General features: G+C 35.4%; 5 protein-coding genes across 12 annotated transcripts in view; 2 read left to right on the forward strand and 3 right to left on the reverse strand.

Annotated features, from left to right (window-relative positions):
• The first annotated feature begins 809 nt into the window (after nt 1–809).
• LOC109805785 (uncharacterized) lies at nt 810–4,496 on the forward strand. Of its 2 annotated transcripts, none has more exons than XM_020367988.3 (2): nt 810–1,183; nt 3,776–4,496. In XM_020367988.3, the coding sequence occupies exons 1-2, from the start codon at nt 937–939 to the stop codon at nt 4,018–4,020; spliced, it is 492 nt and encodes a 163-aa protein (XP_020223577.1). In that variant the 5' UTR covers nt 810–936; the 3' UTR covers nt 4,021–4,496. The 2 variants fall into 2 exon arrangements, with proteins under 2 accessions (XP_020223577.1, XP_082921683.1); XM_083065557.1 differs by having other exon boundaries at nt 3,809–4,496.
• A 676-nt stretch (nt 4,497–5,172) lies between these two features.
• Nucleotides 5,173–7,948, reverse strand: LOC109805780 (aspartate-glutamate racemase family). The gene is made up of 2 exons (XM_020367983.3): nt 6,996–7,948; nt 5,173–5,616 (listed from the first exon to the last, which is right to left on the reverse strand). The coding sequence occupies exons 1-2, from the start codon at nt 7,704–7,706 to the stop codon at nt 5,335–5,337; spliced, it is 993 nt and encodes a 330-aa protein (XP_020223572.2). The 5' UTR covers nt 7,707–7,948; the 3' UTR covers nt 5,173–5,334.
• A 1,960-nt stretch (nt 7,949–9,908) lies between these two features.
• Nucleotides 9,909–11,319, forward strand: LOC114916360 (embryo-specific protein ATS3B). The gene is made up of 3 exons (XM_029272866.2): nt 9,909–10,174; nt 10,672–10,779; nt 10,918–11,319. The coding sequence occupies exons 1-3, from the start codon at nt 10,043–10,045 to the stop codon at nt 11,149–11,151; spliced, it is 474 nt and encodes a 157-aa protein (XP_029128699.2). The 5' UTR covers nt 9,909–10,042; the 3' UTR covers nt 11,152–11,319.
• A 1,659-nt stretch (nt 11,320–12,978) lies between these two features.
• LOC109805778 (nuclear pore complex protein NUP93A) lies at nt 12,979–20,881 on the reverse strand. 2 transcript variants are annotated; one of them, XM_020367981.3, is made up of 15 exons: nt 20,672–20,881; nt 20,182–20,273; nt 19,611–19,677; nt 19,307–19,366; nt 18,740–18,829; nt 17,741–18,010; nt 17,373–17,468; nt 17,113–17,244; nt 16,767–16,820; nt 16,592–16,675; nt 16,309–16,395; nt 15,332–16,234; nt 14,654–14,835; nt 13,801–14,092; nt 12,979–13,289 (listed from the first exon to the last, which is right to left on the reverse strand). In XM_020367981.3, exons 1-15 carry the CDS (start codon nt 20,759–20,761, stop codon nt 13,212–13,214), a joined length of 2,577 nt encoding a protein of 858 aa, XP_020223570.2. In that variant the 5' UTR covers nt 20,762–20,881; the 3' UTR covers nt 12,979–13,211. The 2 variants fall into 2 exon arrangements, with proteins under 2 accessions (XP_020223570.2, XP_029128696.2); XM_029272863.2 differs by having other exon boundaries at nt 17,370–17,468.
• A 14,864-nt stretch (nt 20,882–35,745) lies between these two features.
• LOC109806261 (nuclear pore complex protein NUP93A) overlaps nt 35,746–51,061 on the reverse strand; it is a 15,605-nt gene continuing 289 nt past the window's right edge. Inside the window, exons 2-5 of one of the 6 annotated variants that reach the window (XM_083065472.1) lie at nt 50,650–50,741; nt 50,089–50,155; nt 49,788–49,843; nt 35,746–36,368 (exon numbers count right to left, since the gene is read on the reverse strand). In XM_083065472.1, coding sequence (XP_082921598.1) covers nt 36,362–36,368; nt 49,788–49,843; nt 50,089–50,155; nt 50,650–50,741 — 222 coding nt within the window. In that variant the 3' untranslated portion in view covers nt 35,746–36,361. Of the gene's footprint in view, nt 36,369–36,962; nt 37,300–37,324; nt 49,848–50,088; nt 50,156–50,649; nt 50,742–51,061 lie in introns of those variants that run through there. The other 5 variants (XM_083065471.1, XM_083065470.1, XM_083065469.1 and 2 more) reach the window with 5 other exon arrangements.

Below are 51,061 nucleotides of genomic sequence, written 5' to 3' on the forward strand. Positions count from 1 at the left end.
TGAAACCAGAACGGCTCATTCTGAAATCGGAACGGGTCGTTCTGGGTGCACTTTTAGTGTGTTAACTTTGCACCCGGAACGGGCCGTTCCGGATGCAAAATTAACACACCAAGAGTGAACCCAGAACGGGCCATTCTGGTTCCAGGTATTTTCAAAAAAATTGGCATCCACCTATGTATCTATGTGGCATCCACGTGCATGTCACGTGACCAACAATTAACTTCGTTTAAATAATTTAGATGAAAGTTCTACATTACAACCAATTAATTTATTAAGGATCAAATTGAGACCAAAAATAAAAATAGGACTAAATTGAAACAAACAATTATTATAAGGGACCAAAATAAGTTTTTAGCCTATATTAAATAATGTACATGAATTATCTAAATATTTAACGTTTGGTGGCACATAGTAGCCCAAATACCTCCTGTTATACCAAAAAGAAGGAAAAAAATCAAATAGATATGTAGAAATTATATTTCATGGACAAAAAATAAAAGGTTAATAAAAGAAGTATATGGGAAAAATAAGGATTAATTTTTAAAAAAAAATAAAGATAAACTAAAGTTGCACGATACTTAAAAAGAGATTTAAAAAAGTCAATATTTCAACTTGTTTTGGAAATGGAACTATTTTCTTCAATTCATAGGACTGTTTGGCTTAAAATATATTTTATATTTTAATTTTATTTTCTTTTACAAATTTTTACGCTACTATTGTTATTATTATTTAAAAATATTAATATTGGAAACGGTAATTTGTCAGTATATTATATGGCTTGGTATAAAAAGTTTAAAAATAAAAAATAAAGTAAAAATAGATGGCCCAGAGAAAAGGAAAGCCCATAATATATTGGGCCGGAGATCCATAGATACATATATAAGTGCGGTAGAAGGTGAAGGAAGTGGTGTGTGTGTCTGTTGGTATTCAGAAACGATGAAGGGAGAAGGAGAAGCAGCATGCTCTGAAAGAGAAAGGAACTTTAACTTAATGGCCAAAACTGAACTCTGCCGGAGATTCAAAAAAGGCGCCTGCGCTCATGGCTCCAAATGCAACTACGCCCACTCCACCGCCGAGCTCCGGCGTCAACCCAAATTCTGCAGATTATTCCTTCAAAACAAACACTGTCCCTACGGACGCACTTGCCGCTACATCCATTCCACTTCCGCCACTCCTTTTCCAGGTACTACATTCCTCTCTTCTCTTAATTCAATTCTTATTATATTTCTTAACCCTATCTATCTATCTATCTAACTATCCATATCCATTTCCACCGCCATGCATGCTCTCAATACATCTTCACTAAACAATGCCCTACTTTGACTACATCTTCTTGTTTCCGACGTCAATTCAAACATATTTCTATCACTAATCATACCACAAATTATTTTCTCCTCTACGATTATTATGCTGCGGCTCGCTCTTCAATTCACGTCTAATTCATATTTATTATTTCTTTCTTCTAACTTAAAAAAAAAAATTAAAAAAAAAAAACGCCGTTATATTTGCGTGAGATTTAGTTGAGACAAAGGACGCAAAAACTATTACATGATTAATCTGTGCGATTGAAAAGATTCATTAAGAGAATGTTTGGATATATATATTTAGAACTCTTAAAAACGTTTTTAATTTGTATCCTAACAGATTCGGTGTACTCTATGTGACTTAAATTAAAATTTTTAATTCTTTTTTATAAATTAAAAATGTGTTTAATTTATACCTATTAAGGGGAAATTGGTCAGGATCACGTGGTCTCATGTAATAATTTGTTGTGCCTAACCATGTAATCATTTTTTTTTCATTGGTGGCTTCTCTCGATTCCAGTTGTTCAATTTTTAGACAAGATTATTTTAGCTAAACATAAAATTATAACGAGGATTAAACTTAGGTCTTCATGCTTCTAACTATCTCAACCATTCCCTTCCCAACAACTAAGCTAATAAAATTATATATACATACAATTTGGTTTCCGTCAATTTTAATGTAATATCAAATCAAACTGTTTCTTTTTTTTTTTTTGGATTCAGTTTGACGTTTATTTTTATTTATTTTATTTTATTACTTTTCAAAATTGTTTTTAATTTGACAAATAACAAAAACTAATAATCAGTTGACTGATTAACCAGCCTTAAAGATAACATTTACATAATTATAAATAATAAATAAAGCAATTACATATCATGTTTGATAATAACTACATCAGACGTTTTATAAACTATTTATAGTCAATTAAGATAATCATATTATGTTATTGTCATATACTTATAATTTAATACTCTCTTTAACTTATATATAACAAAAATAACTAATTTTACATGTGTATCAAGAAACTTTTTTTTAGATGCATTTAATTTTTATATAAAATATGTATTACATTTTATAATCATATTCACGATAGATAGGGATGGCAAAACGGGCCAGCTCGGCCCGTTTTAGCCCGGCCCGCCATTGGCCCGCCAAAAATGGGGCGGGGCAGGCCGGCCCGCCAATGTAAAACGGGTTGGAGATGCTGGCCGCCCCGCCTAAGATCGGGCTGGCGGGATGGCGGGCCGGCCCGCTTGCAAAAAATAAAAATAAAAAAAAATGGAAAAAAAAAATATTTTATGATCAAATAAAAAAAATTGCTACAAATAAATAAATATAACCATATGAAATTAAAAATGCATACATATTGTACATAATATATGTTCAACAAAAACAAATTACAAACTTAAAACAAAATCAAATAGAAATTAGTCCATTTACACCAAAATCAAAACCAAATTATTTATAAACTAAATTTTTTGATAGTCCACAAAACAAGTTTAAATACAATTAATTAACTTTAAATTTTTATTTTAAGAATATTAGAAGCTCTCTTGAAAGAAGTTGTCTCTACTTTTTTTCTTAATCATCTTGATCCTCATCTTCTACATCAAAATAAAATAAACATAAAAATAATTAAATTAAAAAAAAATATATGCGGGCCGGCGGGTTGGGGCGGGCTGGCCCGCTATTTGGCCCGGCGGGTTGTGGCGGGCTGGCCCGCTATTTGGCCCGGCGGGTTGGCGGGCTTGCGCAGGCGGGCTTGACGGGTTGGCGGGTTGAAATAGTTGACCTGGCCCGCCAATTTTTGGCGGGCCAACTAGCCGGCCCGCGGACCATGGCCCACTTTGCCATCCCTAACGATAGATACTATTCTTATTTATTATCATAACAATATTTTTAGATTAAAAACATTAAATGAAGTTAATTTAACTGCAACTTATTTATATTTTAGTCCAATTTTTTTTAATATTTTTTACTTATATACAAGAGATGGAGTATTCAACACCCACTATTAAAACTTTAAAATATTAGTATGTATTGTTATTAGATTGATATAAGTATGTCTCTATAAAAAAATATAAGTATATGTGATTCAGTTAAATATTAACAATAAGAACAAAACCAAACCACTACAAAGAATGCGCTTTTTTTTTTTTTTTGGTTTAGTGTGATATTAAAACAATTTAGTTTGATTTTAAACACGGCTAATCATTAGTCAACACATATAAGCTCTGAAATCCTCTCAGAAGCCTTTGCTCACGGATACATATATTTATTTTTATTATTATTATTATTATTATTATTATTTATTATTATTATTATTATTATTATTATAAGCAAAAATGTTGGGTTTGATTTGATGGTACACTATAAAATATTTGCCTGACCTGTTGTGATTCTATAGAACATGGGACTGTGTTTGTGTCCAACGTAAATACATAGTGACCCGTGTTGTTTGAGAATGCAGAATTAGAGAAATTTGATCGGCACTCTTGTGCAGAATACCAGAGAATGAAAACTTATGTGGCTGCTCCAAGTGATGGCTACCCTTCTGCAGAACACAGGATAATGCAAACTTCTGCTGCTGCTGCTGCAAATGTTTCAACTAGCTCTTCGCAAAAGAATGAAGCAATACCATCATATGCTGTGAAGCGCAGATTCAAGGATAACGAGTTACAGAAGATCAGTCGCATCTATGCGGATTGGATATGAGATGCGCCCTGTTCAACAAACTAGCTGAACTAGTGGATAACAACACTAAAAACTAAAAACTAAAAACAGCTTTTTTTTATAGAAGGGTAAAAATTCAAGAATCAAGAGTTTTGCTTCACTACCAGTTTGACCGGGTTTGTTTTGAGGAATATGGTTCCGTTTTACTTTCAGTATTTCATGCAGACATTAGAAAGATATACATAGATCTCTTTGTACATTCATGGCAATGGCCCTCTGTTATACCCCTTTACGATTACAAAAAACTTCAAAGAAATTAAAATCATAACCAGTTCATATTCGGATATTTCCTTGTACTGTTGGAGCAGATGTTCATGAAGTGTTGTATCATAAATTTCTGCCAGAGAACGGTTCAAAATAGATGAAAAAATATATATATTCCTAAGAAAGGGGAGCAACGTATAAAACGAGATCTCCGAGGATATGAAAGAAATGTATATCTGACCTTTTTTTTTTTTTTTTTTTTTTTTCTGGGGGTACATAACTTATTATATCTATGATTCCTGCATATTATACTTTTTAATTTTCAATAGTAATAAGATATCCACCTTAAGGTTCTTATGTTCTTGAAACATGAATAATATTTATTCATACAACAAATGTATTTTTATACATTCGCTTTTTTTTTTTTCCTGTCTATCACATTACTTATTTCACTACGCACTTGTATATATATATATATATATATAATATTGAAATATTGATACCAAACAGTTTAGAAGGGCCATTAAGCGCAAAGCATTTGCATCATCCCGTGAGCTTTAATTCTTGAAGTTTGCTTATTGAGCCTCGACTGCACAAGTGCACATGGCAAACGACGGAATAAAGACCGATCTTTGAAACTAAATTAAGAATGACCAAACAACATTAACATCATCCTTCCAAGTCGAGCCATAATATCATCAGTGATGATCTATTGCTTTGCCACCCCGTGAAGTGTGATCTTACCACCACGTAAAGGTGATTCTATTTGAATCCAAAATCATTTTTACACATTCACAAAGCCAAATGGCCTCTATAGGTTTTCACGACTAAGCTTTTATACACGTCTCTGTTGTGTTTTATCTTATGTGTGTCACCAAATTAGTGATATTTTAAAAAATTCTTTAAGCTCAAATAACACTGATTTATGCATGAACACAGAAGGAAAACATGCTCTGATACTCAGATATTTATCTTTGGTATGATTACAATATTATTGAATACAAGAATTTGCATTAATGAAATGAACGATATGAATGAAATCAGAAGAATGTTGATACATAATGAAATGCAACAGTTGTTTTCTTTTGAAGCTCATGTATTATTCCCAGAGGATTTTACCCATTTGATAGTTGACCGGGCCAAGGCGTCCATTGGATCAATACATTTCTTGAGAAGAGGGTCGTCTGGGGGCAAGAGGTCCCGCATATCGTCAGAAGCAAGGATAACAGAATTTGCTGCTCTCACCAAAAGAACTTGAAGTGCAATTCTCAATAGATTGCATGCCCCTTCCATGTCCTTTCGGTTCAAAGCTTCAATTGCAGGTATCACTGTGTGCTCCATTGTTGCTCTATCAGGCAGTACAATCTCAAATCCCTGAATACAAGTAAATGAAATCAACAGCTTTCCAAATCTCTATTGCTTGCCAGCACAATTCAACACGGCCATTCAACCATTGCATAAAAGGTGAAAAACAACTAGTGCATTACTATTTACAAGTACATTCTTGAAAGTCAAATCCTTGTTCATAAGCAAGAAAATGATAAAAAAAAATTGCTATTCGGGTTTTTAGCAGCAGTGGTAAGTGGTAATGCATGGCAGTGCACAGATGTAATAGTGGTTGAATAAAGATGTAACCAGGTAGAATTCTTCCAATGTTCTTATTCTCAAACATGAAGGTTTAATAATTAGTGCTCTGAATACAGAGAGATTATTCTTCATAAGGGAAAGATACACCGATGAAACTAAACCAAAAAACAAGAAACAAACAGATTAATTAATGTGTGTATTAAGGTCATGTAAAACATTTATGAAGTGTATGTTGTATACGGAGTTACAAACGAAAGATTAAGATCCTGTACTACATTACAAAGGAAAGATTAAGGGACGATACTTCCCTCCTTCTGAGGTTGTTTTTGTGCTCTAACTGCCCCAAGAAGCAAACCTAAACTATGATTCATTTGACCCTGTTAACAACTAAACATTTAATTGCATGTTGATCTTAGTTTGATCATCGAGAAATTCTTTTTTGACAGGAAATAAGTAAAGGTTTTACTGAAGAAATTGGATCTTCAGTAATCACGAGAAAGAAAACACGGTTCCAGCGGTTTCATTTTGCACATGAGAAATGTTGTTGGCACTTGTTGAACAAAGTTAAGAAACAAATAAACAATGCAAACAAATTATATTCTCATTGCAAAAATGTAGTCTTATTGAAAATAATAAAATCGACAAGTCATGAATTGCTAAAACATTAAATTAAGCATCTCAAATTTGACAAAGTTTGAAATGTTCATTAATCAAACATTAAATTAATGTTCCAATCATAAATGGTAAGTGATAGGTTCCTATAATCTTTCCAATCTTAAATGGACATAGATCTGACTTGGGCCTTCACATATTATATTATTGTTATGAAATTTTACATGTTTAAACCTGTAGAAACTCTATCAAAAATGCTGCAGTTATTCAATACTTATAAGAAGCCAAGAAGAAAGCAACAAATTTTGAAAGGATTTTGTGAAGGTCAACATCATATAGTGTTCTGATTTCTTAAAGTTATAATGTGAAAAAGCAAGACTGTAATGGGCATTCCTCACAGAAACTACATTGACCAAGGAGCTATATATAGGGAGAAATTACTTTGTTCTGAAGTTTAATAGAGCATATACTGTATTTAAGCCTAGGATGTAGTAATAACATATGGTGTTGTTGTTTATGAGAGCAATTTATTGAAAACAACATAGAGAAATTACTTCATTCTGAAGCTTGTCCTTATAAAAACCAGCACCAATAGTTGCATTTGTTGCAAGCACTCCAATCCGCAGAGGACTACCGGCTTCAAGTGGCTTTAACTTGGCTTCCTTGAGCTCCTTTGCAACGCACTCGGCCATGTGAAGGAAAGGAACAGAACATCCCTCAGACACTTGTTCATACCAAGAATGTGACACATTACAAGGCATCACTATGCAACTAGCCCCAGAATTCTCAAGAAAAACCCTCTTATTTCTAAGGCTTTGCACAATCAGAGAAGAATCCAGCTTTAATGATTCTGCTTTACTTGTGCTAGAAACAAAATAACTCCTTTCATAGGACAGAAGCTGCTTACTCAACACAGGATCAGAACACAGCACAAAAGGGCTGGAATCTCCTCCATCTTCTGAACTCAACTCCACAAGTTTTCTCAAAAATTTGAGAGTGGCATCCACAGATACCCCTCCAATTATACCCACAGCACTTCCCTGAGTGACAAAAGGAACAACCTTTCCTGAAACAAGGTTTGAGCCATGAAGCTTCTCAGAAAATTTGCCACTTTCATCTGCATTCAAAATAACTGAAGATGGGGGTGTGGCTTGAACTTGGCACCACCTTGTTTTGCACAAGTATCTACGACTAGAAGTAGTTACATTTACACAACCTAAGAGTAATGTTTGGAAAGGGTAACTCAAAGACATCACATCCAACATCTCCAATGCCACAGAAATTTGAGAATTGGAGTTCCCTCAACTCAAAATGGGTTTCTTATTTCTTGTTTATGCAATTTACAACCCCATTCGAGCTCCAGAGTAAGACAGTGGATGAACAAGAATCATCCTATAGAAAAGCCCTTGTGCAGACATGTGGCTTCACAGTTTCACACCAAACTCTCTCACTTCTCACCTCACAGTAAAACACACCATGCTTCTCTTTCTCAAATAATGCACTGTTAGACCATCTACAACAGTTCAACTACCCTACACTAATTAAACTAATTTTTATTCAACCAACAATATCACTTGAAATTTAACAATTGTAATAAAAAAAATATTATACCACATGTATCCTCCAACAGAACTAATTACCGGTAAAATTATTATACACGACAAAACTTTATCTTCAAATATTTAACATAATTATATGTTTAAGACTCAAACTCTAACATCATAGATTATATCGAAAGAATCCTTATCAATTAGTTTCTATACTTGTCGGTAATAAATTTCATTTTTAATAATATATATTTAAAAATTCAAAATAAATCTTATAACTAAAAATTCTTTGAATTCATGAATAAGCATTATTTATATAAACAAATTATATGAAAGCATTAAGAGACCATAAATACCTCACTATTAACACATGACTAAAGTAAGTCATACTCACATTGATGAATAACCAAAACAATAAATAAATTTTTGAGTGAGGTTACTAAATTTTAGTATAGAATATTAAATTAATGTAACCTTGTAGATGTTTATAATAAGTTAATCATATAAACATATTTAGTTGTTTTTGTTGATTATCTCTGTAGCTTGAAGGTAGAATCAGCAGTGAATGAAAACTTCAAATTATAACATGGTTAATGAATGTGGACAGAGTTTAAAGAAGGAAAAGTTTGTAATCTTTATGAAGCAAAAAATAAAAGTTAAGGGTGAGGAAGGATTTCATCATATACCAAAAATTCCTTTTTGTGTGATTTGATGAAATGGCAATACCAATTATTAACAAATGGACCAAAAGAGAGAACAAGTGGGAAGCATCGAAGAATGTTCTCGCCATGTGCAGCATAGGTGTCACGTTTCACATTGGTTGTATCGTTCTCCTTTGGGCCCCACCATTTCTCAAATAATCAAACAATTTAAATTACAAACTTTCTTTCTTTACATTACATTTCAGATAATACTTTAAGTATCATATGTTTTGGTTTTTTTCCAGGGAAAAAGTCACTACATCTGGGTTGCCATGTCTTGGGCCCCGGCCCATCAAGTGTCTCTAATATTGTGGCCCATATTTATACTTGAATATTTATAATAACCATTCAAAATTAATTGCCAGTGATATTAAGAAACATGAAAAGGCAAAACAGTTGCCTTTAAGAAATTTGTTCATATTAAAATAGATTAAACTATAGTGCATATAAATCCCTTAAATTTAATTTAACCAATCCTTGAGTAACTAAACCTTTTTATGTCAGTGGATTATGCTAATCAAATAATTTTAGTATTAGGCAAAAAAAAAGTTTTAATATAAACAAATTTTGGGTTTTTTTTTTCCTTTTCATTTTAATTATATCTAGTATTTTAGCATATGCAATGTATAAGATACATGGTTATTTCATATAGCTCTAGTTTATAATAAATAGATAGTTTTGAATATCTAGAATATTATAATTAAAATTTATAATAAATAAATATTTTAGAACATGTGAATTATATCTTTGATTTATAATAAACAATTTATATTATTCTATAAGATTATTTTTAATTATTGATATTTTTTACACCATTTATTGATATTTTTAATATATATATATATATATATATTCAATATAAAACTAAAAAGGAAAAAAAAAAGTTAAATTGAAAGGGATGAGAAATTAAGAAAATAATTATTCTAAATTATATAGAGATTATTAATTTAAAAAGACTTCTTCCTAAAATTAATGATATACTTAGATGAACGATATTTTATTATTATTATTATTATTATTATTATTATTATTATTATTTTGGTGTGAAGATAAACGTTACATCAAATGTGATTATTATGATGACTTGTAAGTAGACGGAACCAACAAAAAAGAGTAAATATAATGATCATTCAGCATAGCAAAGGATTAACATTCTACAACCTTTCGTTATTCCTTTAATCCATTGAACTTTCCGCACTCTTATCTAGTTTTTTATTTTGTGTGTTTTACAAATTACTATATCATTAGAGAATTAGCGACAAAAAGCTACTTAAAAAAGCAATATTTTTTTCTTATTAATGTGTAGTTTGTCTAAATCTAACATCTTCGTTCTCTTTCTTGAACCACAAAACAATGAATGCTCTCAATAATCTAACTTTAATCCTCACATTTTGCATCATCTCATTTTCTGCCCTCTCACAAACAATGCCAAAAGCTACTCATCCTCAAGCCATCAAATTTTCCAACTTCAATCAAACCCAACAAGTAAGAAATTTTCATATGCTCGCAAATACTAACATATATACAGTAGCTTTTCACCCTTTTATGTATAATGTATAATAACTTATTAGTTACTCACTCTCTATGTTCTCTATTATAAGTAAGAAATAAATAATTTTATGTATATTCAAAAAATTATTTATCTGTATTAAATTTTACTAATTTTATAACATTCTTCTTAAATTATTCTTATTATAAATGTCAAAAGAAATAGTGTAACTGAAAGGTCATATATTAAAGGAAAAATATTTTAAGAAGAATACCATTAAATGAGATGAAAGTAATTAAAATTTGTTTATATTTAAGAGAGAAAAAATGTTTTTTTATTATAATAGAGAAGAGAGAAAATGTAATATGAACTAATTGTATTAATTGATAGAAAGAACATACATAAAAGGGGTACTCAGATTTCAACTGAAGCACTTTCAAATCTTCTCGCATATGAAATTAAATGTTACATGTATTGTATATGCAACATGCAGATAAATGGAGATTGTAGGTACAGTGTCACCATGAAGACAAGTTGTAGTTCTACTTTCTACGTGAGAGGGCAAATAGATCTTTTATTTGGCGACATCTATGGCCGTCAGGTCCATAATCATATACATGTTTCTCTCTGCTCTTAAATTTTTTTGTTCACAACTCAAAGTGAAATTGACCTAATAAAAAATGCATATCTATATAATGAGTAATTGATATTTTGGTTTGTGACTTTGGTTTATAATCAGGTATATGTTCCACGATTGGATGGTCCTTTGGATTGCTCTCTGAATGAATATGAGGTATATGGACCATGCATCTCACTAATTTGTCATTTGAACCTACACATCACTGGAGACACTGATTTGATTCTGGAGACAGTGAGCATATATGACTACCTCCATGATCCTGTTACATTTTACTTCGACACATATATTGATGATGGTGGTCCCTATGATTTTAACTATTGTCATGATTATTAGTACAACGTTATCAAATACTATTGTATTAATTGTGAGAAGAGGTGAGTACAACTTTTGGAGATTAGGATACCCTAGTTTAAAAATTTACTAAATAAAATAGACAAATGTTTTTTAATTTTGAATTATCTAGTTAAAAAAAAGTGTTAAGTTTCTTGTTTTTTAACTTAACTGCGTTGATTCTCTCAGAAAAAAAAACGTAGTTGATTTACGAAAATAGATATATATTTATCTATCAAAATGAAACTTACTCCTAAGATTTACAAAAACTCATATACTCTTCTTATAAAGTAGTACTTAAATAATTATTCTGCTCAATATAATATTTTACCGAATACAAATCTAACTATTTAATTATAATCATCACGATTATATCCTTAAGTACAAACTGAATTTACACTTCTTAAATTTATGAAGTGTAAAACTTACGTCTATGACTTAATTTAACATAATTTATTGTTCTTTATTTATTTATTTTTAATTTTGAAATATAAACTATTGATTAAATCTTTGTAGAAGTTTTATAATCAAGTGATTATAATTTTTTATAATCCAACCTGGTTAGCAATATGAATGATTTCAAATAGGATTCAAGCAATTTTGATATTATAAAACTTCTTTGACGGTGTCAAGAATTAGAGATATTTTTTTTTGTTTTTTTACAACAGAACTAGAAAGATTGTTAATAATATTTTATAAGTAATACTTGTATTTAAAAAATTACACAAGCTTTGGTACCATTTTAATATTTCTAATGGGATATTAATATTGTTTTTTTGTTAACATTTTCTTCGATACCCATGTTTTCCAACGCGAAACGTATCCACCTGTTTCGTTACTGTTGCCGCAATTCACGGAATGTTATGTTATGTTAGGTTGGATGAAAAGAAAATACAAAGAGCATCGTTACAGCCTTTTTTCATGCAGCCACGTAATATGTAACTGACCTGTCCTCCAAAAATCTCAGCCACCAAAAACGGAGGTCGAAAAACGCTCTAAATATTAAAAAATTATTATTTTTTAATAAATTTATTATAAAATAATTATTTTATAATAAATTTATTAAAAAATAATAATCTTTTAATTATTCGAACAATTTTTCGGCCTATATTAGATATAGTATTTTCCAAATACAAATAACATGTATATTCTTTTAATTTGTTGAAGAGAAAAAGAAAATTGACTTTATACTATCCTTTCAATTTTCCATCATTTTGATTTTAATTTGTTTTCTCCCCTCTCCACTTTCTTTTCTTCATTCATTAATCCCGCATCAGTTAAATAAAACGTGTTATTTAACGTAAATTTCAAAAGCTAAAGAAATAGCTTGTGTTGACCGTGAAATTGATGCAGTGTACTGTGTACGTGCAATGCTGAATGATAACCAAACACACACTATTGCTGCAGCTACGTTGCAATAACGCACTATTCTCCATCGGCTATGTGAACTAGACTAGTTAATAGATTCAACGAATAATGTTCTTACAATAACTTTTTCAGACATTTATGGTGCATTTGATTTTTATAAAGTATCATAAAATTCATCATACAGAAAAAAAGTTAAAAAGTAAAAACCAGTTTAATGCTATAACCAAAAATTTAATTATTCTCTTTGTATTTTAATTTCATAAACTTAAATTATTACTTCTTACAATTAAAAATATTTCATTTTAATTTCTATACATATTTACGATAAACTTTATTTTTTAGTCTTTATAAAAGTAAACTGATAACAAATCTTCATTTAGAGACGAGTGGATGGTACTCCCACCAAAATAACGAAAACAATGAAAAAGAGCGTGGTATTTTTTTATAGCAAAATAGGAGGGCTTGAAACTTGAAAGTAATGTTCTTATTAATACAAAGTGAACAGTATATTAGCAACAGCTAAAACAAAAATAGAAGAGGTTATGAGAATATTGACAACCAGTGTATTTCCTTTTTCTGATCCACCAGCAGACTTTACATGTGTTATGCCACTCAAAACCTTTAACCAAACACATTCTGTTGCCTTCTTTCAAGAATTCAAAGGTTAACTACAATTGCCATCGCATAATTTACTTTCACAACCTCTGCGCAACTCTCTCATACAAATCACGAGGCCAATTCCTCTTTAAATTATTTGCGATAAAACTCGCAATCTGCAAAAATAAAAATAAAAACATTTAGCCATTATGAAACAAGAGCAGATCCCATCAGACACCAAATATAAAAGCTTGACATAATCAGCTGAAAGTATAAATTTAGAACTACAACAGATAGATTGTTAAAAGGCTCTACCACTGACAAGGAAGCTTCATAAAGTGCTGGTATATGTTATACAAAAATCAGAAAACAGAACAAAAGAGTATTAACTACAACAAAATGGATTAAGGGCAGAGGATAGCTATTAAATGTAGTTGTCACATAAAAAAATGAACATAGATTCGTATTAACATGTTAAGACTAATTTCTAGGAAAGCTTCAAGATATGGGTTATATTTTCAATGACCATAGATTTTACAATACCATATGAAAGGCGTAAACTCATTAGTTCTGTGAATACTCCCGACACATCAATTTCGAAAAGCAATAGTGAATTACGGTATTTCAACAAAAGCAAATAGAGCAAGGATATAGCCCAACCAAAGAACGGGATCTATGAGATAATACCTTGGCCCTTAAGGCACGAAGTGATCCATCAGAGTCTGTCACATTGTCCAGACAAGCGAGAGCAGCCTTCAAAAGATCTGGAATACAAGCTTGGACATGAGGGGATAAATTTTCAAACACGTCACCAGCAATATCAGGTCCTCGGGGATCTAGAGGAAGAAATGGAAGCTTAGCAACTTCCCTTAATGCATCAACATAATGCCCCACTCTTGCTAATTTGTGAATTGACAATATTGACTCTAGTTGTCGTAACACAGTTTGCTGCTCAAAAACGTGATCTCTCTCTTGAAGACTGTAAAAAAGAACTCAATCAATCAATCATTTTACTAAAGAATGGAATGGTACTATGTTACATAGAAAGAATAATAATTAATTTGTATAGTTGAATTTTATAGAATTCTCATTGAAGAGCCAAAATCCAAATGCTAGGGTCTCCAATACATTAAAATGCAGCGTCTTCAACATCTAAAATCATTGAGTTGCAGCAACACAAGCATTAGTCAGGCATATTGGAATTTCCAAGTCCGACTTCTTAAGAATACCAAACACCTAACAAAAACTACACACCCATGGAATCAGAAAACCAAATCCTACATGTAGTACATCCTATTTACCAGACTATCATCCCTCTGCAGCATCTGGACTTCCCATAATGCAGAAGAAAGCATTTGAGGTCACTCCACAATAAAAGATGAGTGTAAAGTTAAAAATATTTCAGGGTGAAATCATCACAGAATAAGTTATAAACATGCCTCTAGGGTTCATACATTTCAAAGAATAAGAAGAAATAGAAGCATATCAATATCACAGAGCCATATCCGAAAACGAGGAAATAAGCAGGAGCTTCAATTACCTGACATCTGGGTAATAAGTGTATGTCTCCAAAATTTCATTGCCAGAATGGATGAGGCCAGCAGTCTGACTCTCACCATCTAATCTTCCACGGAAAAGGGAACAAATAGCTTCAGAGAGGCACCTATTGATGGTATCCAGTGCCATTGAGAAGGAACCCACTCTCTTCTGAATTTCTATAGACTGAAGCAAAAACATCGGGTATTGGTAAAACCAATATTAAGGTCAGATGAAAAGCCAGAAATCCACAAAAGATTTGTAACAAGGCAAAGAGAGGTAATGAAAACCGGATGATAGAAAAGTAAGAATAACACTATTGGTAAGATAAATCTACGAGTATAGACAAAAAACAAGAAATATAATTACAATTTATATGAAATCACATATTAAACATTGAAAATAAATGAGTGAACAATATCTCTGAATGCATTAAAGAATAATTTATCTTTTCACCAGAAAAAAAGGAAGGCTAAGAGGTCAAATCAAAATGTGATCTAAAATCGGAATGGATCCCCACTCTAGCTACCTCTAGAACCTGATTGTGTTGTGTAAGATACTCCTTATCAACCACGTAATGTTATAATTTGTAATGGATCTCTTCTATTTTCACCCTAAATTAAAACAGTAATATATTTTTTGTTTCAATTTAAAACAGTAATATAAGAAAGAAAGAAATTACCTTGTCATACATCCCAGCCTCTTGACACTGACATGCAGCTTCAATTAAAAATTGTTGTCTTGCATTGGGATCAGTCACAAAACGTCCCAATTCACCTTCTTCTCCAGCACCTCTTGCACCAAGTAAAAGATATATGCCTCCATCCCTTAACAATAATTCAGTTAGAAGCTGCTTCAGCATCAAATTTCTCTGCCTTTGCTGATCAACATTACCCCTACCAGTCCATGACAACTGCCCCCCACCCACTGCTGCAGCAGCTTGTGCGTAATATTCTAGTGCCATTTGGAGATCACCAAGACGCAAATACATAGATCCATACTGCCTGATAATGGTGGACACTTCTGCATAAGCATCCATCACTCCCAACTTTTGCCCAGAACCAGCACCTTCAGAAAGGACCCCATGGTCAGCTAGCACGATTGATAGGTGGGCAGCATCAATGTTATATCCTTCATCACCCGCTTCCTTAGACAAGTACAATATGGCTGGAAGCAATTGAATGCTTAAAAGCAAGATATAGGGATAAACCAGAGGATCTTTTCCATTCTTTGTATAATATGAGGGCTCAAATTTATTCAGGTAAATTTGTAAATCATCCAAACTGTAAGGAATCAGACCATCACTTAGAACAATGGATGAAGGTCCACTAGAACAATCCCGCACAGCTGACAATTTGAACCACAAGAAATCCTCTATTGTACTAAAGAGATTTGGCTGATCTCTAAGCAGGCGATCAATATGCCTTCGAGAACCTGATATGATGGCATACAGAAGTAACTTTTTCTTGTCATATGCAGTTCGACCTACCCGGTCACCAGTTCTCAACATTCTTTCGCATTCCTCTGATGCAGCAGCTGCAACCTCTTCTGGCACCATCCCTCCAGTATTAATCCACTCTGTGAGCTGTCAGAAACAAGTAAATTATTAAGAAATAATACATCATAAATTAGTAAATAAGAAGTGACTGCAGTATGTACCAAAGGAGAAAATTGATGCGAAGCACGTGAAGATAGGGCTACATTTCTTGCTTCATCATAATAACCAGACCTCAGGCAAAAATATATCTGTCACAAAAATTAATTAATCAATAAGTAAATAAACAAAATAGTGCATGATTGGCTCATCATCAGTATTAATTTCAACAAACAAAAAGGAATTAGATATTATCAGTGAACAGAGTCAAGCCAAGGAAAAAAAATATAGCAAAGATAACAAGTCTTTAGTATAGCTAGTTTTATAATCAGATAAAGTATCTGAGACCTGCTGCCATGTGGTATCAACAGGAGGCTGCCGCCGAGCATCACCAGCATCAAAATCCAGTACTCCATAATCCCTCAACCGAATCTACTCAGCAATAATTAAAATCAGGGACCTTTCAAAAAAAAATAAATGTATGGCATTATTTATAATACACATTTTTCAAATTCAAACAAACCCGAAGGAAGGCATGGATTCTTTGCAAATTCCCAACTCCACCACCAAGAGCAGCCTACCATAAGATAAAAAAGCAAGAAGAAATTAAGTGTTGATAACAAATACAAATTCCTGTATGCTCTCTATCTTGTATGAATAAAGAACGGAAGACACAAAAAATGAGAAGCTTGCAAAGCATTTCACTATTTGTCGAAGCATATCCCTCAAAAGCATAGCATGCAATCGCAGGGAGTCGACAGTCAAGAAAGGCAGAATTAACGATCTAAAAAAATAGGTAACATTACTAGAAAAATTATCTCCAGACAACATTAGTAGTACTAGTACAGAAATCCTGAATAACAAATTACTTGAGCAGGATGACTTTGTATGGTATCCATTATGTGCTTCTCATGTCCCCATTCAAGGTGGCGTCTTGCACCAATAACCAATGACATCCTTTTTGAAACACGTTGCGGGGTTGAGTCCTCACCCATCAGCATCTGTTTCAATAAGCAAAGTTATAGAGAATAAATAAAATATTTACTTTGCCACAGGTAGAAGCAATAAAGGTGCATGCACAAGTTTTTCTTCCTGTTTTGTCTTAAACATAATAACAGTATACAACAACCTGAACAAGGTGCCATATCTTTCGCATCGTTACTGATTTTCCACCACTAGCATCAATGCCCAAATTTTCATATGCACCCTTGAAAGCTGCAGCAGGCTATGAACCATGAAAAAAATAATTAAAATTAACATACAAGAATGTATTTCCGGAAGATATTACAACAAAAATCTGAACATATAATGTGCTATTGTTTATCCAAAATGAAGAATAGACATGATATTGCATTAAAAGTTCAAAACATTAGTTTCAAGCCAATTAATATGTTGAACACAAAGGCATAACTTTTAAACTGGTAAAACGACACAGTTTTCAATCTAATATAGAAATCTCACTACATATTTATGAGATGGAGAAAGCAGGGGACATACTTTAAATGGTAACCCAGACTCCCTTGCTCTATTCAGAGTCTTCACCACCTCAGCATAGACAGATGCCTTTTTCTCCACAATAGGTCTTCCTGTCAGAGGAACAATCTCCATGCTAGGCATACCAGATGAGACTTGTGGAGTAGAAGACACAGACGCAATCTGACCTGGGAGGGTACCCACACTGCTGTTAGCAGCAATGTTTGTCCTAGGTAATGTTGAAATTCGACTTAAACTCTGAAGGAAATCACGCTTTTCTTTTTGCCAATCCTCCTGTCAAACAGTAAATTATATTGACAGTAAGGAAGGTGAGCCACACAATAACAAGAAACCTATCTTAAAATATAAGAATGGAGTAGAATACTCATCCCAATTAAAAAACTGCAAATATGAAATAAAATTATTTACTCACTGCACTATGCTACTTCATTTCATATGTGAAGTTCCACATATTAACCTATGCAGGTTCAATAGAAAGCAATCAGCTAATAGGGATGCTTTGGTTTGTGAAAGTTAAGCAGGTCAGCAGAGCTAATTGTCATTGTTAAGAGTTGAGACTGTTAGAAACTATTAAGTTGCACAAGTTAAACAGAACTATTTATTTTTCCTGGTCCTTTTGTCTAGAAAATGAGAAATTTTTCACAGAAGAATCAATAAGAATTACAAAGGTTAGCAATAATAAGAATTAACAAAGACACAGATATAAAACATAAAAAAAAATAAACAATCTTTTTAATATAATAAATCTACTCAATCCCTTTGTCATAATCAAGTCCTATTCAAGGCATTTTACTAGGACTTAACAAATAAAAGAAAAGAAAATAATCAAAATATAACTATATAGGACAGACTTATTATTTTCACCAAGGCAAGGGAAATACAAGAACAAATCATGTATGCAAAAAAATGGTTTACCAATACTATCCCAAGGATTCTTATGTTGGTAGTTTTATGAACATACGTTATCCAAGGCATATTACAAATTGCCATGATTACACTAACCTCTAAAACTTTCATCATGTAATCACTGAAACTCCTGAGATTATCCTTTTGAGCTTCCTGAACAGCAGAGACCATTGCCATTTCATGAACCTGAGAAGAAAACACAGTACACAATATTGTCGCAATTCCATTCAAAAAGGACCAGGTGTGCAGAGTAAGAAGATTTTCTTGGTTTTCCATAACAAGTAACAGAGCTTCACATACAAACTTAATAATTTTGCTTATAGAAATAAATCAAAGGGGGCAACAGACACAAACAGCATTTAGATATAACAACCATGCCACAATACCAAGCTCATCCGTGAAAAGTAAAAACTACATAAAAATGAAAACAAATAATAATGCAATGAAAGAATTCAAAAACAGAATTCTTACATCATATAGGAACAAATATTTCTCACTGTTTTTGTGGACATTGGACAGAGAAAATGTAAACGAAAAATAGAGCATATAGTATCTCACACTGATAAAAGTGATCCAAATTGAATTATTCTAATGCCTAATTGTTAATTAAATGTTACAATAAATCCAAGATGAATAGTAGGCAATCTAAAAAGTGAAAATTACCTGCTGCAGATACTCTTCAACACTTGTAGCCTCAACAGGAAAAACATCCTCAAAAGTTGTCTTCAAAGGGGGAAAAAGACAAAATGTACGCATAAGCAATATAGTAGCCATATGAATTAAGTAACAGAAAGAACCACAGCAAACAACTTGACATGAACTTTCAAGGGAAAATTATGTTTGCTAACAACAAGTTGTATCAGGAAAACAAGCCTGTGACTTAAACTATAGCAGTGCAGAAATTTCATGAAACCTATCACCGAATGTTCAATGTGAAAAACATTGTAAAGTTGATATTAAGAAGTACCTTCAGTTCAAATGACTTCAGATCCCTAGCAAGCTGCTCTGCATTTATCCCCTCTCGAGCAAGGAGCCTGTCCATGCAAAAGAAATAAGAAAAATGATCACAATAATTGACCAAGTTCATTTAATCACAAAATTTCTGCTTTAAGGAAATTATTTTGGGAAGTAAGAAGATGATCTCCATTTTCCCTGGTAAGAAAATGTGAAATTAAAGGGATGCCGCTTTAAAAAAGGGCTAGAGGGAGACCAAAAGAGCGTGGTGTGAAGGGAAGTGAGAAATGGGATACTGTTTTGGAGGGTTTAAGCTAACCATGGGACGCCTCATGAATGCATGATACAAGATTAAGTTTGGGCAAAATGAAAATCTAAAATCCAAGAAGCCAACACCATTTGGTAGAAACAATGCTTGGCCAAAAATTAAAAATTTTTGTAAGTTCTAACAACTCAAAGAACTCCAGATAGCCACAACATCATTTGATATTTTTTATAATGTTTAAATTCTACATGATTGAATAATTCAGACATAATAAAAAAACTTGCAGCACTGGCAATCATAATTCATAACCAAAGAGTACCTTGTTGCAGCAATAGATTGCGAAGGTGCTTCAGTCCTTACGGTCTTGGATTTAAGCTTCTTGGATAACGCTTCCAGTTGATCCAAGTTCCTCTGAACAATGTAAAAAGGTGAATTCAAAACCAGAGATCTCGAAAGCCATATCTAATCAACAGTAATTCCTATTCTTCTAACTAGTGACAATTCTCACTGACAGAAAGAAGCAATGCTCATCCATTATCTCGGTCAAATTGAAGCTATCATTGCCTCGGTTCACAACCGAAATACACTCACACTCAGCTTCCAACTTCATTTTATGCATTCATAAAACTTAAACGTGGCGAAAATTTTCGTAGCAGTTAAAATAAAAGAGTGAAAAAAATGCTTGGAAGAAAATGAAGTATGTGGAAAACGAAGAACACAAGTTGAATCGGTGGCATTGAAATGAAATTGAGAAATGGAGAATGAAAATGAAAAAGTGTGAAGTGGGTGGGTTTGGAAGAGAAGGAAACCTGAAGGGGAGGGAACTGAGCAGAAGGAGCAGCTTGTTCGAGAAGCTTGGTTGACGAATGTAGGAGATCGGTCCAACTTTCGTTCGCCATGGCTCGCAAGAACAAGAACAAGGGTTTTAGTTTTACAGACACAAACGTTCTTAAGCCCTAAAATTTGAAAACTCAGGTTGGGTTCTGCACAACGGAGATGCACCCTAACCAACGGGTTGTTTCAGACCAAATATACCAATTTATAGTTATGTATTATCATAATAATTTTTACGTAACTTTAGTTCTTTTCTTTACCTAAAGTTAAAAGTTTAAATCCTGTTTTGTGTATGTGTTGCGTTAAATTTTGGGGTCAGTTATCTCACTCTTTGAGGTGCTTTTATTGTTATCAGCCCTAATCTAGAGACGATTAAAAAGATAATAATAATTTTTACACAAAAGTAATTATTATAAAATTAAATAATTTTATCATATAGTAGTTAGTATAATTAAATTATATTAATTGTTGAAGAGAAATTTGGTCTCTACACTTTATACGGAAAAGATTTACATTTAATTTCTATGTGAAAAATATTTATGAATTGATTATCTTATAAAAAAATACCAATGATTTTAGTCAATGATGAAAATTAACCTTTTAACTTATACACACAATATGTTATTCTTTGTTTTAATCTTTATATGAAAAAATTAGCATCATTATAATTTTAATAAATGGTAGGAATAAATTATAAATAGTTTATAGATCAAAGATAAATATAAAACTTTTCATGTAATGAAATACCAAATTACAGTCAACCATTAACCTACTGTAAGGGCAATGACTTAGTGTTGGAAGGGGGAACAAATTAAAAAAGAAAATCCAAATATTCTTGAATATTTTTTATTTTAATTATATATTTATTTAATTTTCTAGATGGTGAAGTATGGATGAACCAAAAGACAAGATCTTTGATGATGCAACACAAGTGAACCAAGAAAAATAATGGTGTTTGTTTACTTATAAATATTCTTAGATCCAAGTCATTAAACATTTCAATAGAGTATTATTATGGTAAAAAGAGGCTGTTTCAACACCCAAAGATAATATTATTCATATAAAAATAGGGTACTAAAAAAATATATGAAATTTGTAAAATTACATTGGAGTTTAATAAGATATTACATACATAAAATGTTTTTAAGAATTTAAAGTGTAAATGTTTCAATTTATATGAAATCCTATATCATAAATAAGGTAATATATTGATAAGAGTTGTACACTTATGTTGATTAAGTATTGAATCGACGAGTCAAAATAAGTGTTAGATGATGATTGAAGTAATCGTAAGTCTTAACTTGAAATTTTTTTACATAATTGGTCTACTTATCAAAAAATATTTTTATATTTGTATTGATTTGATTGTGTTTTGAAATATGTCTGTCATAACATATATAAATAGATTAAAATTAGTATTTTAACCATTACAATATATAGGATTTATATATATATATATATATAACTATAGTTTTTAATAAATAAATACTTTAAATGTATAAATTTAATTTTTATTAAAATTATATCATATAAATTATATTTAAAATTTATGATAAATAATTTATATTAGATATATGAATACTTTTAACGGTTGACAATTTTTTTTAAAGATAATATTGAGATAAACTCTTAAAAAAACTATCATTAATAAATAAAATAAAAAGCGTTCTCATTTAATAATGATCTCTAAAAACACGTTAGTTTAAGATACTTGTACTCATTAAAACTTATATACATAGATAAATTACTATCTCCTTTTGCACGTTTCGTTTCTTATATATAAACTAAAATGTGGTGTGATTAAAATGTAGGTTAAAACCTTTATTTAGTTCCTAATAACATTTTTTGTTTCAATTTAGTCTTATTTTAATTTTTAGTTTTAATTTGATCCTCAATAATTTAAATTATTGTAATTTGGGATTTCCGTCCAAATAATTTAAACGGAGTTAACTGTTGGCCACATAGATGCCAGGTGGATGCCACGTAGATGTCACGTAGATGAGGCCAAATTTCTTGAATTAACCTGGAATGAGCCGTTCCAGATACAAAATTAACACACCAATAGTACAACCAGAATGGGCCGTTCTGGTTTCAGAATAGGCCGTTCTAGTTTCAGAATGGTCGATAATTATAGTCCACGGTTATAAATCGTACACGGAAAAAGACCCAAGGTACAAAACATTTCAAATACTAGATTTGGTAATATTGTCAATAGGGATTGATAACTTCAATTGTTAAACATTTGGGTTATACAGTGTATCATTAAGGACGATGTGGTGTATCACTAAGGACAATGGTAAGAGGTTTTATTTCATTGTTAGTCAAATTGGAGTGAACCACTTACTTCCAAATTGACACTATATAGTCAAAGATGAAATGAAACGGTGTTTTCCCTTGAAGTCATTGACGATGTACCCCAACAATAACAACCTGTTCTTGAGGAGGTACAACCTGAATTTTTGAGGTTTAGAGTTTCCCTTCAGCGTTACCCAGATGATTTCCTTTCTCAGTAATTTCTTTAAACTTTTTTAGTATATGTTATGTTCTGAATTTTTGTTTTCAGTTTCTGAACATGTTTCTGTCTTTGAATTTATTATATGTTATCAATTTTGAATTTCAATTTTTGAATCACATTGTGTAAAATGAAGTTGGCGTTCTGGAACGGGCCGTTCTGAATCCAGAACGTCCCGTTCTGAAACCAGAGCGACCCGTTCTAGTTTTAGAAAGGCTCGTTCTGGTGCACTCATGGTGTGTTAAATTTGCATTTGGAACGACCCGTTTCAGTTGTAAAATTAACACATAACATGTACAAGCAGAACGGTCCGTTCTGGTTTCAGAACGGGTCATTCTGGTTCCATGTGTATGCATTCAATTTGGCAGTCACGTATGCATCTACGTGACATTCACCTGGTATTCACGTGGCCAATAATTAACTCCGTTTAAATCATTTGGACGGAAGTCCCAACTTGCAATAATTTAAATTAGTGGGGACCAAATTAAAATTAAAAATTAAAATAAGACTAAATTAAAACAAAAAAAATATTATAAAGGACCAAAATAAGGTTTTAACCTAAAATGTATCAGTCTCTTATTAATTAATTTTTTCATTCAAATGTCTTATATTCACAAATATGTTAAAACAAATTTTTATTTCAATGTAAACTATCAACGTGTAATAGATTTTCAAATCAAAAAATTTATAGTTTAGATAACATTTTTATATTTTTAGTAAAATATATTTTTTTGTTGTGTTAATGTTTTGCGACAAATCTTCTCTATTTATTATTATTTTTATTATTATTATTATTCTTATTATTATTATTATTATTATTATTATTATTATTATTATTTTGCTGAATCAAATCTTCTGTATTTATATTCTTAAAAATGTCATCTTTGCTTTAAATTTTATTCCCCCTCAAATCACTGTTCCAACTCTATATATTAAATTAGATTATAATATACTGTTTTCAAAAATGACCTTTCAGTCTATTAGTCCGTGAAAATGGCACCTATTATTTCAAGAAAATGACACCTGTCATCTCAACTTTCTTCTCTTTTAATTTTAATTTTTTTAAAATTAATCATGGATATGGGCATATGGCTTAGAATTTGGATTCAAAACTCAACTTGGCAAAATCAATTAACTTACAAAATAAGAAATATCTAAGTTTATAAACCCTATTTAAGTTGTATCTCTAATTAATATATATAGAACTAGACATTGTTGTATTTAATTTATAGCATTTCAAATGGGTAACAAGTTTTATGGCATTTTTAATGGAAGCAACTCATTTGAGTTGTTTCATAAATTGAAAAATGAAAAAAGTAATCCCCAGTGTATCTTGTCAGCATTAAACAACTTAAATACAAATTTACTTCAATAGTAAGAAATTTTAAGAAATTCAACTTTTAGAATTTTTTTCTAATCATTTATGAACTAAATTTAAATTTTTATTAAAAAGGATAATTGTACTATAATGAAAAAAAACAAATTACAAGAAAAAATACACAATAAGTAGATATTAAAAATAAAATAAAGCAATAGTAAATACATAAACATTATACGAAATTAACTCTCATCATTATTACTTCCGAAACGTTCCTAAATATGTTCAATAAGATATGTTTGAAATCTGGTAAAAATCTGGTAAGGAACGGTTGCTTAAAGAAAAGAGAGAGTTGCTTCTTTAAGCAACTCATGTTGTCATGCCAGATTCCTCCAATGACAAGAAACCGAGGCTTGAGTTATTTTATGGGACAAACAACTTCCATTGAAGTTGCTCTTACGCCACCTAATTTTATTTTTATTCACCTATTAATTTATATATTAATATGTGACATAGACATAGAAAGAGTACATTACCCAAAAAAAAAAATACAAAGGAAAGAGTAGTTATAAATGTGGACCAATTGATTTATTATATGTAAATCTATCAATTTACTCTCTGTGTGGTGATAACGAGCTTCTCCTCGCAACGTGCCTTACACGTCTCAAGCGTGACTACAATTAAAGCATGTTTGAGTTTAATTTTATGTTAAAAAAAATATTTTTAATGTTTATTTTGAGAAATTACCTGAAGTTGACATACTAATGTAATGCACAAAATGCTTGTTTGTTGTCAGTGTTTTTTTTCTTCTTATTTGTAGATTATTAAATGTATGCTATTAACGTTAAAATAATTTAAAAAGTTTAAATTAGTTGAGATGAATATCATCTAAAACTTCCTTTTTCTTGCTTCTGCTGCTTTTTAAGAAAAAGTTTATCCAAAAATGTAAAAATTACTCGTAGGTAAGTGAATACTTCATTTGAAAAAGTGTTTTTTTCTTCTTCTGAAAATAAAAATTTAAAGAAATATACGATAATCAACTTGGTGGGTTGGAAAGGATTACGGCTACCACAACTTTATTTGATCAAATTTCTAATTTGATAATTACCTCTTCTTTTTTTACTATCAAACAAGTGAGTTAAATGATACAAATTAACATGATTAATGAATAGTTTCAATAAATAAATAATTTGTCTCCTTTGTATCAATTATGAAATATATACCAATCATAAACGTGGCTAGTTTTAATTACCAATTACGTATGCCACAGATATGGAAGCGTTCTTGAAGATATTTGCTGACCAAATCAAATTTAAATGCATATATATTAGTATTGTTATTTGTTTTCCTAAGAAGCGAGACCAGAGATTGATTCAAGTCAATAGATTCAGCCATTCAGGTCATATGATTTAGTTTTGCAAGCAACTATATTTGGACTGGCCAATTTTCAAAATATATATATTGTGCATATGTTTTAAGAATAAAACAAGTGCATTGGTCAATCGAATACTTTGAAGACGTTTCTTGAATGAGCAATACAGCACTTGCTTATGTATGCATGACCAATTATGTGTTATATTATTGTTGTCTGTTAGGACTACTTGAAGACTACATGGGTCGAAATAGTATATGAGATTCCTCGAAAAACGTTACGAAATCGACACTTATCAGCAATAAAAGTTCAAGATCAAAAAGAATTATTTCGAGTGGTACCACGATATGCCCGAAGGAAAAATAGACATTGTCAGAGATTTTCTTGTACGGTTACACCAAGGCAGTTATTCAAAAATAGATCGAGGAAGTAAAAAACACGTGGGAGGACAGTTATGGGAAGTTATATTAAACCCACGTAAGCAATGTAGTGGAGAGCAGTTATACACACCCATGATGGATTCTCACGAAATTAACTGCTCTTGATTAAACTCTATAAATACAAGGAACGTATACCTTCACGATGGTCAGAAAAACTCATACTTGAATAGAGCTCGCAAGCACTCTCCGCCTGCGCATATGCAAAATCGTTTTTGGGTATGGTTTCTTATTGACCACATTTCTTTTCTCTTTTTAAATTAGGATTGGTTTAGTCTTCTTTTTTCTTGTAATCACGTAGTTTTAATTTACGCAAACTCTGATGATGTTGTAATGCTTGAACATTATGAACCATGATCTGTATAGGAAGTATATCTATTGTTCATTTTGTTTATTTAAGAGTTTACGTGCATGAACATTATTTGTTGATAATCATTGACGAATATTTGGAAACCAATCACTATTAAATCTTCCTCCTACGTTTTCTGTCATTAAATTAATAACCTAAATTGAAACCGTTGTTGGTGTTAGTCCGAATATAAAGAATCCACAAACGAATTTCACCATAAATAAATTGGCACGCTCGGTGGGACTCATTTTAATTGCCTGTCAAACATAATTGGACTAGTTTTAGGTTTACATGTTGTATGCAAACATATAGTTTTAGGTTTACATGTTGTATGCAAACATAATTGGACTAGTTTTAGGTTTACATGTTGTATGAGACTTAGGAGTGGAAGAACTATGTCTACGTCGAATAATTCTAATAATAGGAATAATGATAATCATGTAGATGTAGAACATCAAGGAAATCCTAACCCTGATAATAATGGGACTAGTGTGACAAGGGGGGCAGGGTCTTCCCTTGTTATAATCGGAAATGTGCCTAGGCTTGAAAATGGGGCTAGACAAACTAATGTGACTCAGGAACTAACAAATGTCACTAGAGAGTATCTTTGGGGTATGCCACAGAATTGGCGAAATACCCAACCCGTACATGCCGAAATGTCAATACCTTTCTTAGGACCAAATCCACTAGTGCACGTATCTCCACAGGGATACAATCCTGGACCAAATGGTTTGGGTTTTGTTATGCAAGACCCATATCAACATGTAGGGACAAGTCAGGAAGGTTCCTTGATTCGACAAGGTAGTTATGTACCTACCGGTATAAGTAATCAAGCCATGATGGCTCTTCGACAACAGATGGACCATAGTAATCATGACATGGTCAATCTGTTGTCAACCCAAATGCATAATATAATGACGCCTTTGTATGAATTAATAAACAAAATAGGAGATAAATTGGGTGATGGACCACCTTCGAGGGCCATGAGTGCAGATTTTGAGGTTAACTTAGTAGAGTTACGCCCTGGTCCTACTTATCAGTGTCAAATGTTAAAACCAGGGGACAATATAAAAAGAAATTTGACTAAGAGATACAGTTTCGATGTCACTAAGGCTGATAAGATATTTGATATCTTATTAAAAGATAAACAAATTGTACTCCCAGAAAACCATAAAATTCCACCTTTCGAGCAAAGAAAAGGGAAGAAATTTTGTAAATATCATAATATGTATGGTCATTGGACTAATAACTGTGTGCGTTTCAGGGATATGATCGAGAGAGCGATCACTGATGGTCGCCTTGCTTTTGAGGAAAAGGAAATGAAAGTGGACACTGATCCATTTGCTGCTCACACTGGATATGTGGAACCAGTCTCGATGGGCATCAATATCGTCGAAGTCAATATCGAGGATGATGAAAACATCGAGCCTATTTCTGATGAGAAACTCGAAGAACTGATGGATGACTTCGCCAAGGAGGAAGAACCGATTTATCCAAAGGAAGGAGACAGTTTAGTTGAGTTTCTATCAAAGAAAAAGGAAGCTGATAGGGAGGTTATGTTGTGCCCTCGATGTAGTGCTGTCTTCGACAGAGCTGCTGCTAAGGCTTTCGAGGAGTCAGAAATGATGAGGAGCTACAAAGCCGAGAAGCTTTGAGAAAAACCTAAGCTTAATGCTGGACCAAGTGCTGGGTTAACCATGAGGCATGTTCACATGCCTCAATATAATGCTCCGGTGGGCAAGATGGAGATGTATAATTCATCGAAATTCGACAATACTTTTATGCCAAATGCAAACGTTCTTGTAGGGAAATGGAATGCCCCATCAAGGCCAATGGTTGGTGGAATAGGTCGAGGAAAGCAAGTGATGAATTATGTTGGACATCCAATGCAAGGAACTCCTGGAAAGTTCTCAAATATATCTGCAGGTCCTGGTAGATTTTCGACTGAAAGTTATGGGCGTGGTTTTCGACAGCTCTTTAATAACTTAACCAAAATTCAGTGGAGGAGACAACAAAGGATGCGAAAAGCTACCTTTGAAGGGTTCAGAGGGAACCGTTTTTCAATTCCTGTACCTCAAAAAGGGGAGTCATCTCGAAAATTCATCGAAGATGATGAAGATCTGATAACTAATTGCTTCGAGAGCAGTTTCGATGATTCCCTGAAGGATATCTGTGGTATAGTATCTATTCTGCCTTCCGAGTACGCTGGAGCCATGGAATCTGTAAACGAACAAGAGGATATTCATCGAGAAGATTTCTTTGATGATCCTAATTATGAGTCCAAAATCGTGTGGGTCAATCAAATCTTGAGGGTCATCCCCAAATTTAATTCAGCTGTGTTCGATTCTCCCTCTGAAGAGATGAAAGGTCACCTTAAGCCTTTACTGCTAACTTTGATGATCGAGGGGCATGAAGTGAATAAGGTGTTGGTTGACGGAGGTGCAGCTGTGAATATCCTACCTAAGATAATGCTGAAGAGGTTTGGGAAATCCATGGCTGACTTGAAGCCTCACAATATATTGATTTCAGACTATGCAGAAAAGTCTTCACACCCTGAGGGTATGATTCTGTTTGATGTTCAGATCGGAAGTGTGAAGAGAACTACTATGTTTATAGTAACTCCATCAAAGGCAAACTTTAACGTTTTGTTAGGTCGAGAATGGATACATGGGGTCCGGGCTGTTCCTTCGACAGTACATCAAAAGATTTTCTTTTGGAATGATGACAAAGGTTTGGAAGTCCTCGACGCAGACTAAAAGGCCTATGAGGTAGGTATGTACTTTGCTGACCAACAATTAACTGCGTTTGCGAATACCAAGCCCTTCGATGCCTACAATACTGGAGTTATGGACGAAGAAGAGGGAGTGAAGAAGATTTTCTGTTGGGATGTGAAGAAAGGTTTTGTAATTCAAGCCGAAAAAGATTCGGCTCCAATTGAGGAATGAAGGATGAAGATCCTTATTCGAACTTCTTAGCTCGAATATCGGCCTACATGGCCGATGGAACGGCCAACATGGCCGAGGAAGGTCGAGATAGGGGAGTAATGTCAAAGGAAGTTGAGAGTGAGAGAAATAGCACGACCACTTTGGCCGAAGAAAAATAAAAAACAAAGAAAGAGGGTCTGGACTTCGAGGTCGGAAAAGAAAAACAAAAAACAAAGGGAGATGGCTGAGGCTTCGAGGTCGAAAAGAATGAAGAAAAACAAAAAACAAAAAATCAAAGGGACCAGGAGGTCTCGAAGAAAAAAGAAAATGGAAAAATAGAAGTTAAAACAGACCAAAAGGTCAAAAATCTAAAAAAGGATGAAGAGCAAGAGTCAGAACTCAAGTTAGATTGTATTATCGATGATTCGCCGTTGGGATTCGAAAGAACAACCAAGGAAGAACATAAGTTAGAATCTCAGGATCCGCTTGAGGAAATTAACTTGGGAACTGTTGAAAATAGAAAGGTAACTTACATTAGCAAGGTCTTGCAAGGAAAATTAAAGGAGGAATTAATTCGAGTATTGCACGATTATAAAGATTTCTTTGCATGGGATTATGATGAAATGCCGGGATTAGATCAAGGATTGGCGGAACATAGGTTACCCATGATTCCCGGAAAGAAACCTGTCAAGCAAAGCCCTCGAAGGTTCGCTCTTGAAGTAATCAAAAAGATTAAGGAAGAAATTGAGAGATTACTGAAAGCAAAGTTCATCAGAACTTCAAGGTATGCTGAGTGGATATCGAATATCGTGCCCGTTATAAATAAGAATGGAAAACTCAGGGTATGCATTGATTTTCGAGATCTCAACACAGCAACCCCCACAGATGAGTATCCTATGCCCATCACTGAAACTATGATAGACGTTGTTGCAGGTAATGAAATTATGAGTTTACTTGATGGTTATTCAGGATATAACCAAATTTATATTGCAGCTAATAATGTATCAAAAATTGCTTTTCGATGTCCAGGTGCGTTAGGCGTCTATGAATGGGTGATGATGCCATTTGGATTAAAAAATGCAAGTGCCACTTATCAGAGGGCAATGAATTTAATATTCCATGATTTAATTGGTAAGTTTGTACAAGTTTATATTGACGACATAATTGTTGAGTCGAAACAAAAGGAGGATCACTTATGCCATTTAAAATTATCTTTCGAGAGAATGAGAAAACATGGTTTAAAAATGAACCCACTAAAATGTGCATTTGGTGTTATAGCAGGAGAGTTTCTGGGATTTATCATACATCAAAAAGGGATCGAAGTAGATAGAAATAAGACTAAAGTTATCATGGAGACTAAACCTCCATCGAACAAGAAAGAACTTCAATCTCTCCTAGGTAAAGTAAACTTTCTGAGGAGATTTATATCGAATTTGTCTAGCAAAACTAAAGTGTTTTCTCCTCTTTTGCGTCTGAAAAAGGAGCAAGAATTTCAATGGAATGAAGAGCACCAGAAGGCGTTTGAGGAAATCAAAGATTATTTGGCTCATCCTCCAGTGCTTGCACCACTCTCTAAAGGAAAGCAACTAAAGTTGTACATTTCAGCTAGCGATTCGACTATGCGGGCATGCTGGCGCAAGATGATGATAATGACATCGAGAGAGTCATTTATTATTTAAGTCGAATGTTAGTAGGAGCAGAAACTAGATATTTAGAGAAATTATGTTTAAGTCTCTATGTTGCTTGTATACTCCCCCAAACTTAGAACCTTGCTTGTCCTTAAGCAACAGGTAATTAATCTAGCAGATAACAAGCAATGCATGTGTGTCAAGTTCTACATCCTAGTTCACTTGTATTTTCCTTTCGCAAGCATGAACCTTAGATGAACTTTCAGTGACAATTATTGCAATGGAACATGACAAGGTGCAAACAAAGGTTTCAAAAGAGATCAAAGAGCTGAGAAAAGTTAATGACTATCTATGAATGCATCCTCACTAGGAAGGTGTTTCTCTCCATGCACACTAGTGTATCAGGGTGAGTGTTTCTCTCAAATCTACAACTCACGCCACATAATTCAACTTTGCTCTTCATTTCCAAAAGAAACTGTTGGATATTTTTTTTATAGGCAAGCGCACCCAAGTCTCTGTAGTATGATTTAGAAGGTTGTCGATCCACAGGGAATTGTGAAGTAATCTATGATTTTCATTATACTAGTTGAAACTTTATGGATTGAAAATTTAGTGAGTACATAGATCCAAAACTTGTTGTAAAAGATTGATCAAAACTAAGTAACCAAAGATAAAGTACCTTTAGGAAAATAACAGATATGAGAAACAGTTTAGGATTAACTTCATCAATCTCCCTCCTATGTATTCCTATCGATTCTTTCTAAAAATTCCATTACTCATTGTCATTGAGTTCTCTATTTTCATTCAAACCCAATCCCTTGGCATAAGAAATTCTGAGATATTCAACTCGATGAATGATTCCTCACTTCATTTAGTTCAATACCCCGCATTAAGACTCAGAACTTGTTACAACTATTAATTTCAAGACCATCCCTGGCTCTCAATACTAATAGGTGATTTGTCTCAAGTCTAGATCCAGAAAATGTTTCCCAACTAAATTCTAAATCCAAGATCGAAGATAAGTGATCAGTTTATCTAAGCATTAAGAATGGAATACAAATCACTAACAAAGAGTAATAGATGATACACATATATATATATATGAATCAAAGAGAAATACATAGGAGTTTGATGACTGCATTAATCCCAAACCTAGAGCTTTTAGCTCTCCATAGTACAAGAAATCACCAAATTACAAGTTGAAAGGTAGAAGATGAAGAAGATCCTTAGAGATTCGCGTTCCCACGAGCTCCAGAATGCTCTGTTTTTCCTCCTTCCTCTGTTCTTTTCTTAGTTCTCGTACCAGTTCCCCCTATTCTCTCTCTTTTTCCTTTATATAATAAAACAGAGTGAGCAAGAGAGAGACTAACCCGCTCAGCGCCTTGAAACGGCTGAGCGGATTGAGAGTTCTTCAACATGAAGAAACCTGAATTCTTCACCATGAAGGAACCTAGGCGCTGAGCGCCCTGGATCCGCTGAGCGGATTGGAGGCAGAGATCACCTTCACGTTTCTGGATGAAATCCGCTGAGCGGATTGTAAATGGCTGAGCGGATTAGAGGCAGAGAGCATTCCTTTTCTTCCAGGGACCAATCCGCTGAGCGGATATGATTGGCTGAGCGCCTTCAATGTGGAAACTCTCTGTCCTTATTCCGCTGAGCGCCTCAGAATGGCTGAGCCATTCATCTCCAGGTTTCAAATCCTACGAAATAAGCACAAAATTAGATCAAATACTTCCTGTTTTATGTGCTAACATTAATCGAGAGTATCTCTTTGATTCCATGCCTATATAAATCAAAATAACATTAGTAACAATACAAAAACTATTAGATAAGTGTCTCAAATGAATGTTAAATCAAGCTAATTAGACACTTATCAGAAACCAATGGTAAAACAAATGCAAGCACTTATCACAAGGTCGTTATTAGGGCAATCTAGGTAAAGCAGTAACAATCTTATGGTTTTTCAAGGATTCAAGTTGCTATGGCTTAAGAGAGCAATTGAGATTTTACAATGATGTCCCTCTCCATGCCCCAATACAACATTTTGGCGCATGCCCTTTACCGGATCCAAGCCATTAGCCTTTATGTGATGCATACTTGCACTTTTGCATCTTAATATTTTTACTTTTGTTTTTTTTTATTATTTATTTTGAATGGCTGACCACATACTTTCTTCTTCCCAAAATTCTTCATTCTTCAACTCTCCCAAACTTGTTTGATGTCATCAATTTGCTCTCTTAACCAAAGCAAAGGTTATGGTTAATTTTTCATAGTTTGGGACAGTGGAAGGTGTAGTGTTTAGGCTTAGGAAAGTATGGGTCAAGTGAAAAGTAGAGATGAGTTTTTGGCTTAGATGGTTAACAAAATAAAGGAATATGAATGCCTTGATCATATAAATACACAACACTAGCAAACCACTAGGGAAACTCAAGCAAAGTCTATCATGCAACTTAAGCGTAGTTTACTCATCAGTATTTAGGCTCAAACCTCACCCGACTATGCATCCACAAATTATCAAACTCAGCTCAGTTCTATGATCAACATTGAAACCCGTATGCAACTAGTCATGAACTAAGGATCTAACGTGACTTGAAAATGTCTAAGATACACGCACCACAAACATCGAGCAAACCACAATCCAGAATCGACCACAAGCAAAGCAAGTATCAACAAGATTAAAAATCATGCTAAAGCAGAATATTCACAAAAAGAACCAACAGAGTAATCACAAAAAAGAAATTAGATATAAACACAATTAAAATACTGAAAATAAAAGAGAAAAATAAATTGCAATAAACAAAGGTAAACTAAGGTAAGCTCCATCTGCTTCTATCTATGGAGTCTGGTCATCATCATCAGCAGCTGCTCCACCATCATTAACTCCATCAGCATCAGTAGCTCCACTCCCCCAAACTTAGGAGCCTGGTCCCCAGGCCAACCAGTATATGCCTGAAAGTCCTGGAAGCCGGGTGTGGTTGCGGAGTGTAATCATGAAAGAATATGGTGAGCACAAAAATTATACACAGTGATGACCAAACAAATATAGCAAAATGGAGAATATCCTTAGACCAAAATTAAGCACAATATGCATGCACACGGAAATGGACTATGACAATGCAACATAAAACACACAAACAGAACATAAAGAAACATGATTGAAAATAGATAAATATTGGCTGTCAGGAAAGTTGCGTCGGGCGCGAAACAGATGCATCAGGCTTAGTATCAGTAAAAACCACGAGGTTCCAAAATCTGATATCGCGCCGGGCGTGAATTAAGCGTGCCTAGTGTGGTGGTGGTCAATTTGCCTAATTTTTCTTTAAAAGAAGTCCTTGTCTCCACCCAGAACCAGAGTTACCTCATTCCTCTCATTCCAAACAAGATGTACCCTATATTTACCCACTCAAGCATGATTCTGACAATTAACATATAACAAAGAACAACATATACCACAAAACAACATATAACACAAAACACATAACATAAAACAACTATGCATAACAAACATTAACACTGAAATCTAAAACACGAATGAGATGAAAAACACATAAACAGCATTCAGATCTCTGGGTTGCCTCTCAGGAAGCGGTTGTTTACTGTCCCGAACCTGATTGTGACCAACTTGAATTGCTCTAATTCTCCTTCTCCTCCTGTTGCTATTGTTCCTCCTTGCCTTGTGTTCAATCTCAGCATTGCTCAACAATTGCTCAGAAGGATTGGTCAATCTCGTTCAATAGTACCTTCCATACAAGAGAGAGCTGAAGACTAGAGTACCCAGGTTAGCGCCAAGAATTCATTGCTAACATAAAAAAAACAATAACAAGTCACAAATAGTTATAAATACTAAATTGCCTTACTAATCCCCGACAACGGCGCCAAAAACTTGTTGAGATTTCCATTGAAACACTTTTGTTATAATTATAAATCAGTTTAATTCTATCAACAGTCTCAAACACGGCAAGTATACCGGTCGTTCAAGTAGTAAAATTATCGTATCCATAGGGATTAGAAGGTAACATAAGCATTTATTGACTATTCGTGACTAAAGAATACTTCCAATTTGTAGTTTGTCATGTAAAAGTGACTTGAAGAGCATGACTACTGGAATGTTAAAACTATAAAAATATGTGTTTGTGAGTGGAAAGCGTAGAAATGGTATTATGGTTTTGTGAGATTGTGGGGTCAAATTTCACCAAACGTCAGACTAATGAATCCTTAATCTCTTGTTACATACATTACTTAGTCAACCCACAAGTTTACTCAAACCTAATCCCTTAAAGCAAGAGCCTAGGTGCGGATATTGAATATCAATCCCTTGAGTACCCAATAACTACACCCGCATTACAGATTAGGGTTTAAGACTACTAATGGGTCAAGCTCTATCCCTAGATACAATCCCCACTAAGCATATGTTTCAGAACTAGTTTCAATGGTATTTCCCAATACTCAATGGAACCTTAAATCATGCAAAGGGTGATCAATCCAAAGCAAGCATTAAACATAGAAACGTACACAACAAAGAATGAAACAACATGTATATATATATCATTAAAAAACGTAAGGATTACAATAGAGTACGTTGGTTACATCTAACCCCACAAAAAATGGGTAGAACCACTCAACAATGAGGGTAAATACAAAATAGAGATGAATGGAGAAATGAAGAACCGAAGGAAAGACCCACACACGAACGGCTCCAAGCTCCGGGAATCCCTTCCACAGCTCCTAAAACGCGCCCAATGTGTGAATGAGGAGGAGAGCCCCGAAAATGTCTTCAAATACGAGCTTGGGGGAGTCAGATTAGGGTTACGCACCCGGCGCATAAGTCTTTACGCCCGGCACAAAGCCTTCCAGGGAAGTTAAGCGCATTTTGCCTCAGTACACGCCCGGCGCAATTCCTTTTACGTCTAGCGCATTGCTTCCAGAGAGTGTGAGATACTCTCTGTCTCAATCACGCCCGGCACGGGTAGTGTTGCGCCTGGCGCATATGTGGCTTGCAGAGGTGAGGCTCTGTTTTGCTCAAGCCCGACGCGGGTCATCTTGCGCCCAACGCAGTCACTCTTCTCTGCTCCTTAGCTTCTTAAGTTTTCAATCCTATGGGTCTTCAATTCCTAAAGTCTCTAGCTCAATACCTGCACAAAAAATGAGGTGTATTAAGGTATTGTTAACTAAATTTAGGTTAGTTATATCTGCACACAAAATAAACCAAAAAGAGAACAATTATATTGCAATGGTTCAGAGGATGAGTGGAATTGTTCAATAAGTCTTGTCCAAAAAGAAGTATAATTGGGACTTAACACTTGTACAAAGTTGAAGTATTATCTTAGGCCTTGTGATGTTGTAATATTTTGTCGAAGTAATGTGACTAAGTATATGTTGTGCAAACCTGTTTTACATTCTCGAGTTGGCAAATGGGCACTTGCGTTAACGGAGTATTCATTAACTTTTGAGTCGTTAAAAGCAACTAAGGGACAAGTAATTGCAGATTTTCTTGTTGATCACTCGAAAGAAACTGAAAAAATTATTTACTTAACCACTAAGCCTTGGCAACTATTTTTCGATGGCTCGAAACATGAATTAGGCACTGGGATAGGTCTGTTAATTATTTCCCCCGAAGGGATCCCGACTAAATTGTCATTAACAACATGCAGAGGATACTCGAACAATGAAACTGAGTACCAAGCACTCATATCAGGACTCAAAATTCTCAAAGAGTTAGGTGCTAGGAACGTATCAATTCGAGGCGATTCACAACTAGTCATCAAACAACTAACTCAAGAATATAAGTGTTAAAATGAAAAATTAATTGAATTCAAAACTCGAGTTGTACAGTTACTTAATTCGTTTGATGAAGTTGAGTTACAACATATTCCTCGAGACTCAAATACAATCGCAAACGAATTGGCTTAAGTAGCGTCAGGGTACAAAATCAGTAAAGAGTGTCTCGAATCTTTGATTGATACACACAATGAATTGGTATGCCAAGTAGAGACGCTAAGTGTGAGTTCCTTGAGTCAACAGGATTGGAAGAGCAAATTGGTTGAATACTTGCAAAATCTCAATCTGAAAGTCAAAAGAAAAATTAAACTCCAAGCTCTTAATTATGTCTTGTTAAATAACGAATTATACAAGAGAGGTTTCGATGGGTTTTGTTTAAATGTCTTGGGTGTCATGAAAGTTATATAGCTATGACAGAAATCCATGAAGGCATTTGTGGAGCACATCAAGCAGGTGAAAAGATGAAATGGGTTTTGTCGAGAAAAGGTTTTTATTGGCCAACCATGATTAAAGATTGTATCGAATTCGCAAAAGGTTGTGAGGAATGTCAAAAACCTGGACCTATACAAAAGGTACCTGCAAGTGAATTGCATTCGATTATTAAGCCTTGGCCATTTCGAGGTTGGGCAATTGACATCATAGGGCAAATACATCCACCCTCCTCGAAAAATCATAAATATATATTGGTTGCCATAGATTATTTCACAAAATGGGTTGAAGTTATTCCTTTAAAAGAAGTCGAACAAAAGGACATAATTGATTTTGTCGAAATTATAACAAGGTTTAGAATTCCTCAAACAATCACCACAGATCAAGGCACAGTGTTTACAGGTCGAAAATTTGCTCAATATGCTCAATCAAGAGGTATTAAGTTAATAACTTCAATACCATATTATGTACAAGCAAATGGTCAAGTAGAAGCTGTTAATAAAGGGGTGATTGGATTAATCAAGAAACATATCTCGAGCAAGCCTCGAAATTGGCATGAAACTCTTGTTCAAGTGTTATGGGCCTATAGAAATTCACCTAGAGATGCCACGAAAGCTACTCCATACAAATTAGTGTATGGGCATGAAGCTATCCTTCCTATAGATATTAATTTACAATCAATTCATATACGAAAACAGAATGATTTGCCCATTGAGGATTATTGAAATTTAATGTATGACGAGTTAATATCATTGGAGGAAGAAAGGCTCTTAGCATTGCAAAATATGGTTCAACAAAAGGAAAGAATCGAAAAAACATACAATAAGAGAGTCAAAGCACGTAGTTTTCGAATTGGTGACTTAGTGTTAAAAGTGATTCTTCCCATTGATCAAAAATCTCGACACTTTGGGAAGTGGTCTCCTTGTAATACCCATTTTTTTTTAATATTTATTATTAAAATGGCAATTTCGTGAATTTTATAAAGGTATAGGGGTATTATTGTAATTATTGATGGCATTTTCGCAATTTTCAAAAAGTTTGAAGGGTGTTATGGTAACTTGGAACGGGCCGTTCCAAAAGCAAAACGGGTCGTTCCAAGCTTTAAAATTGAACTAAAAATCTTGAGTGAGAACGGGCTCAGAACGGACGTTCCGACAAGGAGAACGGGCCGTTCTGATTGTGAAACGGGCCGTTCTAAAGGAGAACGGGCCGTTCTGATTCCGGAACAGGCCGTTATGGAGGGAGAACGGGCCGTTCCAAAAGGAGTACGGGCCGTTCTGCTGGAATTGGGAACGGGCCGTTCAGGATTTGGAACGGGCCGTTCCAGTTCAAAAATTTGCGTAACTTTTTCGAGCCCAGAACGGGCGTTCCGCTTTTTGGTACGGCCGTTCCGGGTAGGTGAGCCAGAAAAACTATAAATAGGGGCTTAAGGAGTTACGAAAATTCATACCTTGGGAAGAGAAAATCCTTAGAGAGAGAGAGGGAAAGGAAAGGAGAGGAAGAAAGAGGGAGGAAAGGAAAGGAGGAGAAAGAGGAAAAGGAATCCGGTAGAGGTGGTTCTGTCAGAAGAAAGAAAAGAGGAGAAAGAGGAGGAGGTTCTGCTCAAATTTCGGTTCCTATCTAAGGAAGAGTGAGGATGAGGTTCTGCCCGAGTTTCGGTTCAGGATTATCCAAGTAAGGGAAGTTAGTTTTTGAAATTATTAATTGTTTGATGATTAATAATAAATGAATATTTTTGAACTGTGTCAAATTTTTTTGTTGAGCCGAGCTGAATTATATGTTGATTTATAACAGTATTGTACTATAAGGATGTTGAACTGAGTTATGAGTAGTAAGTTGTGTTGAATACTACTTAGCTGAGTTGTATGCTGATTTGCTGTGCTGTATATTGCTGAGCTGTTGTAGGCCGTAAGGCTGAGCTGTTGTAGGAGATCTCCGAGCTGTTATGCGTGACGACGCATTGTGTGTTTATTATTGTTTATATTGTATAGTTGATGAGATGTATGATGATGATGTGCTGATGACTGTAGCAGTTCATACTATATTTATATATATATATTTATACATATATGCTGATTCTTTTCACTAGCTTACCCTTGCATGTTTTTCATGTGGTTTGGAACTGCAATGATCATACTATGTATGGGAGCAGAGCAGGACTAGGATGATGAGTTAATGCAAGATCAGAGCTGGCAGATGGAGTTTTACTTTATTGTTATTTTGATGTTTCTGCCCACCAGTTTGGCTATCTTGGGTTGTAAATTGTGTACTCTGTCCAAATTCCATATTTGGATATCTATATATATATATATATATATATATATGTTTGTCTTTTCTATGTGAAGCTAGTTTGATGAACAGTGTGTGACGACCAGCCGGGTCGTTACACTTTAATGGTATCAGAGCAGTTTGAGTCTAGTGGACACTCTTTGGGGGTGGTTCCTTTAGGCTTTTTGTTGTGCTAAACTCTGTGTTGTGTTGTATTGTTGTGTTGATTGTTGTGATTGCTTGGTTTAGTTATTGTATGCTGAAAATGTTGTTACATCTGTAGACAATGACTAGAACCAATGAGCAAATAGCCCGTGCCATAGAGATGATGGCTATGGCTATGCAGCAGCAAAATGCTTATTTTGCTAGGATGGAAGCTGAAAGAGCTGCAGCTAGTGCAGTAAGACCCATGGGTCACAAGAGAGTCGGGACTTAGCTGAGTTCCGGAAGTGTCATCCTCCACAGTTTGCAGGAGATGCGGATCCAGAGGTAGCTGACCGCTGGATACGTGAATTAGAGAAGATCTTTACTATTCTGGAATGTTCTTCTGAAAGGAGGTTGACATATGCTGTGTATATGCTTGTTGGGGAGGCTGAACATTGGTGGAGAAATACTTATCAAATGATTGCTGCTAGAGGAGTTATAGTGGATTGGGAGTGTTTCAAGACAGCGTTCATGGAGAAGTATTTTCCGGAGAGCGTGAGGAATGCCAAGGAGGCTGAATTCCTGCAGTTACACCAAGGTGGGCTATCTGTATCGGAGTACGCACTGAGATTCGAACACCTGGCTCGATTTTATTCACAGACTGTGTCTGAGGCCTGGAAATGTAGAAGATTTGCTGAAGGGCTGAAGTATGAATTGAAAAAAATGGTGGTACCTATGGCCATCACCGAGTTTTCAGCCTTAGTAGAGAAGGCGAAGATTGTGGAAAGGTTAGAAGAAGGTAACAGTGTGATCAGAACTACTGAGGGACTAGCTGGGTCCAAGAGGAAAGGTGGAAGTCATAAGAAGCCGTATGATAGACCTCAACCACAAGGGAGTCCTGTCATTAGGCAACCTTATGGTGTTGCTAGTGGAGGGAAACAAAGTGGAAGTACTACCCTTAAATGCTACAGATGTGCTGGGCCCCATTTAATCAGGGATTGTTCACATACGGTGAGCCGGTGTTTCAGGTGTCAGCAGATGGGCCATGAGTCGTTCAACTGCCCCACTAGAAATAAACAGGAGAAGGATGCTCAGAAGAGTGATGTGCAGAGAGGTGATGCCCAGAGGGGTGACAGACCCACTACAGCCGGTAGGATATTCGCCATGACGGGTGCTGAGGCTTCGACTTCTTCTGACGCAAATGTGATATTTTTATTTGACTCTGGGGCTTCTCATTCGTTTATATCCTATGCTTGTGTTGATATTTTGGGTGTGCCGGTGTGTGATTTGGGGTTGAAACTGTTAGTGTCAACGCCCGCTTCTACTTCGGTAGTTGCTTCTGAGTTGTGTGTTAATTGCCCTATTGTTGTGAATGAGAAGAAGTATAAGGTAAATTTGATTTGTTTACCTTTGATTGATATTGATATAATCTTAGGAATGGATTGGTTATCTACCAATCGTATCCTTATAGATTGTGCCAATAGGCTGTTAATCTTTCCTCAAGAAGAGGATGAATTGTTGATTTCAGCTAGTCAAGCTAAATTATTGTTGAAGGAAGGAGCAGAGTGTCGTTTCCTCCTTGCTGCTATGAGTATAGAGACTGAGAAGATCATTGCAAAAATTGATGTAGTACGGGATTTTGCTGAGGTGTTTCCTGATGAGGTACCTGGGTTGCCTCCTGTTAGGGAGATGGAGTTCAGCATTAACTTGGTTCCAGGTGCGGGACCAGTGTCAATAGCTCCCTATAGGATGGCTCCTGCTGAGCTAGCTGAGCTGAAAGGTCAGTTGGAGGACTTATTAGAAAAGCAGTTGGTGAGGCCGAGTGTTTCGCCGTGGGGAGCTCCGGTGTTATTGGTAAAGAAGAAGGATGGAGGTAGTCGACTATGTGTTGATTATCGACAGCTGAACAAATTGACCATTAAGAACAAATATCCACTGCCACGGATAGATGACTTAATGGATCAACTGAGGGGAGCATCAGTGTTTTCTAAGATTGATTTGAGGTCAGGATATCACCAGATTAGGGTAAAGGAGGGTGACATACCGAAGACTGCTTTCAGGACTAGGTATGGTCACTATGAATATGTTGTGATGCCGTTCGGTGTGACCAACGCCCCTGCTGTGTTCATGGACTACATGAACAGGATCTTTCGGCCGTTCTTGGACAAATTCGTAGTGGTGTTTATTGACGATATCTTGATTTATTCAAGGACCCCGGAGGAGCACGGTGAACACTTGAGGACAGTGCTGGAGATTTTGAAGGCGAAGCAACTGTATGCTAAGTTTTCAAAATGTGAGTTCTGGTTAGAGGAGGTGAAGTTCTTAAGACATGTGATCTCAGCTGAGGGGATTGCTGTTGATCCGGCTAAGGTGGAGTCGGTGTTGCAGTGGGAGCGTCCCAGAACTGTCACTGATATTCGGAGTTTTGTGGGTTTGGCGGGTTACTATAGGAGGTTCATTGAAGGATTCTCTAAGATAGTAGCGCCTCTGACCCAGCTGACTAGGAAGGAGCAGCCATTCATTTGGACTGATACATGTGAACAAAGTTTTGTTGAGTTAAAGAAGAGGTTAACTACTTCTCCTGTGTTGGTGTTGCCGGATTCTGGTGAACCTTTTGATGTGTATTGTGATGCTTCTCACCAGGGTCTTGGATGTGTGTTGATGCAACACGAGAAAGTGGTGGCTTATGCTTCAAGACAACTGAAGAATCATGAGAGAAATTATCCCACTCATGACTTGGAATTAGCAGCTGTGGTATTTGCCTTGAAGATATGGAGACATTATTTGTATGGTGCTCAATTCAAAGTCTTCAGTGATCACAAGAGTCTTAAGTACTTATTTGATCAAAAGGAACTAAACATAAGGCAGAGGAGGTGGATGGAATTTCTGAAAGACTATGACTTCCAGTTGATGTATCATCCTGGTAAGGCCAATGTTGTGGCGGACGCACTAAGCAGAAAAACCATCCACGTGTCTGGGATGATGGTAAAGGAGCTGGAGTTGGTGGAGAAGTTCAGAGATTTGAATCTCTGTGTGGAGTTAGCTCAGGATCACATTAGTTGTGGAGCAATTATCATAACTAATGAGTTCTTGAGGCAGGTCGGACTTAAGCAGTTGCAAGACACCGAGCTGGTGAAGCTTCTTGGATTGCTAGGTACTGAGAAAGCTATAGGCTTTGAGCTGGGAGAAGATGGGATCTTGAGGTTTAAGGGCAGAATTTGTCTACCTCAGGATGCTGAGCTGAAGAAAGCTGTACTGGATGAGGGTCACAAGAGCAGACTTAGCATACATCCAGGTATGACTAAGATGTACCAAGACCTCAAGAAAACTTTCTGGTGGTCTGGTATGAAAAGGGAGATAGCTGAGTATGTGGCTGGCTGTCTGACCTGTCAGAAGGCAATAGTTGAGCATCAGAAACCGAGTGGGCTGATGCAACAGATGGAGATTCCGGAATGGAAGTGGGATAGTATCACTATGGATTTCATTGTAGGGTTACCTCGGTCAGCTAGGAATAGTGATGCTATCTGGGTGATTGTTGATCAGTTGACCAAGTGTGCGCATTTCTTGCCTGTCAACATCAAGTGGTCCTTGGAGAAGCTGACGCAGTTGTATATAAGGGAGATAGTACGGTTACACGGGGTGCCTTCCAGTATTATTTCCGATCGAGATCCAAGGTTCACTTCTAGATTTTGGCAGAGTCTACACCAAGCTCTAGGCACGAAGCTGAAGCTGAGTTCTGCTTATCATCCGCAGACGGATGGTCAGTCGGAGAGGACAATCCAGTCCTTGGAGGATCTGCTGAGGGCTTGTGTATTAGACCACTTAGGTAGCTGGGAGGAGGTCCTACCGCTGGTGGAGTTTACTTATAATAACAGCTTTCATGCTAGCATTGGGATGGCTCCGTTTGAAGCTTTGTATGGCAGGAGATGTAGGACTCCTTTGTGCTGGTATCAAAATGGTGAGTCAGTGATTGTGGGACCGGAGTTGATCTTACAGACTACTGAAAAAGTGAAGATAATTCAGGAAAAGATGAGGACTGCTCAGAGTAGGCAGAAATCATATGCTGACAAGAGGCGTAAGCCTTTGGAGTTTGCCGAGGGGGAGCATGTGTTTCTGAAGGTGACTCCAACTTCGGGGGTAGGTAGAGCGCTGAAGGCAAGAAAGTTAACACCAAGGTTTGTGGGTCCCTATCAGATCATACAACGTGTAGGTCCGGTTGCTTATCGGTTGGCCTTACCATCGTCTCTTTCAAACCTACACGATGTATTTCACGTATCCCAGCTAAGGAAGTATGTTCATGACCCGAGTCATGTGGTGGAGATGGATGAGGTGCAGGTGAAGGAGAATCTGACTTATGAAAAGAAACCGGTAGCTATAATTGATCATAAGTTGAAGGAGCTTCGTGGCAAGTCCATAAAATTGGTGAAAATTCTTTGGGATGCAACTACGGGTGAGGCAACTTGGGAAGTCGAAAGTCAGTTCAAGGAACAGTACCCATATCTCTTCTAAGTAAGTGAATTTTCGAGGACGAAAATTTTTGTTGTTGGGGAGAATTGTAATACCCATTTTTTTTTTAATATTTATTATTAAAATGGCAATTTCGTGAATTTTATAAAGGTATAGGGGTATTATTGTAATTACTAATGGCATTTTCGCAATTTTCAAAAAGTTTGAAGGGTGTTATGGTAACTTGGAACGGGCCGTTCCAAAAGCAAAACGGGTCGTTCCAAGCTTTAAAATTGAACTAAAAATCTTGAGTGAGAACGGGCTCAGAACGGACGTTCCGACAAGGAGAACGGGCCGTTCTGATTGTGAAACGGGCCGTTCTAAAGGAGAACGGGCCGTTCTGATTCCGGAACAGGCCGTTCTGGAGGGAGAACGGGCCGTTCCAAAAGGAGTACGGGCCGTTCTGCTGGAATTGGGAACGGGCCGTTCCGGATTTGGAACGGGCCGTTCTAGTTCAAAAATTTGCGTAGCTTTTTCGAGCCCAGAACGGGCGTTCCGCTTTTTGGTACGGCCGTTCCGGGTAGGTGAGCCAGAAAAACTATAAATAGGGGCTTGGGGAGTTACGAAAATTCATACCTTGGGAAGAGAAAATCCTTAGAGAGAGAGAGGGAAAGGAAAGGAGAGGAAGAAAGAGGGAGGAAAGGAAAGGAGGAGAAAGAGAAAGAGGAATCCGGTAGAGGTGGTTCTGTCAGAAGAAAGAAAAGAGGAGAAAGAGGAGGAGGTTCTGCTCAAATTTCGGTTCCTATCTAAGGAAGAGTGAGGAGGAGGTTCTGCCCGAGTTTCGGTTCAGGATTATCCAAGTAAGGGAAGTTAGTTTTTGAAACTATTAATTGTTTGATGATTAATAATAAATGAATATTTTTGAACTGTGTCAAATTTTGTTGTTGAGCCGAGCTGAATTATATGTTGATTTATAACAGTATTGTACTATAAGGATGTTGAACTGAGTTATGAGTAGTAAGTTGTGTTGAATACTACTTAGCTGTGTTGTATGCTGATTTGTTGTGCTGTATATTGTTGAGCTGTTGTAGGCCGTAAGGCTGAGCTGTTGTAGGCCGTAAGACTGAGCTGTTGTAGGCCGTAAGGCTGAGCTGTTGTAGGCCGTAAGGCTGAGCTGTTGTAGGCCGTAAGGCTGAGCTGTTATGCGTGACGATGCATTGTGTGTTTATTATTGTTTATATTGTATAGTTGATGAGATGTATGATGATGATGTGCTGATGACTGTAGCAGTTCATACTATATTTATATATATATATATTTATACATATATGCTGATTCTTTTCACTAGCTTACCCTTGCATGTTTTCCATGTGGTTTGGAACTGCAATGATCATACTATGTATGGGAGCAGAGCAGGACTAGGATGATGAGTTAATGCAAGATCAGAGCTGGCAGATGGAGTTTTACTTTATTGTTATTTTGATGTTTCTGGCCACCAGTTTGGCTATCTTGGGTTGTAAATTGTGTACTCTGTCCAAATTCCATATTTGGATATCTATATATATATATATGTTTGTCTTTTCTCTGTAAAGCTAGTTTGATGAACAGTGTGTGACGACCAGCCGGGTCGTTACACTCCTAATTGGGAAGGTCCTTTTATAATCGAGCAAGTATATTCGAAAAACGCATACGTGATTAAAGAAATCGATTCAAACGTCAACAAAGTTATAAATGGAAAATATTTGAAACATTTTCATAAGCGAGCAGAATATTAAATAGTTGTTCAATACAGGCCCAAGATAAATCGAGGCAATTAAGGTTAAAAATCTAATTATTACAGAATTTGGACGTGAAATCTTTGAAAGCCTTGTAAGCCTCATCCAAGCTTTGCCTTCGAGCAACACACTGACCCTCCAGATGCTTCTTATGCTCCAAAGTTTTGGCAAGTCTCGAAGAGATAACCTTGCCTTCTTCTTTTAAATTCTTCTGACGTTGCACAACGTCTTGACTTTGAGTCTTCAAGGCGGCCTGTTTCGAGCGAAGAGTATTCAACTCATGCTGCAAGGCTTCGATGGACGCTGTGCAATCTGCTTCCTCCTGTTGCAACTTTTTCAAGACATGGATCACCTCCTCGATAGATTTTCGAATAGAGATCAGATCCTCGCGGAGCTTCTCGAGTTTAGCACGGTCACCCTCACTCTCAACTTCAATCTGAGCCACTTCCTGGAAAGTGGTAGACCACTGCGATCGAAGATCTGAAGCGAGAGTAAAAGACTGGGTAAACTCTTGCAGCTCAGTATTGATTGTAGGAGGAAGGTCAGAGAAGGCAAGCAAGTCTTCGACCATTTGCTCAACTTCGATTTTAAAGGCTGGGTCGAGGAGGGCTTGATCCAAGTCATCTACATAGGCCTTTGATCTAAAAGACTCGAGCACGGACTGGTAAGATGGGTTTGTCTCGGATACTTGTTCGATTTTCTCTATCTCCTTTTCTGACCTAGATGGACCACTCGTCCAGTTGTCGAGAACGTCGAACATACTATTGATATCCTCGTCCTCTTCGTTGAAAAAGCTCATCAAGTCCAAGTTAGTAGAAGGGATCGAGGAAAGTCCTTGTATAGAAGAGTAAGAATGGTCAAACGAGCCCTCTCTAGTGCACAAGTTGGAGTAAATGATGAAGTCAAAGAAAGTTTTTTCTCGAAAATGGCGTTGAGCCACAATTGAAGCAGCCATAAGGGTCCCAAGAGATTTCGAGGACCAGATTCTCGAAAAAGACTCTCCGAGGCTTCATTAAGACAGGTATATAATGAAGCTAATAAGAGTTTGCTTAAGCAAATTCATTTTTTCGAATGTAAAGCTTGAGCCAGAGCATAGTAATATTTCGAAACTTGGAGAGAGGGAGTATAGAAGACACACGCAGATAACCAATACATTAAGAATGCAATATACTCAGAAGTCGAAACAGGGGTATCAGGTTCTCCTACGTGAGCAGTGATAAAAGCCAGGTAAGTCTTCTTGTCCCAAGAAATAGAAGTTTCTTTGATCGAAATTTCTTCCTCAAAAGCATCAGGGTGAAATCTATCTCCTATGGGAGCCAGACCAGTCATTGCCGCAATATCCAACAAAGTAGGGCATACAAAACTACAGGGGAACTCGAAAGCTCGAGTCTCTCTATTCCAAAAGAAAATGGCAGAAAGAAGCATTTGGGGTCGAAGAGGTGTAAATCAAATTTCGCAAGTTGAATAAATTCGAAAATACTGGTTTCAATCCATGAAGAACTCATTGCACTCTCTATGCGGGTTAACCAGCGCGAGTGCCTATCTTTAATGGGAGGAAAGGCTCTAAAGATCTTAGTAGTATATCCAAACAGCAATAGGTCTATCTCAGCAGAATGAATAAAGGGGAGGGTAGAGGTATCTTCAGGTAATAAGGTATTGCCAAATTTTTTCTTATTCTGACCTATAAACGGCCCTAAGAAAGCATGCACATTACCATTCTCAAGAAAGAAGGGAAATAGTACCTGAGATTGAAAGATTTTTAGGCTGGCCTCTTCCATGCCTGGAATAGGGACGAAGGTATCGTCCCCATCTGTGACCTTGCAGACTTGAGCATTAGCCATCAGTAGAGGACTTATCTGAGTGGAGGTTGCGGTGGCAGTGGCCATGGTTGTTACGTGAGCCACGGTAGGAGACGTTGCAGTTGCCAAAACTGGAGATGAAGCCGAGGCAGTAGTAGGAGAAGCGGTGGAGGCTACAGCGGCGGAGGTTGATGCAGCAGAAAAGGCCATGGATGAGTAACAGCAAAGAACGTATGAAGGAATAAGAGATCACCAAAGAAGAAGATCAAGAAGTGGAGCAAAAGAAAGCAAGAAACTTGTGTGCAAAGGTAGTGAAGTGGTAAAGATGGCTTTACCCTATGGTAAAAAGAGAGTCTTGAAAGAGGTAAATGGGCCTTAGGTCAAAGCGGGTCCATGTGAATTCAAATATTAACTCATATCAATTCAAATCAAGCTACCAAAACCGTTTCTTCAAAGACAAATTTATGGGGCAGAATGAGCACGCGCCGTCAGGGCAATCAATGTCCCATCAAACGGTCATTCAAATTAAATGCGGAATCAGGGTAGGTTTTCATCGAAGAAACAAAAGGTCAAAAGTTACGACTTAAACGAGCACTTAAACCATATCGATAAAAGATCGAAGAATGGTTCTCGATAGGAATTCAAGTCTCTCATCGCAGTAAGTATGCTCACGACGACCGAATTCCTAGGGGGGCATTTGTTAAGCCTACTCGAAGACTACATTGGTCGAAATAGTATATGAGATTCCTCGAAAAACGTTACAAAATCGACACTTACCAGCAACAAAGGTTCAAGATCAAAAAGAATTATTTCGAGTGGTACCACGATATGCCCGAAGGAAAAATAGACGTTGTCAGAGGTTTTCTTGTACGATTACACCAAGGCAGTTATTCAAAAATAGATCGAGGAAGTAAAAAACACGTGGGAGGACAGTTATGGAAAGTTATATTAAACCCACGTAAGCAATGTAGTGGAGAGCAGTTATACACACCCACGATGGATTCTCACGAAATTAACTGCTCTTAATTAAACTCTATAAATATAAGGAACGTATACCTTCACGATGGTCAGAAAAACCCATACTTGAATATAGCTCTCAAGCACTCTCCGCCTGCGCATATGGCTTTCGTGCAAGGAATCGTTTTTGGGTATGGTTGCTTCTTGACCACATTTCTTTTCTCTTTTTAAATTAGGATTAGTTTAGTCTTCTTTTTTCTTGTAATCACGTAGTTTTAATTTACGCAAACTCTGATGATGTTGTAATGCTTGAACATTATGAACCATGATCTGTATAGGAAGTATATCTATTGTTCATTTTGTTTATTTAAGCGTTTACGTGCATGAACATTATTTGTTGATAATCATTGACGAATATTTGGAAATCAGTCACTATTAAATCTTCCTCCTACGTTTTCTATCCTTAAATTAATAACCTAAATTGAAATCGTTGTTGGTGCTAGTCCGAATATAAAGAATCCACAAACGAATTTCACCATAAACAATGACCAAGGATCGATTCAAGTCTAATATATTTCAGTTCATTTGACTTCATTATATGATCAACTATGTGCTACAGTCACAAAAAAGAAGAGTATAACAAGTAAAATGTATTATATTCATAACTAGAGAAAAATAAAAGCTCATCCGTGAAAAGTAAAAACTACATAAAAATGAAAACAAATAATAATGCAATGAAAGAATTCAAAAACAGAATTCTTACATTATATAGGAACAAATATTTCTCACTGTTTTTGTGGACATTGGACAGAGAAAATGTAAACGAAAAATAGAGCATATAGTATCTCACACTGATAAAAGTGATCCAAATTGAATTATTCTAATGCCTAATTGTTAATTAAATGTTATAATAAATCCAAGATGAATAGTAGGCAATCTAAAAAGTGAAAATTACCTGCTGCAGATACTCTTCAACACTTGTAGCCTCAACAGGAAAAACATCCTCAAAAGCTGTCTTCAAAGGGGGAAAAAGACAAAATGTATGCATCAGCGATATAGTAGCCATATGAATTAAGTAACAGAAAGAACCACAGCAAACAACTTGACATGAACTTTCAAGGGAAAATTATGTTTGCTAACAAGTTGTATCAGGAAAACAAGCCTGTGACTTAAGCTATAGCAGTGCAGAAATTTCATGAAACCTATCACCAAATGTTCAATGTGAAAAACATTGTAAAGTTGATATTAAGTAATACCTTCAGTTCAAATGACTTCAGATCCCTAGCAAGCTGCTCTGCATTTATCCCCTCTCGAGCAAGGAGCCTGTCCATGCAAAAGAAATAAGAAAAATGATCACAATAATTGACTGAGTTCATTTAATCACAAAATTTCTGCTTTAAGGAAATTATTTTGGGAAGTAAGAAGATGATCTCCATTTTCCCTGGTAAGAAAATGTGCAATTAAAGGGATGCCGCTTTAAAAAAGGGCTAGAGGGAGACCAAAAGAGCGTGGTGTGAAGGGAAGTGAGAAATGGGATACTGTTTTGGAGGGTTTAAGCTAACCATGGGACGCCTCATGAATGCATGATACAAGATTAAGTTTGGGAAAAATGAAAATCTAAAATCCAAGAAGCCAACACCATTTGGTACTTGGTAGAAATTAAAAATCTTTCGAAGTTCTAACAACTCAAAGAACTCCAGATAGCCACAACATCATTTGATATTTTTTATAATGTTTAAATTCTACATGATTGAATAATTCAAAGATAATTAAAAAACTTGCAGCACTGGCAATTATAATTCATAACCAAAGAGTACCTTGTTGCAGCAATAGATTGCCAACGTGCTTCAGTCCTTACGGTCTTGGATTTAAGCTTCTTGGATAACGCTTCCAGTTGATCCAAGTTCCTCTGAACAATGTAAAAAGGTGAATTCAAAACCAGAGATCTCGAAAGCCATATCTAATCAACAGTAATTCCTATTCTTCTAACTAGTGACAATTCTCACTGACAGAAAGAAGCAATGTTCATCCATTTTCTCGGTCAAATTGAAGCTATCCTTGCCTCGGTTCACAACCGAAATACACTCACTCAGCTTCCAACTTCATTTTATGCATTCATAAAACTTAAACGTGACGAAAATTTTCGTAGCAGTTAAAATAAAAGAGTGAAAAAAATGCTTGGAAGAAAATGAAGTATGTGGAAAACGAAGAACACAAGTTGAAGCGGTG

Source organism: Cajanus cajan, chromosome 10, assembly GCF_000230855.2.
Source record: "Cajanus cajan strain Asha chromosome 10, NIPB_CcT2T_4, whole genome shotgun sequence".
NCBI classification, from domain to species: Eukaryota; Viridiplantae; Streptophyta; class Magnoliopsida; order Fabales; family Fabaceae; genus Cajanus; species Cajanus cajan.

Coding starts and splice junctions, on each gene's coding strand:
- LOC109805785 (XM_020367988.3), top strand. CDS start 937: ATGAAGGGAGAAGGAGAAGCAGCATGCTCTGAAAGAGAAAGGAACTTT. Junction 1,184..3,775: donor TTCCGCCACTCCTTTTCCAG/GTACTACATTCC, acceptor TTGAGAATGCAG/AATTAGAGAAATTTGATCGG.
- LOC109805780 (XM_020367983.3), bottom strand. CDS start 7,706: ATGTTGGATGTGATGTCTTTGAGTTACCCTTTCCAAACATTACTCTTA. Junction 5,617..6,995: donor AGGACAAGCTTCAGAATGAA/GTAATTTCTCTA, acceptor ACTTGTATTCAG/GGATTTGAGATTGTACTGCC.
- LOC114916360 (XM_029272866.2), top strand. CDS start 10,043: ATGAATGCTCTCAATAATCTAACTTTAATCCTCACATTTTGCATCATC. Junction 10,175..10,671: donor ACTTCAATCAAACCCAACAA/GTAAGAAATTTT, acceptor TGCAACATGCAG/ATAAATGGAGATTGTAGGTA. Junction 10,780..10,917: donor GCGACATCTATGGCCGTCAG/GTCCATAATCAT, acceptor GTTTATAATCAG/GTATATGTTCCACGATTGGA.
- LOC109805778 (XM_029272863.2), bottom strand. CDS start 20,761: ATGGCGAACGAAAGTTGGACCGATCTCCTACATTCGTCAACCAAGCTT. Junction 20,274..20,671: donor CTCAGTTCCCTCCCCTTCAG/GTTTCCTTCTCT, acceptor TACATTGTTCAG/AGGAACTTGGATCAACTGGA. Junction 16,676..16,766: donor GAATCCATGCCTTCCTTCGG/GTTTGTTTGAAT, acceptor ATTGCTGAGTAG/ATTCGGTTGAGGGATTATGG.